Genomic DNA, 61,714 nt, shown 5'->3' with positions numbered 1-61,714 from the left:
GAAAGATCAATTTCACCGTTAATCTAGTTATAGAAACTTTATATATTAAACGGTGAAGTGTAAATGACACAATTCATGACTGAGAAAGTAGTTTGATGATGTTAAAGGTAAATTTTCTGTTAAATGTCAATATTAGAGGTAAAATTGTATCATTTTAGATAAAAAAAAATGCCTTCAAACGGTCGATGTTATGAATATTTTTACATGTTATACTTTTTTATCTCAATTTATGAGCACTTTTGGGTGTAGTTTGGTAATTTTTTTAAAGATAGTATTTTTAAATAATAAAAAAACTTGAATGGGTCGGATTTTTTTTTAAAAAAAAAGAAAAAACATCAATGGATCTGATTAATGTATTATATGTTTTTATTTGGTATTGTGTTATTGTAATATAGTAATGAAATTTGAGATTTATTAGTTGTTTCTTTATAATTGGGGTCATTTAGAAAGAAACCCTTCTCTTTCTCCATATATATATATATATATATATATATATATGCAAATACCTAATCTTTTGTATAGTACAATGAGTAGTGTAGAGACATTGTTTTAGCAGTACTTTTCCAAATATTTATATTTGTTTTTTTATATTTTCCTTCTTACGAGGACAAAAGAAAAACAAAGTTTTATCTTTTTCAACCTTAAGATTAGAGGGCCTGCAACAATGGAGTTAGACACTACAAAAAAAAACAGTCTTTCCCAACACTTTAATAGCAGCACTTTATTTAAATGTAGCTACAAAACATTCTATTTTAATTGTTTTGGGCGAAATGTTATCAAGCCCAATCCACTTAGAAACTAACCCCTAACCCTAACAGTCCAATTCGTTGCCATCCCTCCCTCACCCCTCTTCTTCCTCTTTCTGCCGACTTGTCTTCTTCCCTCTTCTACCAAACCATTAATGTTCCCTTCTTCTCCCAAACTTCATCGGTCCCTTATTCTTCCCTCTTCTCCCAAATCATCATCATTCCCTTCTTCTCCCAAACCTTCATCGGCCTCTCTCATCTATAATGATTCTTTGCCTCACGTCTATAGAGAGTTCAGGAAACTGCGAAAATAGTGACATCATTGATGCAATCTGATCTTCAAAATGCTCTTTAGATTTCAATGGTTTACACCAATTTGCAATTTCGGTAAGCTATTTACAGTTTGGATTGCTGAAGTTTCCAGGCTTAGCTCTCTGAATTCATCCTTTTTGTTTTTTCTCTGTTTCACGCCTCTTCATTCTCATTTGTGTTATAATTGGTATGCTTGAGGTATCTAGACTATTTGCATATATCTCTAATTTAATTTTATGGACAGATTATCAATCTAAACCTCAAATATTTGTAAGAAAGTGCTTGGTGTAGCTTCATATTTGAATTTTGCAATTTGCATTTAGATCTTGTGTAAGCCTCGTTTATCAAAGTGTATTTGGCTTAGGTATACTGATAGAAGGAAAAGTGTCATCCATCACTTCAAGCAGGCTTTGACTATAAATCCTTTACTTTGGGCTGTCTACGAGGAGCTCTGCGTTTTAGGTTTGTTCAACAAACCCAACATGTTGATATTATTTCTTTGTTGTGTTATATTACCTGATAATCAAATATTGAAAGATCCAAAAGAGGACAATCAAGGTCCATCCCTAAAGGAGGTTGTTGAAGAAGAAATTAGCGTTCAGATTAGCACAAACGCCTATCAGTTCGTAATCTTGCTATTAAATTTGACAAGAACTTATCTGCTGCTGCTAAGTTAACAAAGGAGGTTCTCAATCTTTATAACTTTTTCTCTTATAAACTGTATCATTTTGCATACCGGTTTTTCTATGGTTAGGAAATTCTCCTTTTCCCATTCAAGTACATGTCCTTTCTTTTGTTTATATGTCATTTTGCATACCTATGTATATATGTTATATATGTCAAGGTTCATGTCTAATTGATTGCTTTTTGTTTTATGAGTAACTGATATTTCAGATTCATATATGTTCTGTTTGTTTTTATTTCATACATGGGATATCATAATTTCATTAAACAAGTTTTCTTTTATGAGAAAGCATTTTTTATGTTGATAATAGAGACATTGCCTGAAATTTGATAGTGTGAAACAGGTTGTGCTGATCATGTTACTTGAATAGTTAAATATTGATCCATAGTGCTGGACTTAATTTCAAGTTTATATGATGTTATGACAGGGTCCATCCCTCCAGTGACTAGATCCTATCTCAGATTCGTGAAATTATCAAAGGTGGTGTGGCACGCCTCGGAGATGACATTACTGATATTGCGAAACTGGACACAAACATTTGCATAAGTATATGTAAATATGAGTATATTACACCAATGGTATCTGAAATATACCCCAATTCACACTTTGGTACCTGAATTACATTTTGTCCTAAAAATATACACAAAATACGGATGACTGGACAATTTAGTATTTTTAACAGGCAATAACAAGTTTATTCTAATTTCACCATATATTTAACTATTTTTTTTAATTGTTTGACTATTTGATTGACAATTTATAATTTATAATTGAGAAGAACCCACTCTTTCACTCACCTTCTCTCTCTAAATTTGGTTTTTCTCCCTACCTTTCTTTTTTTATCTCAAAGACTTATGAACTGCAGTTCTCTTAGCAGAAGGCATCAGAATGCTAAAGATTGAAATTAACCATAAATTAAGACATGGGTCATATTTAGATTTTTCCTCTATCACAATTCATCCGAAAAAGAAGAGTGAAATCAGAAAAAGAAAAATTGTAAATTGTAATGGAGAAGAAACGAATATACAGGAATTGTAAATGCTTTTATACCATTCATCACTTTAAGTTTGGCATGCAATCTCATGTTTTCTTTAAATGAGTAAATATTATGTTGTTGACATGGTTTTGTACCTGATCTTTTATAAGTAATTCATAAGTCTTAAGATTGTTATTAATTCCTTGATTGCCCACTAGATCTGTCAACACAAACAATATTACTTGATGAACTTTATTGCCCACTAGATCTGTCAACACAAAAAATACAATCATCAATGGAGTTTCAGTGTGATGGAGAAAGAAATGAAGTTTGGATGTAGGAGATGGAGAGAAAATTTGGGGGACAGAGAACGATGATGTCTGCTTCAATTTCAAGTGTCTTCTTCAAAAGACTCATTTCTAAATATGACCCATGTCTGCTTCAATTTTAACAAGAGAGAGAGAGAGAATGACGATGTAGATTTCTTTCGATTTCAATTTCAACGTATCTATTTCTACTTCTTCAAGTGCGATGTAATACCAAATGATGAAGTTCAAAGAAGAACAATGACAATAAAATAGAGAGGGAGAGGAAGTAGTAGATCTGAAGAGATGAAGTACAACACTTGCATAATTTTAGAGAGAAAGTGAGTATTAATTTTTAATATTTAATTAAAAATGGTCAAACAAATGGTCAAACTCGTATTTATTAGTGAATGACTGGCTAAAACTATTAAATTGTACAGTCACCTTTACTTGGGGTATATTTTTTGGAACAAAATATAATTCAGGTACCAAAGTGTGAACTGAGGTATATTTCAGGTACCATTAATGTAATTTACCAATGTAAATATTGTGGCCGAGGCATGCATTTCTCTAGGTATATAATTTTGTATAATTTTAGAGATACTTAATTTGATGATCTTTTAATTTAAATTTGTGCATAATGATTATAAATGTGATCTGAAATTCTAGAGTTGCTTGCTTCATTATGTGTCCAATGAATATTGATATATTGATTTAGTTGATGTGATGTTTGTGCAAATTGTTCATGCAGAAAGATCTATCAAGCTGCTTGGTGCATCATTGTTGCAATTACCATAGTGCATATGTTGATGTTTGTGATGATACAAGCTACACATTTTGTGCCAGATTTTAATTTACAACGTAGTGAAACATTTTTGTATTGACAGATTTACTTTATAGTGAACTAATTTTGATAATTGTTGTAGCAGTTATATCAATTTGACAATTTTGGATATATTGTATAAGAAATGAAAATTGACTCCGTTACATAATATGTATATTCCTAATCTTTGGATAAAAAATTTAGTTGATTTGATTCATTAAAGATATTTTGTAATTATATTTTATTATAAAAAGTATTCAAATATTATATATAAAATAAAAATAATTAAAAAAAATAGTCTGGATGAGGTTTTAAATGCATCTAGACGCAAAACTGTCAGTAAAATGTTGCAAAACTGTCGGTGTCAAAATTCTAAACTGTCGCAAAACCGTCAGAAAATCGCCAGAAAACTGACTCAACCTAGCCATTCCTATAGAAACTTACCCCCGATGCCTCACAAAAACCATCGCTAGAGTAGCAACGCCTGTTGTAGCAACGGTTTGCGATGGTTTTGAAAACCATCGCTAAAGTCTATAGCGATAGAAAAAACCGTTGCTACAAAAGATAAATTCCGTCGATAAAGACTCTGTTTTTTGTAGTTAGATGATGCAAGTTTTAAATTCTTGGATTTTTTTACATGGGTTTCTAAAAAATTACCAGATCTCAGTGGGGGCAAGTGCCCCCATTGCCCCCACTATAGATCCGTCCCTGAGAACAACTATGTTATGGAAGTTTATAGATTAACACTTTTACTTACATAATACATACCTGCTAAAAATATATATTTGAGTTAATTTGTCAAAAAATATCAAACTAAAACACAAAAATTAATTATTGTAACCTAGAGGAAGTCTTGTGCAGTTGGAATTGAATTTCCCTTGACGTTGAAATCGTTTCACACATTATTGAAGGAAGAAAATATATAATTAGACAAGCTTTATTAAATCCTGAATTGGTAATCCCCAAATTTACAATTCAATTTATAGATAGTAAAATTAACTAACCTGAATTTCAAGAATGGTTGGAAGATTGTCAAATATGGCTGGAATATACTTATCATCTCTATAGATTGTGGGTCCACAGTAAGTATTGAGCAGTTGGAATTGAATTTTTGCTGGTGTAGGTATAGTTTCACACAATATTATTAAACCTGGCCTGAACTGTTGGTCTAACCAAAAACTGGTTAGGTCTTCGGTCTGGGTCACAGTGGGTTTTATATATGTAAAAAAACCGGATGAAACTGGGGTCAACTCGAAAACCGACAGTCCAGCTGGAAACCGGTGTGACCCCGGTTTTATAATTTTTTTCCAAAAAAAAAGAAAATATTCACTTATTTTTACAGACCTGTACTAAACTAACTTTCTCAGAGAAAACCCTTTTCTTTCATACCAAAAAATGACAAAAATATATTGTCATCTTCTCCTTCTTTGACTTACACACCACCATCTTCTCTCCATCGACTGACCTTGCTGAGTTTAGTTTTTATTTTTTGATATTCTGCTTCTAAAATGGCTTGACAAGCAGAAAATAGACAGAACTTCGTAAAAGAAAAAAATATTTAGGCTAAAAGGTAAAAGTAGCAAACTAGCAAGGAGAGAGATGTATGGCTAATGAAGTACTATGGAAAGATGAACCATTTAATTTCTAGTAAAAAAAGGAAAGAAAGAAAAAGGAGGTCAGAAGACAGAAATTAACAGTTGGTGTGTACCTTTCCAAGATTTTGATATATAATTATTTTTAATAATTTATGGATATATGATTTAGATTATATATATGTATTACTTGTTTATGGATATGTATATATTATTTTAAATTATATATAATATAATCAATATTTTATTATTTATTTAATATTTATTACATCATCCGACCAATTCGAGTTATTTGATTGAACCAAGTGGCCCATGATCCAACTATAAATCTGGTTTGATATCCGGTCTGGTTCTGACAATATTGGTTTCACATAGTATTGAAGGAAGAACAAAGAATTTTGGGATGGAAAGTAAATCCCAAGTAGCTTGTGAGTTTGAGATGTGGCGGCACCAGTGAATTGGAAAAGAATGGTGCTCCATACAAATACTAAATAGGGTTAAAATTGAAACAAATTTAACAAGTTTGGTAATGTCCATATTTAATTAATAAATATTAAACAAATGAAATAATATTATTGTAACCAATATATTTCTTAAATATTAGTCAGGTCATAATTTGGAGACAGTCCTCTAGGAACATATTTCAGGCGTTCTTCATCACTAGAATGTTCTTTATATTTAGTATGTAAGTCGTGTTTCCACTTGCGAAATAACACCCACACCACAGAGAAATAATAAGATTCAAATTTCGATCTTTTCATTGCAGGTGTATCCTGCTTCACCTTTCCTAACTCCTTAAGCCACTTCCACTTGTTAGGACTCTTAGGACTAACATCAAAATAGTCATAAACAAAAATTAAATACATTACATATACTGTTAACAATCGAAGAATTCAACCGTTAAATATTTTGACATTAACCTAAAAGAACGTATGGGATTACTTGAATCATATTCCACAAACGAGGTCTATGCTTGGCTAAATTTTGATCACACGACTCACTAGGACGTCTAATAGATCGAGCATAATATCTTAACCATAATATTGACTTTCTCTCGTGTAGTCCAATTGGTCTAAAAGATTTCCGAGGAGAGATAAACACAATCAACTTATCCTTTCGATTATTTGTGAGTTTATTAAGATTTGCTCCCTTGTATAACCCCTTTTGTCGGAAATAGAGCTCCCTAAATAATATGCCAAAACACAACTAACATTTATAAAGACAAAGAATGGGTCCAATGTACTCTAGAAAATAATTAAATGGTGTACTATGGAACATCACCTGAATTAGAATCATTTGCCTCAACGTCTAATTGGCTAGGATCATCAGATTGATTGTTCTCATTCAGAGTAGATGGTAGAGAACAAGACTTTTGTAACTGCCGAGTACCATTCTCATCAATCGTCCCAAACACATTGGATTTCCTCAATTTTTACCTCATTTCATCTAATTTAACACAATTAATATAAGATTTAAATACCACCAATTTACACATTTGTATACATAACATTAAATAAAATGATTGATAAATTAAATAACTAAATGATACCAAAATTAGATGGATGCGAAGAAGGGTAATATTAGGAATAGGTTCTTGTAGGATGCTTGCTCTAATTCTTTTATTTCTTAAATCTAAAATGTTAAAAAAATCAATCCATGTAATATGATGTATATTGCAACTAATAAAGTATACAAGATAAAAAAATATTACGTAAAAAAATACAAGTTGACACTAGTCTAAAAGTTGGTCTGCGAGTATTTTTAGCACTAGTTTCATCATTAAGATTGTTCCCCCTTGAAATACATCTCCATCCCAATGTTAAACACTGTTTAAGTGTATATAATAGATATTAAAAGGAAGAGTATGTAAATAGTTTTTATAATTCAATAGTAATACCTTGAGCTGCATCCATATTACTCAAATCTTGAGATTCTGATGGTGGAAGTGTTTCATCTTTAGAATAGTCACTAACGATAGGTGGTCGGCCTCTAAATGTTGGAAGTAATCTCTTATTGTTCTTTGTGCGTGTGTAAATGCCCACCATTATCTTTCAAATCAAAATTTCCAATTGAAATAAATAATCAAGTTTTCAACAATTCAATGAAAAGAAACCATAACTTTTTTAATATAATCATCAACTTTTGAAATTTATTCTTATATTGAAATGTTTTAGATCCTTGACTACAATGAAAAGGTTGAATCTTTAAGGTTTAACTACTATCATTTGATGAGAAAAATATAAAAAAACAATTGAACAATTTTATTTATCAGTTTTAAATTAGATTAAAGGTCTTTTGCAAATAGTTTAGAAGTCGTAGTGATTGTACATATAAAACCAACAAAATACATAAGTATTAGTAGGGTTAAGGATCATTTTATTGTAGATTAGATAACTAATTAGAAAATTTTGGTATTTAGGATAGCTTTTCTACCTTTGGTGTAGTAAGATAGAATTTCTGAGAGTTTGACTCCGGAAATGCATTGTGTGGGACTTAAAGAAGATGCAACTATTTCAAGATAATAATAAGTATAGTAATAATATTAAAGCATGTATATTTTTGGTTGCAGCAATGTAAAATAATACTATGATTTAAAGCCCATTTGTTTCTGTTTATTTTTATTGGAGCTCCTCTTTGTAGCTTTTTAATTTATGAAAAAAACACTTACAACCTTTGCTAAACCACATGATCTAATTATATATGTAGTGTATCCTATAGGTATGGATAATAGACTGCATTCTTACTTTATATTTTGGCATCTAATTCCTATATATTTCGTTTAAAGTGGATAGATAAAATTGAAAGTGTCCAAAACTTTAAGTCTCAAACGAAGATTACAGGAGTCAAACTTCCGAAAATCCTAGAGAAGTACCCTAAAATTAGAAAAACTATCAAAATTGGCCACATCTTGTAATTAATTTTCTCTGCTATAATAAACTTATGTTTAATCGGTATTAGTATATGCATTCAAAGAATCAAAATAAGATATCAACTAGCTCAATGTATGATTTTCTATAAAATTAATTAATCCATGCACCTTATGAGTTTTTGGACCTTATTTTCCGTGAACAAAATGAAATCACTCAAATCTGATCCAAAACTATAATCACCTTTACCATGTTTACTCGTTTATTGGGCAGCAAACCAGTAGGTTTAAAATTTTATCGACCCGTGCGACGCACGGGTACAATACTAGTAATAAATAGTAACATAACCAAATATATATTGACTACATGAATACATAAAATGAAGTTACCTATTTTTAGTTTTTAAGCTCATTTAACACCGAAAATGAATTAAACTGCAAAAAATAATAAAAACACAAGTATATAAATTTTATATAAATTAGATTAATAACAACATTGTATACAAAATTAAGGAAATTAAGGGGTGTTTGGTTAATCTCTTTTCTCAGGGTAAATTTCATCAATGGTGTACAACCTTTGCACCATTTCACACTTTGGTGTACAACCTTCATTTTGTCTCACTAATATATATATATATATATGACCTTATAGGTGACCTCCCAATATGGTGTACAACCGATAAAAATGACCGGTCAACGCAAAGTCAACGCGCCACGTCAGCTGTTTGACCGGTCAAAAAGGCAAAAATTGACCCACCATATATGTAATTACTAAAATACCCTCTTCTTCTACTCTTTATTTATTTCTCTCTCTCACTCTTTTATCTCTCTCTAACCTTCCTCTTTTATTATGACTGCCATGGATCTCACTCGAAGCTCAACTTTTTAAACTAAAACTTGATTTCATTTTCTTCCATTTTTCTCATTGCTTGCCATCGATTTCAAGCTCTCTCGGTATAAAAATCTGTGAATTATTGTACTATCAGTCTTGCTGTTGTTGGATAATATTCAGGCCTAAGAGTTCCCTCTAAATTTCACCTTTACACCTTGGCATCATTGATGGAATACTCAAACTCTCCTTCCAGCATTAACTAAAATTTAGAAATCATTACAGTCCCTTCAACTACCGAAGCTTCCTCATTTTCGTTCAGACTGAACTGCTGTAGAAGAAGCAGGAATCTTCTCTAGACCATTGGCAACATCAACAAAACAAGCAGTCGAATTCGCTGCTAACCAATCAATAGCAGAGTTGGGACAAGTGGATTGCAAGAAATTTATCCCAAAATGTGGCGGTGCTACAAGAGCTTTAATTGGGAAAAAAAATAACAGAGACTTTAATTGGGGAGAAAATAGTGGAGGCTTAAATCGGTGTATAATTGATGGTCTTTTTGTTCAATAAAGAAGTAGCATCAGTGGAGGCTTTAATTGGGAAAAAAATCCCAGAAATTTCCATGCTTTGGTTTTCAATTTTCTTCTTTTCCATGCTTTCTCATAGTTGTGTACTGCTTGGTTTTCGATTTTCTTTGAAAATTTTGAATTTCAAGTCTTAAGTAAAACATAAATCTGTGTTTTTGAAATTGAGATGGATTTGGATCTGAAGCTTTTGTTCAGTCATGGTTTAATAAGTGGTTCTTTTGTTTGAGAGAGAGTCTTTTTTAAATAAGGGTATATAAGTAATTTGTCAATTTTTTTAAACTTTTTGACCGGTCAAACCTGAGTTGGCGCGTTGATTGAGCGTTGATCGGTCATTTTTACATGTTGTATACCATAGTGTTCAGTCACCTATAAGTTCGTACATATTAGTGAGACAAATTGAAGATTGTATACCAAATTGTGAAATAGGGCAAATGGTGTACACCATTGGTGAAATTTACCCTCTTTTCTCGTATTGTTTGTCTTTTCACTTTAAAAGGAAGAGTTTTATGTGTTTGGTTAGACACCTCATATTTGCATTTTATGGTCATAAATTACACACCTTTAGATTTAAAGGAAGAGTGAATAAGTAAAGAGAGAAGAAGATAGTAGTAAAAAGTGAGTAATTTTTTCTTCAACTTTTTTTTCTTGTCAATAAGTAAAGAGAGAAAAAGATAGTATATAAATACATTGAAATAACAAATACGAAGACTTAGAATTAGAAAGGGCAAAATTATTTTGCCTCTTTCGCCTCTACTCCCATGCAGGGAGTAGAGGCTTGACATGCAAATCTCTCATGTACAGAGATATTCGTACATCAACCGACACTGATTTTTAATTAACCAATGTTAGGAGACCGATTAATGCAAAATCAGTCACAATTTATTGGAAATATCAACCTCTGGCCCCGATTATTCAATAATAGAGGTCTTTGCAAAAAATTGAAACTGTTGATTATATCATCGGTTTCAACTAACCATGATAGACGAAAATAAGCACTACAGTGTATATTATTTTTAACCAAAATTTTTATAGTGACTAATTGCCATTAATAGCATTGTGGAAAAACCCATCATTCGAGGCAATTTTAATTGGTAAAAGTATTTAAAATAGGAATAAGTTATCAAATTATTTATAATTGAATAAATTTTATTTTTTGTGGAAGAAATTTTTATTTTTAATATCGTAAATTAGTATAATCAAAAGTGCATTATGAATTAAGATTGATTTGAATGGTTAAAAGTCTCAAGTCTTAAACTACATCTCGTGTTCGAGTCATAATGTACTTAAAAAGATTTAATTGGAAAAAGATTCACCTAAAAGATACCTAACGAATCTAAAAAAAGAGTGTATATATATATATATATATATATATATATATATATATAAAAACTAATCTACAACTAGTGTAGTACATTCAAATAAGGAAAAAGGTAAAATTTGTATTAGCTCCAACTGTTAAAAAGTATTTTTATTTCTACATTTCACCTTCAACCTAACAAGTAAATCATGTTGGCGTAGCCTACTAAAAGCAAGAGATGTCATTATTGATGGAAGTTGTTGGAGAATTGGGGAGAGTCGATCAATTAATATGATGCGATCCCGTTGGGTTCCTGATGTTTCTTATAATCGACCATTAATTCTTCTTAATGATCTTCCTTCGGAATGAGTTTCTTGTTTGATTGATTTTGACTCTTTTTGTTGGAAAAGAGAGTTAATCAATTTTTGTTTCACTCCTGATGTCGCAAATGTCATTTTATGTATCCCTTTAAGTAGAATGAATGTAGAAGACTCTTTATTCTGGTTACATTATCGAGTGAGTGATTATTTGGTAAAATCAGGTTATAAGATTGTTGTTCGTTCATTACAATTATCTCAATCTGTAGGTTCCTCATCAATTGTTCACCAATTGTTCTAGAAGTTTCTATGGAATGTAAAAACACCGGCAATTTTTTTACATATTGTTTGGTGTGCGTCGAAAAATATTTTACCAAGTCTTCATAACCTTTCAAGAAAAGGAATTGCTTTATGTGCTAGATGTATATTTTGTGGTTGGAAGGAGGAGTCTCTAATTCATCTGTTTAAAAATTGTCCAATTACTAAGATGTACTGGAAAGCTGCTAATCTGTCTATGAAGGTTTATAAAGTATCTGGGACTGATTGCCATGACTAGTTTTCGACAATTTTTTGTATATTATCATGGCCGAAATTGGCGTATTTTTGTTGTTTGATCTGGATGATATGGTATGAGCGAAACCAGGTTTGTCATGGCCGGCTTCAGAAAGGTCCGCAACAGGCTGTGGCGTTTGTGTTGTCAACTCTAAATGGGTCCGTTGTTGTTGATCTTGTGTATGGTACAAGAGTTGATCAAGTTTTTCCTGAACAAGGTATGGCTAAGTCGATCCACTGGTCTCCAACGCTGATTCACGAATATAAACTTAATTGTGATGCAACTTACTTTTGCACGTCTAATAAGGGCACTTTTGGTTTAGTTGTTCGTGATTTTATAGGTTATGTAGCACTATCAGGTGGAGGACCTTTGAGTGTGGTTATGTCTGCCTTGCATGCAGAATTATTGGCAATATTATCATTAGTTCGTATTGTTCGGGAAGTTGGGTTTAATTCAAATCAGATTGCATCAAATTCTCTATCGGTGATTCGTCTTCTTTGCAAACAAGAAATTATTCATAACTGGCAGGGCCGTTCCTGACCTTTTAGAGGTCCGGGGCGAGATGATAAATTTGGGTCCCCCCATATATGCATTTTTAAGTTGGAGGCTGAATGATTTTTTTTTTATTACAAGGAATAAGGTACTAATTTAGTCATATGGTTATTAGGAGAAAGCAACTAGCATTCATAAACAAAATATTGTAATTTTTAGCCTAACGTTTATCAATTAGTATGTTTTCAAGCTTAATTGATGAAAATGAGGTCTTTTATGTGTAATTTCTTATTCTATCTCCATTCCAACCTCCACCGTTCTGGTCACTCAATATGGAAAAAACTCATTTTTAATGTTAATGGAAAAAACTCATTTTTAATCAACTAGGTTTGAAATTGCACCAACTCGTAAACGTTATGTTTAAGATTGCAATATTTTTTATATGGAAGCTAAATTAGTAGTGTAGTATTAACGAGTATACTAACTAGAATTATTTGTATACTAAAATAAAATAACAAGTATGTGCCATATATATATTGACATTTTTTTTTTTGAAAATGAATTGACATTTAAATTTAAGAAAAAAATTGAAATTGGATAATAATAATAATGATGAGAAAAAATTAAATAATTATTTTTTATTCAATATATAAATTGATAATTTAGATTTAAGGAAACATGGAAATTATAATAACAATTCATTATAGAAAAAAAATGAAAAAAAAAGTTATATTTGATAGTGATAAAATAAAGTGGAAGAAGAAAAAAAATATTTGAAAGTAATTAAAAAATGGAAAAAAGAGGTTGGAACCCTCGACCTCAATAAATGGAAAAAATATATATTTGATAGTGATAAAATAAGGTGAGAGGAGGAAAAAAATATTTGAAAGTAATTGAAAAATTGAAAGAAAGAGGTTCAAACTTTCAATCTCAAATTAAAATGAAATCACCAGATAACTTTTCATACCGACTAAACCAATTAATTTTAATATTACATGTTCATCTCTGTATTTATATATATATTATAAAAATATTTTATAATTTTTTTTGTATTTCTTATCATTATGGGTCTTGGGTGGGCGTCCCTCATTTCATAGCCAAGGACCGGCTCTAATAATTGGATGAGTGCACTTGTTAATGATATTTTTAAAGAGATAAAACCATTTTTACGGATTTATTTTATTCATGAAAACACCAATTAAATATGATTGTATATAACTTGGCAGCATTAATTTTTTTTTTTTTTTTTTTGTTGTTTTGTTAATGGTAATAAAAAAAAAAACAAGAGAATCAAAGGTTGTTTCAGTTTACTGCTTTAGCATTACGCTCCCTAGTTTCTGGTTTTGATAATTAGCAATCATTAATTATTATTTACAAATCAATAAAACAAGCTTTGCGTGTGCTATCCTCAAAAGAAAACCCCGTGAAGTGGGCCCCTATTCTGTGTTAATGGATAAAGCAAAGAGAGTAGGAATATCTAAGCCCCCTCCGGACCCACATTTCCCTCCTCCTTATCTCATCTTTTGTTTTGTTTTTCAGTGCACCTAAACCTCTATCCTACCTTCCGTCCCTTCCCTACTCATTCCAACGTGTCAATCATCAACTGCTTCGGAATCTGGTTCGGTCACAGCTTAGTTACGGAGCCTTAGTTTTTTTTCTATTTCTTTTCAGCATCAGCTTAGCTACGGAGCTCCTCTGTTCTGCTCACAGCCTCTCTCTCTCTCTGTTGATTTTAGTGATCGGAGAGTTCGATACCTATCTGTTACCATAATCGATCATGGCAAGGTACTGATGGAGGATCAATTTTTCATTTTCCTTTTTTATTGTTTCTTGTTTTGTGTTTTCCTCTTGTCTGCTTGTTGCCTCGGAATATGATTTCCATGAAAATGATCTGACCAAATCTTCTTCTCATGATATTCTTCTTACATGCATATATGTGTGTTGGTTGGATTATGAAGAAGAAAACTAAATTATCTATCTTCTAAAAAAAATTTGTTGGGTTCTTGTCAAAGATTTTTACTTTTTTTTTTCTTTAATACTGTTTGACTCTTTTGGGATAAATTTTTAGTCATCTGTTTCGGTAAAAGTTGCCTTCTTTGATGTTTTTTTTTTTTTTTTAAGTTTCCTGTTTTGCCTTTGCTTACTGTTTTCTTTTTGTTGCTGAGAAAATTTGAAGTGTAGTTTTGAAAATGTGAATTTGGTATTTTTGAGGATATGATATATTTGGAGTGCTCACAGATAGCAAAAATGTATCTATATGCTAGTTATTTTGTGATATTGTTGTTATTATTATTATAATTATTGTAGAAGTATGGAACTGAAAATGTTCAAGTTCCATTTTTTTTTTTTTTTTTTTTTTTTTTTTGTAAACATAACTGGATTTATTTTATTATTTCTATAGAACTTCTGGAAAGATGGCTTTCATATAGTTTTCTTAATTTTCTATTCGGAACTCCCGATGGTTCATTTTATGTGATTAGGCTTGGTATTAAGGAGAGTGGATGGGTAGTAATCTTCTTGATAAGTTGCACATAGTGTTCATCTGTAAAAGTGTCCAGGCTGTATAATGACATTAATTTCTAGTTAGGCGGAATGGTTTGGTTAAGTATTTTTACGTTCATTTGGCTAAAAGGAGGATACTATTTATTGTTTTGCACACTTTTGTGCTGTTTTGATATAACAAGTGCCTCCTGTAGCTCAAGCGTTGTTGGTTTTACAGAGCATTTCATTTGCTTAGGTAGTTTAATTGGCATTGTGATGATTTGTAATAAAAGCTTTTATGCTTGCACTTTTTCACAGAATATGGTGTGAAACGCCATCATCAGAAAACATTTGGGTATTTCAGGCTTCTTCAATGAGAATTAGCTATTCTATACTTAATAAAGTATGCTAATGTTTATTGGATTTTTTCTAATTTTTACAGGGTGGAGTAGATAGTACATATCTATTTTAGGAAAGTCGATGGATTAGGGCAGCGTTCTCCAGCAAATTTTATGACGTAACTGATTACAAGATATTTTCTCAATGGGAGGAGCCTGTTCAAGGAAGAGAGATCAGTTGGACAATGAAGATAATTTGCAACGAGGGATTTCTGGAAGATATAGCAAAAGTGCAAGCTCAAAGTGGTTAGCTACTTCATTTTCTAGACCTGCCTATGAACTGCAGCGAGGGAATCAGAGATGTCCAACTCTCATGGAATTGTGCATCAAAAAGATTTCTGAGGTATGTTCTGCACAATGCTATATGAGGATCCCCTAATTTTTTTTCCAGAGAGAATGATTGCTTTAAGTTTTCATGTAACACAGGACTTGGACAAATATAGCTCATTCTCAATGCTTCCAAGAGATATTACTCAGCAGATTTTCAATGAATTGGTCTCTTCTCAACGATTGACTGATGCTTCTCTTGAAGCTTTTCGAGATTGTGCTCTCCAGGTAATTTCTAGTGGGTCTTTTGTCAAATTCTTTTAAGATCATTGTCATTGTTTGATTATTGATTGTTGCATGTGTTGATATGCTTGTGGGTTTAGGATCTTCACTTGGGAGAATGTCCTGGAGTTAACAATAGTTGGATGGATGTTATATCTTCTCAAGGGATATCTTTACTTTCTGTGGATCTTTCTGGTTCAGATGTCACTGATTCTGGACTGACTCAACTAAACGATTGCACAAATCTACAAGCTTTAAATTTTAATTATTGTGACCAGATTTCAGATGTTGGACTTAATCACATCCGTGGTAATCTTCTATTTTCTTTGCTTTCTGTTATCCTAGTTATACAGTAAAAGAGACTACATTGATGATGCAAGCTAATTAACTGAACCTGTTGCAAGTTATAGGGCCAAGTCAGGAGTAATTACTAATAGTAATTAATTGATAACACACAAGAGGGAAGCATAATAGTAAGTGAGAAATTGGAATCGTAAAAGACACAAGTTATTGTTATATTATGCAATGCTACAATTCTGGACCTAAGACAGTTAGGAATATAGGGGAATCTGTTAGCTTGCTCTACATGCTGGAAAATATGTCTTTTAGCCAGTAAACCTCTGTAATTAAGAGGAATCCAAATTTAACTCTTAGCATTGACATTAAAATTTTATTTTGTGTGTAGTACTCTTGGTATATCACATGTATTTTTGGGTGCACTGAACATGTCCGTTGGTTTCAATTCTCATGCAAATTAATTTTGTATTGCTTGCTCAATTTTCTTTCCACTCTCCATTCAGCAAGACTACTCTATGCATTAGTAGATTCTGCATTCTGTTAATATAGGAAAATTATACCACTCAGATAGGACTGTGATCTCAGTTTGTGTTTTTCATTATCAAGGATTAAGAAATGAAGTTTCGGGAGGTCTAAAAGTATGAATCATTGAAATGAAATCTGGTTGTGCTTGCTTGATAAGTCTTCTTCCATGCTCAGTGATGTTCCAGGGTTAATGAAGTTTCGTATCCAAAAGAGAGTTATATGTCGAAAAAGGACTTATTGCTGATTGCAATAGGTTGATATTATGGATTAGTTGAGTTCCCAAACATAGTGTGGCTTGGTGATGCATTTGGCCCTTTAAACTAATTAAATTTGAAAGATGCTAAATTAATTAGCTTAATTTCCTTAAATGAAAATGAGTTATCTGGTTGATTCTCTTGTATCTGATTGGCTTCAGGAGAATTGGAAAGCTGTTTATATCTTATCTGATACATGTGTTCACTGACGTGGGACTTGAGAAGCAGAGAGTCTGCTCTCTTTCAAATCTTTATTTAAATGAATTTTGAGCATTACCAACTCTTCCATTTATGCTAATTAGATAGTTGCTTCTCTATTGAGGAGATGATAAGTTCTCCTAACTGAGATACTATCCCAACTCTTTTTCATGCAACTAGTTTTCTTGTCTCCGCTGAACTGTTCTTACCTTTCTACTTATTTCCCCTCTTTTCTTTCTATTGCAATGAGCATGCAGCAATGCTTGGGATTAATTTTTGTAATATTGCTTTTGCAAATAATACAGGCCTCTCACACTTGTCAAGTTTAAGTTTTAGAAGAAACAATTCTATCACGTCACAAGGAATGAGTGCCTTCACAAGTTTAGTCAACTTGGTAAAATTGGATCTAGAGAGATGTCCTGGCATTGGTGGCGGACTTGTCCATCTTAAAGGTATTTTTCACCTTTAAAAAGCTCTAATCAGTACACTTGGATCCTTTCCAATGTAATTTTATTGTATTTTGGTTCCTTGTTCATGGGGAATGACTTGCTTGCCAAATATATAGATCACATTTAACTGGGATGGAACAAAGATTGCTAAATGCGTTCATTTCTATGTTTTTATCAAGTGACGTATAAAATTTCATTGGTCCACTGGTTTCATTCTCCACAAAGCAGCAGTAGAACTGTGTTTTCTTGCCTAAAATGCAGAAAGGCTCTCAAAATGCAGATAAACACGGGCATTATGTGCCTATTGGTGCGGATCACAGTGATTATTTTTAGAATTTTATAATTATGCTGTCTGTTGATATGTTGAAAGATATTTGGGTTAGAGTCTTGGAATTTCATTTTTTAAATCTCTGTATGCATTTGTTTGTGGAGAAAAGACACATTTGCAGTGGGTATCCATGCATCTGCAAGTATTTCTGTAGAATTATTTAATCAAGTTAGTCTTGTGTATGCATATGGTCCGAAGTTTATTTGAAGAAATTGGAAGGCTTGTTTTGGAGCTTTAAAGTTGGGATATTGCCTAAAGGGAAACGTGTGAGTAATTTATTCCTTGACTAAGCTTTACCACATCTCTTTTTCTTGTAGGTCTATCAAAGTTGGAGTCTCTTAATATCAAGTGGTGCAACTGCGTAACAGATGCTGATATAAAGCATCTCTCAGGTAATATGCCTTTTCTTCCCAGTTTCAGAAAATAAAAAGAACATAGACACTAGAGGGTCAGTTGTTGGTTTAGCCAGATCAAGAGAATTATTTCGCTGCACTTTGACTCGAATTGACCATTCCTCAAATTTAAGACTTGGAATTATTTATTGCTTATATACATCAACTTTTGAGGTGATCAATGCGAGACATGCCAATAACATAAATAGGGTTTGAAAAAAGAAAGCACAATGTTGGTTTGTCATCTTCATTGAGATATATTCTTGTGGAATATATGAACCTATCAATTTCAAGTGTTATCTAATGAAATTTCTAGTATCACATTGAATTGCTCATTCAATTTTCTTCAGGCTTGACAAACTTGAAAGGATTACAAATTTCTTGCAGCAAGGTTACAGATTTAGGTATTTCTTATTTGAAAGGTACTATTCTCTCTCTCTCTCTCTCTCTCTCTCTCTCTCGTGTTTTTACTGTATATTATGCTAATATATATTTTATGCCATAATCATAAAACTGAACTGTTTTATGTTCTTCTTCTTAAGTGCGACAATTATTTATTTGGCACAAGTCTTAAACTTGGTTTAACACTTTAACTTGATATTTTCATGGCCTTTCAAATCTACATTATCCAATGTAAGCTATTTAATAGGTGTATTGTTTGGGGGAGTCACTGCCCTATTGTTTATATGGTACTTAATGCTGGAACAAGAGAGGTCCTTGATCAATAATATGTTTTGTGCATTACCATATTTGCCCTTCAGCTGTTTGACCGAGGACCATCTAAGCCTCCTTTTATTTGATTTTTAGTTCCTTGCATCGATAAAAGGAAAAGGGGTTGATTACTGGTTATGTGTTTCAGGGCTGCATAAGCTTAATCTATTGAATTTGGAGGGGTGCCCAGTTACAGCTTCATGCTTGGATTCTCTCTCAGGTTTGCAATCCATTTAGCTTCTTAAGATTTCAATTGGTTCCAACACCTCTTATCGTTAGTATCATTTTCAATTATTTGTAATTTTAAAGATGACCTTGCATTTGGTTCTGGATATCACAATTATGCTTAGTAGGCTTGGTTTCCCAATAATTGGTAGTATGATGGGATCTATGGGAACATATATGATATCATTTGGGTTGAATGTCTGTTTGCAGGCATGGTTCTAAAAGTTAGCAAAAACCATCATGATTATGTAAACAAAATCTGTTCAAACTTTGCAGAAGGTTAGGTTTGACCAGATTTCTATATTTGTGCAGCTGTTACTGCTCTTCTGTATCTGAATCTCAGTAGATGTCATCTTTCTGATGATGGATGTGAGGGTTTTTCTAGTAAGTATAAGTCGCATAATTTGCTTATATCTTGTAGTGTGTTGAAGTAGTGTTTCATGCTTGCCGACACTCTAGACATGTAACTATTTTGTGCTTTCTTGTCTTCCATAGAGCTTGGAAAGCTAAAGGTCTTAAATCTGGGTTTCAATGACATATCAGATGCATGTTTGGTGCACCTGAAAGGTAGCATCTCTGTTACTCTTACTTCATTTCTTGTCCAGTCTGTAGGTCATAATTCTTTCTAATTTCCCATTTATTTTAGATAACATTTCTAGGTGTCCAATCAATGACATTGTTGAGAGATGCCCAAAGTGTTGGGGAGATCATTTAGAGGAAAAGCTGACAATTACTTCCAAAATTATTATGCCTAAAAAGAAGTGATTGATTTACCATGGTGGAATTTGAGAGTTCCTTGTTTGTTCCTTCAAAAATAGGAGCAGCCTTAATTTAAAAGCATAATCCTCTTTCCTTATAAGGCTCTGAATTTCTTCTTTCCATTTCTTTTTTTTTTCTGTGGGTAAGCTATGCCTCTAATCTATTCCCTTGAATTTCATGTGCTTGAAAAAATGTTGGTGCTATATCGTTATTGGAGGCTTTGGAATATACTCGGTTGTTTTATTGTTGTGCTTCTGAATAATAGCAAGTGCATAACAGAATGTCTAATTTGCTATGTTAAGTTTTTCAAGCATGTTTAACTTGTATGAAATAATTATAATTCAATGTTTGATGATTTGGAAACTCAAAATTGGTTTGTGTACTAAATTGTTGACAAATAAATATTTTCTACGAACGACTTATTTTTTATTTATCTATTTTGAGCAGGTTTGACCAATTTGGAGAGCTTGAACTTGGATTCATGTAGAATTGACGATGAAGGATTGGCTAATTTGACAGGTCAGTTTTTGTGTTGCCTCTGAACTTTTCCAAATGTTCTTACTTAATTTGTTTTTTTCATTTTTAATTTCTTGTCGTTAAAAGGTGTATGTCATACAAAGGTCGTGCACTGCTGCACAGATTAAACATCAAAACATTGTATGTCTGAACTGTGTTCACACGACACAAAAGTCAAGCATATTGTTGTTTTATGCTTTTCTTGTATGAGGATGGGTGGGTTTACAGTTGAATTCACATGTAGACAAAATTGCTATTCTGTTCTATTTGACCTATGAAGTTTTAGGTTGAGATAAATGATGAAGCAAAGCAGACTTGATTCTGTCTTTGTGCTTTAAATGTTTTAATTTCTTCCATTGCAAACAATAGGCTTTCAAGAAAAAAAATTGGGAGTCATGATTCCAAGTTTTTAAGGGCCAAAGATAGGGTTAAAAAAATGTTGTTGTCTAGATTCCAGGGTAAGAATGCAAGTTCTTATGATGTGATGCCTGTAAGATGCATTAGATTAGAACTGTTGTGAGGGAACAAATTGATGAAGAAAATACTTAAGATGGAGGCAGGTTTGGAAAAAGCTGTGTCGATGCATTCTCCAAGATTTTGCATCCACTAGGCCAATCTTATATATGCAACTCTTGTGCTTTGTGTTTTCAGTATGGAATTGATGTTACTTGTGGTGTACATGATGATTTGTGTGTTTTTTTCCCTTTCTCCTTCTGTCAACAACAGTGCTAACATCGCAATATTGTTTCTTTCCTTAGGCCTTCGACGTTTGAAATGTTTAGTGTTGTCAGATACTGAAGTTGGAAGTAGTGGACTCCGCCACATATCTGGTTAGAAATCTGCTTCCTACTTACAAATGATATTTATAATCAGTTCAAATATATGTTATTTTTGCCTTTACTGATTGGGGGTACAGATTTAGTTCTTTCCATATAAACCAGTTCTTGAATTTCTGTAGCTTTCTTGTTGATGTTAGACAGTCCCTCTAAAAATGGTTTCTATAGAGTTTTAAAGTTATTGGTTTTGTTCAGCCACTTTATTTTGAATAATAGTTTCTATGTGGCACATTATACACAGTCATCTCAATTCCCAATGCATTTCTTAGAAACTTAGTTGGACAAGATGCTTCTTTTCTCCCATATAGTTACATGGTAGTAAATTAAAGTTGATTGCACCTATTTGTTATGATAAAGGATATTAAATTATTGACTTTTTGCCCTAAAAAATATCTTAATTATCTTCTTTCTGTTTACCAATAAATAAAAAATATAATTTTTTTAGACAATGGATGAGATAAATTATTGTTATCAGTGTTTGAAATACATAGAAATGGCATTTCTTTGGCTTATTAATTTAATTTAGTAGGTTTCCCACTTAAATATTTTTTCTGTCAAAATAATTATGGATGAAAATGATATCATGCTGAGACTACATAGAAATCACATTTCTTTGGCTTATTAAGGTATAGTAGATTTCCTGCCTAAATATTGTTTTTAACTCACTTTTTAAAATATTCCAAGAGGTTGCTCTAGTTATGTATAAATGCTATGAAACTTACTTTTATCAACCCTCGGCCTTCGAAACATAGGTCATGTAGGTCATATGAAGATTGTTGATATATTACAGTAAGCATTTGAATAGATATTTTATATTAGATATTGTCTGTGGAACCATTTGAACTAAAAGCTTAAGCTGATAGTTAAAGGTCCACTTCATATTAATATCTGACAGATATAATACTCCATCTACCTTTAAATTCTAGTTAGCTTTTCTAAATATTGTTTATTCATCTTTCCAGTGCTGCTGTCCAAAAACTGTTATATGGTATCTATCTTACTTATGCAACAATTGAAAAAATAACTAGAAAATTAGATATTTGGCATCAATTATTTATTCACATCATATGCTGGCTCAGAAAACAAAAGCAAGTAAAGAAGATAATCAAACAGCTCTTATCATATTACCTCTCCTTGTTTCCTGTTATGAACTTGTGGTTTATAGACCCTGTACATCCAACATGATCATTAGTGGTTTGTTCTTTTTAGGTTTGACCAATTTGGAGAGTATAAATTTGTCCTTCACAATGATTACGGATGGTGGCGTAAGAAAATTATCTGGATTGTCATCTCTGAAATCACTTAATTTGGATGCTCGCCAAATTACAGATAGTGGACTTGCAGCCTTAACAAGTAAGTGTAGTGTGGAGATGGTACCTATAGATTTTTTATTTCCTGGCATGATTGATTCATTTATAGTTTCTTCTAGCTTTCGTTTTTATTTCTCCCAATTCAAGAGGGTTTTTTGGCGTATGTTTAAGATATTAATATTCGGGCAACACGTTTTTCTGTTGCGATGCGACCTTTCTTCTCCCTTTTGCTTCTGTGGTAAACAAATCTAGTGTGGGCTTATAACAGTTCTCAAATCTGCACAAAATCTATGCATATCTTTTTGCAAAATGTAAATTAAATAATTGGTTGCTGATGGGTATCAGCTGCAATTCTTCAGAGGCTCATTATTATGCTGTTGGTGAAAAAATCTCTCAACTGAATTAATCACTCATGTTTCACAATTCTTTTAAATGTCCGTGTCTGATATTGGCATCGACAGAGGTGGTTGCTTTACTGGAGTGGAGTCGTTGCAGTTCCATATGTAATAAATGAAGTGGATCTACCTCTGTTAAAAAGGTGGTTTTATGGAGTTGGAGAGCATTGACCTTGGTGACAACACTTTCGATAGGGAGAATAATTATATGCACCCTTCGCATCCATATCAATTTGTATTATGTTGGATTATTCTCTTAGTATGACGTTGTCGACTTGAGAAGGCCAATTTATTGGCTTAAAGACGAGAAGTAATCAATTTTGAGGAAATGTATTGATTGAATGGTTCTAGCCTCTGGAGCTCCCTGCCCCCCGAATTTTAAATGAATATTCTATTTGTGCACAGTTTTTGTTTTTAACTCCTGAGAGTTGAGGAGCTACTTGAATTTTATTTGATGTTACCGATTAATGAGAGAAAACTGACTAAGGTGGTTTGGCCCTGTGAGACGTAGAGCGCTTGATGCGCCGGTTAGGAGAACCGAAGAGTGGCAAGGGGATGTAGTGGTGAGGGGTAGGGGAAGACCTAAGCAAACTTGGAGGAGGGTGATCGAGAGTGATATGAGTTTACTGGGAATTGAGGAAAATATGGTAGTGGATAGGACGGAGTGGAGGGAGCGAATTTGTGTCGCTGACACGACTTGATTTCACGGTTTTATACGATGGTTCATGTTAGCCGATCCCGAATCATTTCGGGACTAAGGCTTTGTTGTTGTTGTTGTTGTTACCGATTAATCATTTTTGAATTAACTGTTTAGTACTAGAATATTCTTTACTATTCTGATTACTAAATGCATTCAGCTTGCTGTGTTGCTTTGCAGGTTTGACTGGATTGACCCATCTTGATCTATTTGGGGCTCGTATTACAGATTCTGGAACTAACTATTTGCGGAGTATGTTATATTAACTTTTTCTTATGGAAGTTCTGATAAAGATATTAATATATTATTGATAATAAGCCTTGTTAATGATACAAAATCTTGTTTAAATGCTTCATTTGTGACACTGCTAGGATCATGTTTAGCTTTAATAGTTTTTTAGTTGGATCAGTGCTTTCTTTTAATAAAAGAATCATGTCTCCCTCCTATTTTAATACTAATTGTTTTTTTTTTTTTAATTTGTTCTTGAGTAGATTTTAAGAAGCTGCAGTCTTTGGAAATATGTGGTGGAGGATTGACCGATGCTGGCATAAGGAACATTAAAGATCTGTCATCCCTGTCCCTACTCAATTTGTCACAGAACTGCAATCTAACTGACAAATCGTTGGAATTGATATCTGGTAAAATATCTAAAGCTCGTAGGTTTAAATAAATCCCATTGCTTCATCTGCCTGTATATTCACAACTCATTCGCCCCGTTCACATGGTTGATATTCCAAGAAACATGGTCTACATATACAAGGTTTAACCTTTTATGACTAAAGATCTTTCTATTTCTATTTTGACATATTGAGCTCTTGATCCCTTGTAAATTTACACATTGAACCGTTTTTTGAAGGGCTCAATTAGGTTGTTCAATGTGTAAGATTTATATATATAGTCAGCTGTCTACTAGTTTCTGATATACTTGTACAAGCTTACAGTTTTTATGCAATACATATAATCAGTGTGGCACATGCATATGCAGGCTTGACGGGATTGGTGTCGTTGAACGTGTCAAATTCTCGCATAACAAGTGCAGGGTTGCAGCATCTGAAGCCGCTGAAGAATTTGAAGTCGTTGACCCTGGAGTCGTGCAAAGTGACAGCTAATGACATAAAGAAGCTTCAATCAACTTTCCTCCCTCAACTAGTGAGCTTCCGGCCGGAGTAGTTGAGAAGGTGAAGTATGTTAATTATGTAAATAGGCATGAAAGACGTACCTGGTGTTTGAAATGAACAAAATAATAGCAGCAAATGCACACACAAATGATGTAGATATGGGTGTTGGTTGTGTTGTGTTTGATTTTGGCATGGAAGGAAACTGTAGATAAGCTTCCATGGCAAAGTCTCTACTCTACTCTAGGATGATAATTTAGAAAAGGGAAATGCAAGACAAGAACAATGTTTGTTTATATTTATTCCTCTTGTTATGCAGATTTTATATTTGACCCCATCAATCTTAAGCAATTGATTTGAGGGTTTCATATAATTATGATTTGTAACATTCAAGCCATTTTAATTGGTGGTTGCTAATGTAAATGGTCTATAAAAAGCACTGACGATACTATGCCATAAAAATAAATCCTTACAGAGAAATTCAAGTCTGATGCTTGCCAGTAATAGTATCGTCCACGTCTAATCTAACATACAAATTCGAGACAAATTCAACACAAATTATACTATCGTCATAACTATAACAACATGAATTCGTGTCATTAGAGTAATCTTTAATGCAAACAATCTCTAATGTGTAAGATTTATATATACAGTCAGCTGTCTAATAGTTATCATCTTGTAAATGCATCATTTAGTACTATAAAATATTTAAAATGGTGGATGAATAGGTCTACAAATATCACCTTGAATATGTTCTTAGGGGAATCAGTTCCAAAGAACATAGGAAATCAGTTCCAATTTTACTTGGTAACAGTCTGACAATCAATTTATATTGAGAATAATAAGCACTTAGGGGAATCAGTTCCAAAGAACATAGGAAATCAGTTCCAATTTTACTTGGTAACAGTCTGACAATCAATTTATATTGAGAATAATAAGCACGTGAGAAATTTAGGCCCTGTTTGAGAATTAGCTGTTAGCTGATTACATTAGCTGATTTTTGAAGTGTAGATCTGTTTGGTAAAAATTAGCTGATTGATAATAGCGGTTTGTGCAAAAAAGACGAATAAGGCATTTCTTTTTTTAATATATAAAAATATACATAAAATAATTAGCGCTTAATAGGCACCCAGCCCCCTAAACTTGTAACTTTTTTTCACCTGGCCCCCTCAACTTAGGGGACAACCTCTCAACCCCCTCAACCCTCCAAAAACATCACATACAGCTCCTTACACTCCTATGTTCGGTTAAAATATTGACCCGTGTAGAAAACGTATTTGACTGTTGACCACACCAATGTCACGTGTCACTTTTTTATTAAAATTTTCCATTCTGGCATAAGAATTCTGATCGAAATCCATCTCTGGTAGTTGCTCGCTGAGCACAAATGGGCTTGCTCGCCGAACATGGGTCTCAATGGAAAAATTTAATAAAAAATGACACGTGGCATTGGTGTGGTCAACAGTCAAACGCATTTTCTACACGGGTCAATATTTTAACCGAACATAGGGGTGTAAGAGGCTGTATGTGATGTTTTTGGAGAGTTGAGGGGGTTGAGAAGTTGTCCCCTAAGTTGAGGGGACCAGGTGAAAAAAAGTTACAAGTTTAGGGGGCTGGGTGCCTATTAAACCAATACAGTAAAACCTCTATAAATTAATAATGTTGGGACCATGAGATTTTATTAATTTAGAGAGTTATTAATTAATCGATAAATTAATAATTATTAATTTATTGAATGATTTTAATTTTTTTATAAAAATAAATTTTAAATTACTAATTTAAATAAAGTATTTGTCCAAAATTAATGAACAAATAAAATAAAATAAAATGTGCATTATATAAGTTAATAGAACTTGAAAGTTCATTGTATTTATGTTAATGAATCATAGTTAATGAATTACTATATAAATTCACATGGAGTGTTGATTCAAATCATACAAAAAATGACTTCTTATCTAAAAGGTGTCGATAAATCAACCATGACCGATCAAATCAGAAAAGCATTGTGTGAATACAATAGAGATCACCCAGCAAGCACTCAAAAGGGTTTACAAGATTGACTAAATGAAACATATCATTTGAAAGTTAATCAAGATACAATATCTAACACTCTTAAGAGATCATCTGAATATCTTTCTGCTGATTTTGGAAAGGTAACATATATCAAACGACACAAATCAGCCAAGTATCAAGACATGGAGAAAGTTGTTTATGAGTGGTTTCTCCAATAGATTTAACTACATTTAAATTTCAAGAAAAAAATAAAATACTATAGATTCATATTTTGCTAAATTATCCTAAGTATGTATATCTATATATATTTTGCATACGTATTTAAGAAATTATTAATTTATAGAGGTAATAATACAAGGTATTTATAAAGGGTTGTTCTAGAAATTTATTATCTTATTAATTTATTAAAATTGATCATTTTTTGAACTGGTCCAAGTCGGGACCAGAAGAAATTATTATTTTAAAGAGTTTATTAATTTATCGAGTATCAATTTATAGAGGTTTTACTGTAATTAGGGTTAAAGAAGTCCATTAATTTTAATATTGCAAAACGTTAATTGAAAAAGCTCTTAAAATGAGCTTTTTCTAAATTAGCGTTTTCATCCCAAAACTCTCTCCCAAACCTCTCTCCACCAAACACTCCAATCAGTGGTTTCAGTGGTCAAACCGCTAAAGTTGGTCAAAACCGCTTTTTTTATCCTAAAACGCTCTTTACCAAACAGGGCCTTAATCCTTTTTACTTGGTAATAGTCTAACAATCAATTTACATTGAGAATAATACGCACACGAGAAATTTAATCCTTTGGTTTTTCAACTGATGTCTTTGTGAATTCTCAATAATTTTATACATTATTACTGGACCAGGATGATTTAACCTGTTGATATCCCTGTATCTTAACTTGTGACTGAGAGTCTGAATGTCTTGCCGAATCTTCCGGAATCCACATATAAAATAGAATCCAAGGTTAGAGAGGGTATGGAGTCCGGCGAACCAAAGTTTGAGGAGTAAGGACTAGTTGTGAGATAGTAGTGTTAATGTACCGTTGGATGTGATCATACCTACCTATGTATAAGGCTGACATAGCCCCTCTTTTTGTTAGGAATCCTTTTGGTATTAGGACTCCTCCTATTAGGAGTCTAGCTTTAACCTAGCCGCATTGGGGTTTCCTTTAAAGGGAAAATGTTCCATGAAAGCATTTTAACTGATTCAAAGATCCAATTTGTAACACGTGGCAGCTGATCCGATGACTTTTATAATGCCACGCATCTGATTCGTTTTATATGATATCATTTATCCCCCACCCTTTTTCTGAACACTAGTAGGGTTCAATACATATGGGAGAAGTGAAGTAGCTACTTTTTCCTTCGGTTGTCCCTTTGTCTATAATTTTCTCCCTTGACACATGTCGTTTGCCTTTCCTTGAAAATTGTTTTTACCTTGACACATATTGTCTAGGTGGCCTATTTTAACTGGCTTCGTTCTTTATGCCTATCTAGGATTCTGAATCAGTAGCAAGTCTAATCGTTTGTAGGCATTTATTATGCCTATCTTCTATCCTTTTCCTCTTTCATCGTCCTCTCATCCCCAATAAAAGGTCATTCAAGCCTCTTGTTTATTTTTACATCTTTTGCTTCTTAGACTTCTCTCATTTTCGTATGTGCCTTCAAGCTTTTACATGTTTGCCTTTCTTTAATAAGTGCCATATTTTTATTGTTCTTTTATTTTCTGTGTTTTATTTTACCTCGTAATGGGTCGTAAGAAGCCGTAAGTTGGTGAAGCTTCAAATGCTGAAAATGTGAAGAAGAACATTATCCCCAACCTCAAGAATTTTTAGCAACCTTCTTCCATATATGATATTTCCCTGACATAACTAATCTCCCAATATCCAGAGTTTGAGCATCTATGTTTTGGCCCGTTCCTAAGCGGGATCAAGTAATAACCAAAGCTTCGAATGGATTCTTGGGTTTCTATAAGTTATTTATGGAGAATGGGTTTCACCTTTCCTTCTCTTCTAGCATTGTTAATGTGCTGAATGAATTTGACATCTACGCCGTTCAGAGCTCTCCTAATGGCTGACTTGATTTTCTCGAACTGGTGAAGGTGTGCGAAGACTTGGATATTGAGCCGACTGCTCTTTATTTTGACGAATATGGACGCCTTCCATGAGATCAGAAACTAATGATTCCCTTTGAATTTCAAATTTGCCTTTGAACCAGAAATAATTTGTGAAGGATAAGGTGTCCAACAATAAAAAAGTTTCAACCTTAGTGGTTCTGGATTTTTCCCCTTGTTAATAAAAAGGGGAAGCCAATGAAGGGGCCTTTGTACCTTAATGGTTTCCCCTTCAAGTCATCCTAGAATAGTGATCCTATGAATAAGACGAAGTGGCCTGTATTGGGGCCTTTGAGCGAAGCGGAGAAGGAGACTCGGGGCCTCTTGGTGAACTTTGGCTTGACTTTCTCTAAGGAATAGCTGCTTAAGCATATTAAAAATGATATCCCTTTCTTCTTTCGGTCTGCCGAAGGAGATTTGTATTATGAGGGTTATCCCGAGTATGATACCCTTCTCAAAGGTATCTTCCTGATATTTTATTTTGTTTTTTATTTCGGTTCTGTTAAAAGACAATTTCCATGAGTTTTTTAATATGGCAAAAATAATTACTAAGGAAATTAAATTAAAATATTTAATTTAAGAATTAAATTAAGTTTGATTTATGCTAATGAGTTTATTGAATCTTGATTATATCTTAAGCATTAAATCCAAAATAAACCAAAAAGGCCTTAAAATGATTAAAGGCCCAAGCCTTGATTATGGCTTAGAATTAGACGCCCAAAATCCAAAAGCCCTAAAGCTGGAGGTAGAACAAAGTAGATGTTGACATTGAGCCAAATCACGCTGTTACCAAATTGGCAAAAAGGACAAGCTAAAGATTGCAGACTGCAAGTCTACTACACCATAAGTCAGAAGAACGCGCGAGTCAATAGATAGAAGCCATGCCTCGACAACAATAACCTTTTAGACTGCTGGCACAGAAGTGAGAAGTTGATGGTAACAGAAGTCGTTTTCCCTCCAAACGGATCTTCCCCAAAACCTCTACTATAAAAGCCAATGCCCAACTCATTCACAACTGATGAATTACCGAACACTGAAAAGAGAAAAAAGCTTTCAAGTGATACTAGAGCAGTATTTGTCATACACATTGATATTTCCATATTTCATAGATGTTTAGGTGCATTTCATTCACTGTTCTTAGTTATTTTCAACTGTTTTGTTTATTGTTTTCGTGTTTTAGGTCGATTTTTCTGTTCCTCTCTCTTATGGCATGATTAGTGTCTTTCAGGACTTTTTGGACCTTCTTGGAGCTCTAGGAAGCAATCAGGCATCAACCGAAAGAACGAAGAACTGAAGCGGGCCCGGCCACAAGCTGTCTCGCCGAGACAACTACTGTCTCGCCGAGACAGCCACTGTCTCACCGAGACAACTTCTGTCTCGGCGAGACAGAACGCGGAACAGGTCGCAATTCCGGCTCTTTTTGTTATTTTGCCCCTTTGAAGACCTGGAAATGTCCAGTTATTTTCCTGTAATTTACCTTTTTGCCCTTTTAGCTTTTGGTGTAACTATAAAAGGGAATTAGGTTTTCTCTTTTAGGGAGACTACTACTTTTTCTGAAACTTATCTTTGAGCAGCCATTTTTGTATCAGAACTTAATTTTAGAAGCTAGGCTTTTGCTCAACATTTGCATTTGGGATTTTCGATTGTTCTTACTCCATTTCTGGCGACTTTCAGCCGAGGATTCATCGACGATCACTAGAGTGACAGTCTAGTTTTCTCTCCTTTGTACTCCTCTATTGAATTTCAATACATTTATGGATTTCATCTTTTCCATTATGATTGTGTTGATTTGCATATCTATGGGCTAATCTCCATCCAATCTGGGATGGAGGTGAATTTGGTGTGAATGAATACATATATTTGGATCTGGAGTTAAGATTGTGATTTGATTGTCAACTGTAATTTGATTGTATGTATTTAATGTCTTGATCCAAGAGGAAATAGAATTTTAGATAGACTCGAGACCGAGAGGAGAGAGTCTATCCCGAACCCATACAGTCAAACCTCGCTAGGACACTAGGAGTGCGGTTCTTACTCGGGCTACGGCTTAGATTTCAACCAAACGGGACTTAGTAATGCTTTACATGTTTTAGAACATATTGCCTAACCAAGCTATTGTTTGAACACATGTGAATAGGGGTTTTAGAATACTGATCACATTCATACCTTCTCTAGATTGGTTGCCGTTACATTTCGACATGATTTAACTACTCTTAACTCTCAACCTAGATATATGATTCAACCAAAGGATCCGAAATCCCAGATTTCTCATCCATTAATCTCACCAATTGTTATCCCTTGTTTAATTTTCAGTTCCTTATGATCAATTGCATATTTAGTTAATGCCAATTACATCCCAATTCTATTTGTCTTGACATTTGGACGTTTGATTAGACTTAGTGGCTCTGCAATCATGTCTCCCTGTGGGTTCGACCTGTGCTTGCACACTTTATTACTTGTTGCGATAGGTTTATACTTGACCTTAATTTTGCTATAGGTTTCAAACAGTTTGAGAGTGAAAATCTACACTTGGCTTGGGAACGATTCCAAAAGCTCCTGCGAAAGTGCCCACATCATAGGTTTGAAAAGCACCATTTGGTACAACTCTTTTACTCTGGTATTTCTTCTGCTAATAGAGCTTCTTTGGATGCAGCTGCAGGTGGTAATTTGTTCAGTAAGACAATGGCAGTTGCTTATAGCCTTGTGAAGGAACTAGCAGAGCGTAGTGCACATTGGCAGATAGAGAAGCCGACCCCAAGACGTGGTGTTTTTGCCATAGAGGCCCCCCCATCAAAATCGGTGGGGACATCAGATTCAGACTCTCAGGTAGCAGCTCTGGCAGAAAAGCTTGATCTTGTCTTGGCTGAGATGAAAAAGTCCGAACCAGCACCCGCGCCAGTCTTCAAATGCGAAATCTGCGTGGGAGAGCACATAAGCACAGAATGCCCCATAGTGCTAGAGCAAGTCAATTACATGAAGCATAATGGACCTTACCAGAACAATTACAACCCCGCCTGGAGACAAAATCACCCGGGGTTCAGTTGGTCCAACAATCAAGCAGCTTTGGGACCGCCTGGGTTTCAGAATTCCAATCAGGGAACCTCTTCAGCACCACCTCAGCAAAATCAGAACCAATACCAAAAGAAGAAAGACACCCTAGAGGATAAGGTGGATGCCATGATAAAGGTATTGGGAGCGATAGACGGGAGAGTCTCAGGAATGGAAACTCGTATGGTACAGAATGAAGCTCACACGAAGCAGTTAGAGACGCAGTTGGGGCAAATGGCGAGAAATAACTCTGAACGTCCTATGGGACAACTACCCCCAAACAGTGAGCAGAATCCGAAGGAAAGGGTCCATGCCATCCAACTCAGAAGTGGCAATCAGGTAAGAAGCGGCTTAGGAGACTCGGTCGACGAAAATGCGACATCGCCCGAGTTGTCTCGGCGAGACAACCCGACGTTGGAGGCGTCTCGGCGAGACACTATAGTGTCTCGGCGAGACAACCCCTTTGAGTCGCATCTCGCCGACAAAATCTCCCCAGTCGCCCCCGCTCCAGATCAGGTAAGTGTCCCTAACCCTAAACTGTTTGCGGACCCAAATGTTCAGCCTACTAAGGTACCCCTACCCTATCCAAGTCGAAAGACTAAATTAGATAAGGAATATGCAAAAAATTTAAATGTGTTTAAGAAAATTGAAATTAATCTTCCCTTTCTTGAACTACTTGAAAACATGCCTGTTTATGGGAAATTCCTTAAGGAGCTAATCACAAAAAAAACGGAAGTTAGGGGACCATGAGACTGTAATGTTGAGCCAGGAATGCTCTGCTATGTTGAGCATGAATCTGCCAAAAAAATCTAAGGATCCTGGTAGTTTCAGCATTCCTTGCACCATAGGTAGTACACATTTCAAGTATCCACTTTGTGATCTGGGTGCCAATATTAATTTGATGCCACTCTCTGTATACAGGAAATTGGGAATGGGAGATCCGAGTCCAACTTCAGTGACCATTCAACTGGCAGATCGCTCAGTACGGAGGCCAACCGGAATTGTCGAGGACTTACTCGTGAAAGTTGGCAAGTTCATCTTCCCTGCAGACTTTGTAATTCTAGACATTGAGGAGGATGATCAGGTGCCCATTATTTTGGGAAGACCGTTCCTAGCAACAGGGAGGACACTGATCGACGTGGAAGAAGGGAAGCTGTTCCTTCGACTACACGATGAGAAAGTGGAATTCAGTGTTGTGAAATCAATGAAGTATCCGGTAGACACTTCCTCTTGTAATTTTATTTGTACTAACGATGTTATTGTTGAAGATGTCTTCCAGGAAGATCAGGAACAAAGTCTAGCACCTGCTGAGATCACAGTGCCAGAAAGTGAACTTATTGAATTAAGTGAATTGGAAGCGGAAAGGTGTTATTGGATTCGACACGTTGAGGAGTTAGTAAGTAATTCTGGTTCCCTTCCAAAACCCTCCATTGAGGAACCACCGATCCTTGACCTTAAACCATTACCTGTTCACCTTAAGTATGCATTTTTGCAACCACCTATGTCTTTGCCTGTAATTGTTTCTTCTGAGCTGACCAGGGATATGGAAGAACAGTTGATTGAAGTTCTGCACACGCACAAGGGCGCTTTTGGTTGGCAGATGGCAGACATACAGGGAATCAACCCCTCCGTATGCACCCATAGGATTTACATGGAGGACGAGATCAAACCAACTGTTCAACTGCAACGACGATTGAACCCCAAAATGAAGGAAGTGGTGAAGGCTGAAGTGATCAAGCTCTTGGATGCAGGTATAATTTTCCCCATTTCTAACAGTCCTTGGGTTAGTCCTGTGCAGGTGGTTCCTAAGAAAGGCGGAACTACAGTGATGTTAAATGAGAAAAATGAACTGATCCCTGTGAGGAAGGTGACTGGTTGGCGTATGTGCATAGACTACAAGAAGCTGAATGACGCCACACGGAAAGACCACTTTCCACTTCCATTCATCGATCAGATGCTAGAGCGAATGTCAGGTAAGTGTTTCTATTGCACTGTAGACGGTTATTCGGGCTATATGCAAATACCGGTCGATCTGAAGGATCAGGAAAAGACCACTTTTACTTGCCCTTACGGGACTTTTTCATATAGACGGATGTCATTTGGCATGTGCAACGCACCCGCCACATTCCAAAGATGCATGACAGCAATTTTTAGTGATATGGTTGAGAAATTCATGGAGATATTCATGGACGATTTCTCCATATTTGGATCCACTTTTGAAAGTTGTCTACAAAGTCTAGAGTTGATGTTGCAACGCTGTGAGGACACTAGCCTAGTTCTTAACTGGGAAAAGTGTCAATTTATGGTCAAAGAGTGCATAGTGCTAGGGCATAGGGTGTCTGAAAGGGGGATAGAGGTCGACCCTGCTAAAATCGAAGTCATAGATAAACTACCTCCCCCCTGTAATGTCAAAGCAGTTAGAAGTTTCCTGGGGCATGCAGGATTCTATAGGCGGTTCATCAAAGATTTTTCCAAAATTGCTAGGCCTCTAACTCAATTACTTTTGAAAGATGCCGATTTTGTTTTTACTGATGCATGCTTAGATGCTTTCAATGAACTTAAAAGTAAATTGGTGAAAGCCCATATTATGGTTAGTCCAGATTGGGACAAGCCATTTGAGCTGATGTGTGATGCAAGCGACACAGCTGTAGGTGCATGCTTGGGTCAAAAGAAAGATAAAATTTGTCAGCCTATCTGTTATGCTAGTAAGACTTTAAACGAAGCTCAGGTAAATTACACAACCACAGAGAAAGAATTGCTAGCTATCATTTTTGCCTTAGACAAGTTTAGATCTTATCTTGTGCTTTCTAAGATTATTGTGTATACTGACCATGCTGCCCTGAGGTACTTGTTTTCTAAACACGACGCAAAGCCTAGACTCATTCGTTGGATATTGTTGCTCCAGGAATTCGATTTAGAAATAAGAGACAAAAAGGGAGTCGAGAATGTGGTAGCTGACCACCTCTCCCGCTTGGAGAATAAGGAGGACGATATGATCCTCTCTGAGGACATCAAGGAATCCTTCCCTGATGAGAAGTTAATGGCAATTTTATCAGTACCTTGGTTCGTTGATTATGCTAATTTCATTGCAGGAAAGGTCATACCCCCCAGATTTGAGCTATCAGCAGAGAAAGAAATTCCTACATGAGGTAAAACAGTACTACTGGGAGGACCCTTTCCTATGGAAGGTATGTGGCGACAATATCATTCGGCGTTGTATCCCTGAAAGTGAGGTAGAATCAGTTCTAGTCTTTTTTCATTCCAGAGAGGTAGGTGGGCATCATGGCCTGACCAAAACCGCAACTAAGGTATTACAATCTGGCCTCTTTTGGCCCACCCTTTTCGCCGATGCTGCTAGATTTGTGAAGTCATGCGATAATTGCCAGAGAACTGGAAGTATATCAAAAAGACATGAAATGCCTCTTAGTCCTATTTTGGTCTGTGAGATATTTGATGTCTGGGGGATAGACTTCATGGGTCCTTTCCCCAAATATTTTAACAATGAGTACATTTTGGTGGCAGTCGATTACGTATCAAAATGGGTGGAAGCTGCTGCTTTACCTAGTAACGATGCGAGGGTTGTGACTAAGTTCTTGCAAAAGAACATTTTTACACGTTTCGGCACCCCTCGCACCATTATTAGTGATGGCGGCTCACACTTCTGCAATAAGCTTTTCTCACAGCTTTTGCAGAAATATGGAGTCACACATAAGGTGGCCACACCTTACCACCCTCAGACTAGTGGCCAGGTAGAAGTAACTAACAGAGAGTTGAAAAGCATCTTAGAAAAAACAGTGAACCTATCTAGGAAAGACTGGTCTTTAAAAATCGACGACGCCTTTTGGGCATACAGAACCGCGTTTAAAACGTCCCTACAGATTGGTGTATGGAAAGGCATGCCACTTGCCTGTAGAGCTAGAACACAAGGCTTTTTGGGCCACTAGGTTTCTAAACTTTGATAATAAGATTGTAGGTGAACAGCGGTTGTTGCAGTTGGACCAATTGGAGGAGTTCCGACTAGGAGCATATGAGAATGCCAAGATTTACAAGGAGCGAATGAAGAAGTGGCATGACAAGCGGATCATTAAGCGCAACTTTGAGCCAATGGACAAGGTTCTGCTATTTAACTCCCGGATAAAGCTGTGGCCTAGTAAACTAAAGTCCAGATGGAGTGGACCATTCTCCGTAGTACAAGCTTTCCCTTCTGGTATGGTTGAAATCAAAGACGATAAAAATCAGACGTTTCAGGTTAATGGTCAAAGATTAAAGTGCTATGATGACGGGCCTCGAGTAATCGAGCATCTACGTCTGGATGATCCGTCCTGAGGGAGAAGGACGGTCTATAAGCTCCGTAGACTATAAAATTGAGCGCTCCTGGGAGGCACCCCAGATTAGAACCTCTTTACATTTACGTTGAACATTTTAATCGCACTTAATGTCTTTTGTAATTTTTATTAGGTGTTTTTTCTCTTTTTCGCTGTGTCTCGTCGAGACAACTATTGTCTCGCCGAGACAAAGCGAGCCCTGGTAACGTAGGGACTCGCCCAGCGTTGTGTCTCGCCGAGACACATTTTGTCTCGCCGAGACACATTGTGTCTCACCGAGAAACCTTGTGTCTCGCCGAGACACATCGCGGATCCAAAGGCCCATCAGCCTGGATCCGCCCATTCACCACCATAAATACCCCCAAACCCTACCTTTTGATGTCTTAGCCAAAATCCCCTCACCTTCTTCCCCAATTTCTTCACCTACACCCTACTTTCTCTCCCTACACTTCCACTCCATCCCTCTATCTTCCTCTCCTACTTCTTTCTTCCTCTTCTCTTTCACCCAAACCACAAACCCTCATCTCCCCCACCATTACCACACTTTCTTCATTTGAATTTTTGTGTATTTCTTCCATTCTTGTAAGCTTTCTTGCCTTCATTCATTTTCATTTATTGTGCTTAAGTTCTTTTTGATTCAATCATTGCTAATTTTCTCTATTTGTAAACTTTTCTTGGATTTCTTACCCATTTTTATTTCTCTTTGTGTTCTCTTGCTTTTCCTATTCCTTTTATTTAATTAGGTCATGGCAGAATCATCCCGTACCACGCGGTCCAAAGGCAAGAGATGAATGGTCGAGGAAAACACACCAATCGCCGACCCGGGGCAACTCTGATGGAGGGCTCCACGCCCTCCTAGGCGCCGAGCTTCATCTCAGCAAGTAGACACCCCGTACCCATCTGAACTATCACGTAAGTATCTCTGCCCTTTCTCCATTAAATCTATTGATGAGGGGAAGCTATACCTGAAATTCAAAGATTATAAACTTGCTCACCCTCGCTATTTTGATTGGCCCTTACTTGAGAAAGCGGGTAAGGATGAGGGAATCAAAGAAATCCTAACCCGGATGGGATGGAAAAAATTGGATGATAGACGGTATAAGTTGTACAAATTCTATGTTGTCGAGTTCTTTACTACCCTCCGAATCGACACAGACGACGAGGGTTCCAGAATGCTACACTATAGAATTGACAACACCGAATCCCATTGGACTGAGGCAGAATTTAATAAAGTTATGGGATTTAAAGAGGGCGATTACACCGAATGGGATAAGGACCTCACTAATAAAGATGTTTGGTTTGAGCTTTCGGGGATTTTTGATTTTAAGAAAAACAAAACGTTAAATAAGAACATCACCGATCCTCAAACCCGCTTAATGCATAAATGGATTACGTTTAACCTTGTTGGCCTCCCCGAGGCCGATAAGGTTAGTGAGGCCGATCTTTTACTTCTTTGGTGTATGACCCAAAACAAACCTCCTAGAATGGCCCACTTCATTTGGACCTTAATGGCCGGGGTTCGCTTTTCAAAAGGAACTTCCCTCCCTTTTGGGCACATTATATCCCGACTAGCGGTATGTGAGGGAACCATAGAAACTTTCAAGTTAAAAGATTCTGAGAATTTTAAACTGTTAGATTCGAATTATCTGTTGCGTGTTGAGCTCCTCCACAAGTCGGGAATGTGGTGGAGAGATCTTCAATCTGCAGGTACAGGTTCCTCTGAGCCAATGGACCTCGGCTCCGAAGAGGAGGACGATGAATATCAGGCAGAACCGGACAGCGGCTTTGAGGAACGAATGTCTAACATGGAGGCCAACTTAGAGCAGTTGACACATGAATTCCGCGATTTCCGCATGGACGTCAACGGATTCATGTCTGATATGCGCGGCTGGATGGATCGCCATCCTTGAGGGAGTCCCTATCCTATTTTCCTTTCCCTTTTATATATTTTGTAGCTTTACTTTTCTGCATTTTTGCGAGTAAATGCTAGCTTTAAGTGTGGGGAGGGGAAAATTAGGATAGAAAATTACATGTCTGTCGTTGCGTTTTCTTGTCGTCGCGTCTTGGTTTGTTTAAACTGTTTGTGTGTTGCATTTGTGCATCTGCTGTCACCATGTCTGTCGTGTCTGTTTGTTTTTATGTTTTGTAGAGTCAATCAAAGCCTCCCTTCAAACCTTAAGTCTTGGTTCTTCGCTTGAAATGGATGAAACACTTTAGAGTTGTTATATTACATATCCCCTCGGAAACTTCATCGAAAGAAAAAATTACACAAATAGGCCATCTTAGTCTTACCCTTGAATAATTGATGATGAGGTCGTGTCCCCAGTACTTAATTTTGATACTTAGCGCAATTTAAGTAGCCCACCTTTAAGAAGATGATGGAAGCCAAAATTGTGAAATCTGAATGTCAACCTAAGTTGAAATCGTGCTACCGGAAGTAATTGAAGTTACTCTTATTAATAAATGCACTAAATATATATATATATATATATATATATATATATATATATATATATATATATATATATATATATATCTAAATACCTCTTCCCGCCCTACTCCAATGCCTACATTCAATAAGTGCAATTGCACAAACAAATTCTTGGTATGAGTATGCATAGCATCTTGGTTTTGTGATCGGGTTGTATGACCGGGGGTACGTCACCCATGCGTTCAACCGGTGCAAAAGGCCCCTCACATTGGAAAGAAAATGGAAAGAGGGAATCTAATTCTTCGAACACCTTGGTTTTATGATCGGGTTGTATGACTGGGGGTACGTTACCCATGCATTTCAACCAGTACAAAAGGCCCCTCATACTGCCAAATAACTTAATTAGTTTAGTTTAGCAACCGTAGAAATTTAATCTGAAGGTTCACGGTGAATGATCTGGTTGTTCATTTTTGGCTAAACAAGATTAAGTTTCTATCTATCTTCTTAGAATTTGGGCTGCTGAAATTACCTTTGAGAATGAGTTTTCACAAGGCGACCCCTCCATCATCTTCGGTTCAAGGGTAGTTAGTAAAGTGTTTTGTTTGGAAATAATCCGGAAATGTCAAGAGCCCGAGGGCTATGTGATTTAATTCCTTCTAAAATGTCTGTCTTTCTTGCTTGAGGACAATCAAGGTTCAAGTGTGGGGAGGTTGATATTTCCATATTTCATAGATGTTTAGGTGCATTTCATTCACTGTTCTTAGTTATTTTCAACTGTTTTGTTTATTGTTTTCGTGTTTTAGGTCGATTTTTATGTTTCCTCTCTCTTATGGCATGATTAGTGTCTTTCAGGACTTTTTGGACCTTCTTGGAGCTCTAGGAAGCAATCAGGCATCAACCGAAAGAACGAAGAACTGAAGCGGGCCCGGCCACAAGCTGTCTCACCGAGACAACTACTGTCTCGCCGAGACAGCCACTGTCTCACCGAGACAACTTCTGTCTCGGCGAGACAGAACGCGGAACAGTTCGCAATTCCGGCTCTTTTTGTTATTTTGCCCCTTTGAAGACCTGGAAATGTCCAGTTATTTTCCTGTTATTTACCTTTTTGCCCTTTTAGCTTTTGGTGTAACTATAAAAGGGAATTAGGTTTTCTCTTTTAGGGAGACTACTACTTTTTCTGAAACTTATCTTTGAGCAGCCATTTTTGTATCAGAACTTAATTTTAGAAGCTAGGCTTTTGCTCAACATTTGCATTTGGGATTTTCGATTGTTCTTACTCCATTTCTGGCGACTTTCAGCCGAGGATTCATCGACGATCACTAGAGTGACAGTCTAGTTTTCTCTCCTTTGTACTCCTCTATTGAATTTCAATACATTTATGGATTTCATCTTTTCCATTATGATTGTGTTGATTTGCATATCTATGGGCTAATCTCCATCCAATCTGGGATGGAGGTGAATTTGGTGTGAATGAATACATATATTTGGATCTGGAGTTAAGATTGTGATTTGATTGTCAACTGTAATTTGATTGTATGTATTTAATGTCTTGATCCGAGAGGAAATAGAATTTTAGATAGACTCGAGACCGAGAGGAGAGAGTCTATCCCGAACCCATACAGTCAAACCTCGCTAGGACACTAGGAGTGCGGTTCTTACTCGGGCTACGGCTTAGATTTCAACCAAACGGGACTTAGTAATGCTTTACATGTTTTAGAACATATTGCCTAACCAAGCTATTGTTTGAACACATGTGAATAGGGGTTTTAGAATACTGATCACATTCATACCTTCTCTAGATTGGTTGCCGTTACATTTCGACATGATTTAACTACTCTTAACTCTCAACCTAGATATATGATTCAACCAAAGGATCCGAAATCCCAGATTTCTCATCCATTAATCTCACCAATTGTTATCCCTTGTTTAATTTTCAGTTCTTTATGATCAATTGCATATTTAGTTAATGCCAATTACATCCCAATTCTATTTGTCTTGACATTTGGACGTTTGATTAGACTTAGTGGCTCTGCAATCCTGTCTCCCTGTGGGTTCGACCTGTGCTTGCACACTTTATTACTTGTTGCGATAGGTTTATACTTGACCTTAATTTTGCTATATATCCAAGGAGCATCACACATTCATTTCAATATTTGTGTAAATCCAATAGAGTGATAGTTCTTCAACTTTGTTATATATTAGAACCCATTTTCTATCTGTAAATCAGAAGCTTTGTTATTTGCTTCGTTTATAGGCAAATAACTAGAGAGATAGATACCCGAGTGTGAGTGTAAAGGAATGTACTTTGTAGAAGATTTGTTGATTGTATAAAGGTTTGCGCTCTAGCCATTAAAGTGCTTTAGTAGATTAAAGCACATAAGAAGGTATTCTGAGGACTGGACATAGGCGAGAGGCGAACCAGTATAAATCTGCTAACTAATGTATTTCTTGAATCTTCCTTTATCACCTTTGATTATATTGTTTGCTCTAACTTTGTTATCTCACATATAATCTTTGACTATTAAGTGCCCATTAAACTATTAATCTTGAGAAGTCAGAAGCTCTACTAAACGAGCTATCCTCTGAGCACATTCATCAGAAGCGGAATCACACTCAGTAGACTGACTAACTCAGTAAACTAAACTTGCCTCTAATTCCGAAGCTTACCTCTGTGCTAATCCATTTAAATGCCAAGTGAGAAATTTTATAAAAGGTTAAAATTAGCCAATAGTTCAATTCACCCCCCTTTTGGATCCAATCTAACCTCACAAGGGACAACAAGTGGTATCAGAGCTTAAGCTTTATTGCTAAAGATAAAAATATCTTGAGCTCAAGATCCTTAATGGGTACTAATAGCACATATTTCCTCCCCGGTAATAAGACCACCCAAATCATCCTGGAGGGTCTATCTATTGTCTTTGGATCCAATTATACATTTTGGAAGAACAGAATAAAGAATTTTATCCAAGCTCGGAGCATGAGCGCCTGGTTAGTAATAATCAAAGGATGGATGGTTTGATCTCAGGCGAGGAGGAAGAAAAAGAACCAGTGGTGATTCCTCCTTCGGCTAATAGGTCTTTGACCATCTGTAGGTATGATTGATGGAATCTTTCTACACTGTGTATTGGCTTGTAGATTGATTGACCACTAGTTTTGAGTCACTCTTGATTATTGCTCGGTCTGGTCTGATCATTTTTAAGATTGCTAGGGCTTGGCTCAGTGCTTCATATTCAGCGACATTGTTGGTTGCCAAAAGTTGAGGGTTCCTGCATAGTTTAATGAGAACCCCTCAAGCCCTCTAATAAATATGCCGATTCTATCTTATTCTCTCCCTGAACTGCCATCCATGAATACTTCCCATGTTTCTTTTGATAGCTCTGAACCTTCTGCCTCATTAACTACACTTCTCTGGGTTGAGCTTCGGGTTATACGACTTTAGAGTGGTGAAGACCAACTGAAGGTCCTTGGAGTGCTCCTCTGTTGTGCGTCTTTTTATAATCATATCATCCACGTATACCTCTATCTTGTCCGCGATAAGGTCTTTGAATATTTCATTTACCAGTCGCTGATACGTTGCTCCTGCATTCTTGAGGCCGAAGGTCATCACGTTGTAGCAATATATCGCCTTCGTGAGTGATGAAGCTGGTTTTCTACTATCTTTTGGATCCACGGGTATCTGAGGATAACCTTAGGCTGCATCACATATGGAGTAGATTGCATATCCTGTTGTAGAGTCGATGAGCATGTCAATGTAAGGTAGAGGCTGTGAATCTTTCGGATATGCCTTTTTCGGATCAGTGAAGTCTACGCAGAGTCTCCACTTTCTGTTGGCCCTTTCTACTAACACGACATTGGCTCGACATTAAGGATATTTGATTGGCATGATGTGACCATATTCTATCAACTTTTTGACTTTGACACTAATTATCTTTTGCCTTTTCAGGTCGTGATTTCTCTTCTTCTGACATACACCTACTACTGACTCATCGATATTCAAGGAATGCATCATGATGTCTGGTGATCTATCTATGACATCTGAGGGGCACCAAACGAAGGCATCAATGTTGTCTTTTAGGCATTGGGTGATGTCTTCTTTGATTGGCTTTGCTAGTTCGACAGCTATTTGAATTGGCTTGCCTTCTGCTAGGCATACGGTCTCCAAGGAATCAACATGCTCGACTCTTTTCCACTCCTTTTCTTTTTCATCCTCAACTTGCGACTTCATGCTCAGGGATGTCAAGTATGTCTGATGGGCTACCACATGGGTTCCCTATGCAATGGACATGCCCTCCTCCGATGGAATATGTCAAGCAAAGTGTCAAATTGATAAGGCTCATGCCGAGCTAGATAAGAGAAGCCTGTCTGTAATGGCATTATAGAGTAGAGTGGTATCAACGATGAAGAATTCTACAGTGCTCCTCCATTTAGGCCCGGAGTCCCCAATTTTGACATCCAAGCGAACACTGCATATGAGAGGTACATTATGTCCAATTATTCCCACCAGGGGACCCATGGTTGTGGTTAACTTTTCTGCCCTAATACCAAGACTTTCAAAGACTTTTCGGGTGATAATGTTGACGGAGCTGTGTGTGTCCATAAAAACCCTTTGGACTTTGAATTCAGCAATCAGTATCTCAATTGCTAGGGCGACATAATGCCACTCCTCATGCCTATTTTTTAAATCATCAAAGTAGAATTCAAACTGTTGCTCTTTTACCTTTTCCAAGGTGGCTATCTCTTATCTTTTTCTCTTGGGTCAGGCCCCCCTGCTATGACATTGATTACTCATTTAGGGGTGCGTCCTCCAGGCTTCTTCTCTTTTTCTTTCTTTAAGTCTTCCTTATATTTTTTGAGAATTCGGTCAAGCTTGCCACTTTTAGCCATCTTCTCCAGCTCGATGGTTAACTTCTTGCAGTCTTTAGTTTCATGGCCATCGCTTTTATGGAAGTGAAAATACTTCTCATTGCTTCGGCCTTTCTTGAGCTTGGGTGGGTAGTCGATTCACATCTTGTTGTCTTCAATCCAAAATAGCATCTCCTTTCTGGGAGAATTAAAAGTGACATGTGGTTTGTCCCATAGCTCTCGTAGCCTCGACGATTTCTATATTTTTTATCCTTATCTTTGGAGGATTTATCGTGGTTTGAGCTTGGCTCCCTTTTGAGCAGGAGTTCAGTTGATAACCATGTATCTGAACTTGTGACTGAGAGTCTGAATGTCTTGTCGAGTCCTCCAAAGTCAACTTGTAAAATAGAACTAGGGTTAGATAGGGGTCGGAGTTTCGCGAATCTTTTCCGAAGCCTAAGTCAGTAGGTGCTTTGGAAGGGTTGAAGGGTAAAGACTAGTTGTGAGATAGTAATGTTAACATACCATTAGATGCGACCATACCTATCTATTTATAAGGCTGGACCGAACCCCTCTTCTTTTAGGAGTCCTTTGTTATTAGGACTCCTTCTCCTATTAGGAGTCTGCCATTAGGAGAAATCCTTCGTAATATTGAGTCTTTAACCTAGCCGCATAAGGGGTTTTCCTTTAAAAGAAAAACGTTCCGTGGAAGCTTCTTGACTGATCTAAGTGCTCTTACAGTGCCACGTATCTAATTCGTTTTATACAATATCACCAGTCATGCCAAACTAAGAATATTTTTGGATTTGTAAACTTCTGGTTTACTATAGCATATGTCTCGGCTGTACTCATATATTTATAATATAAGACAGGAGAAAATGTTGGCAATCTTTTTAAAATACATTTTTTACCATATGCGTTATATGTAATATATAAATTTTCAATGGCGTTCTCATATTTAGTCCCAACATGATATCTATTGGCACATATATCTTTTAAACTTAACAAATTTCTCCGGGATTTGAAAGAAAAGAATGCATCATTTATAGTAAGTTTGTTCATTCAGATAATAATATAATAGTCCTTCTAAAGCCGTCTATTAACTTTGTATTATTCATCATTGAGTACGGACTTAGCTAAAGAATGACAAACATTCATTTCTTCATTATTTTGTCTTTCACGAGTCTTTGAAAAAATTTGAAGCATCAAAATGAGTAATATCTGCAAGGTCTCCATAATCATCATAATGTACCAAATTTGTCGCAACGTCATCATTCAACTGAATTTGTTTCCATATTTTTTTTATTTTTTTTATGAATTTATTTTCTTTTAATAGAGGTTTGATAGTGCGGAACCAATGTCTCTTCATGCCACATCGATAACATGGATTTTCTATAATTTTTAAAAGGTTGTCATGATCAATTTTATTCCTTTTATACTATTATTGTTCCACTTCTAGTGGTGGAAAATATTATTATTACCACTATAATAACATTAATTATTCAATCTTCATCCTCTACCACTTTAGGTAATATCACCATGCATCGGTGATCATGTCACTCTTTTAAATTATTCTACAATTAAAGTTCTCTCTCTATTAGATTTCAGCTTGTAACCTTTTATGTATATGATAAAGAAAAAATATAATTGTTTGTGCTTTATCTTGATTGGATGCATCATTTCCAACTAAAATTATATTTCCAAACCCTTTAATATCAATGGATTTCAACTCGAAAACTCATAAAATATATTTTTTTACAATAATGTCAAGATCCTCAAATAGAATAAAAGATTATATACAATAGAATAAAAGGAAAGAAAATATATGTTTCTCTTATTTATTTTTTTGCTTAATTAATTTTCATAAAAAAACCCTACAAATATAGACTATATATATATATATATATATATATATATATATTAAAGATAAATGTTTAAATTTAAGGTTTAAATATCAAAAAGAATATCTCGGATGTCGGTAGGAGGCCACCACACTCGTAATGACCCAAATGACGAGACCCTGCGAAATTTGTCATCTAGTTGGCAATGCGATCCCTTCACGAAAAGAGTGACCAATCTGGGTCTCCCACTACCTATCCCAAAGCTCAAGACATCGATTGATGAGCCAATAATAAGGGTGATGAGGCACGAGTCCCCATTTAGATACTCGACAACAGTTGTGGAATCAAGTTCGATAACCACCTTCTTGTGGCCCTTTTCCCAAGCTATTTTGAGTCCAAAACAAGCACCACAAAGCTCCTACTAGAGACACAGTACAAATGTCGATGTTTACTCTGAAACCCCCCAACCACTGACAATGAATGTCACGCAACACTCCTCTTGTTGTCGCGTGACCCGGGTTGCCTTTGCGTGCACCATCCGTGTTCATTTTCACCCATCCCTGCTCCGACGAAATCCACTTAACCCATATATTTCATTGATTCATGCAAATTAGAATAAGAGGCCTTCTCAAAGGAAATTTTAATTTCGGTGGTTTTCGACATTAAGAAAGGGGCTAAATTGCCCGTGAAGTCACGCCTTCAAACGCCCACTCATTCCGAAGTTTCTAGATCCACCAAGCATAGACGACAAATAAAATCAGCTATGTCACAGACTGGAACTGACTTGTTGCCCAATATTATCAGCCACCCAGACAGGGAAGGGTGAGCTGGAAAAAAACGATGGAACTTGTTTGGCACAAGCTGCATCCATATTGCTTTCACATGATTACAATCACGGAAAAGATGCAAATTGCTTTCTTCCCCGCCACAAAGAGAGCATGAGCTGTCGTTTGAAATATGTCGTCTCTGTCGCTCAACATTACACATAATCTTATTATGGAACAACTGCCAAAGGAACACACAGATTCGTTCGGGGAGCTTTAGCCTCCAATTTTTTTTTCCCAAATTGGGCTAATAGGATTAGACATATCCAAACAAAGGAGCTTGTAGCCCGAAGCAACACTATAATTACATGAAGCTGTAACAATCCAGTACCAGCTATCTTACTCGTCAGAGTCTTGAAAGATTAAAAAACACGGGGCAATTTTAAGAATCTCGAGTTGAGGAAGATAGTCAACAAGTTATGACCAGTCCCACTCACCATCGTGCTTCCAATAATCAGCAACGGTCGCCTAAATGATCTGACCCGGGACAACAATTATTGCCTTGTGCAGTAAAATGTCTGAGTCGCACCATCTTTCGTTCAAGAAGGCCATGGAATAGGCAGCTTGCCTGCGCCTCGCACAAGGACATGAATACCACTCGAAATGTTTTTTCAAGTTGAATCGGAGTTCGAATAACAAAAAATATCCAACCAAGAATGCCCACTCCTGTATTTAGCATGACAAACCTGGACCCAGGTACGCTGCTCACTGGTCAAAATTTTCCAACCTAGTTTGGCAAGGAAGGCTAGATTAAAATTTCTCATCCCCCTTAGCCCGAGCCCACCCGCACGTTTCGACTTACACACCGTACTCCATCAAATGTTGTGACCCTTACGTTTACCTTCACTCGATCCTTATAGGAAGGAGCGGTTGCACATGTCGATCTTGCGGCAAATACCAAGCGGGGGAGGGCAGTTTGCATAGCTCGGGATTGAAGAGGTGACAGCTTTAATTACCGTGATCCTTCCCGCTTGCGAGAGACACTTTGCTTTCCACCCCGATAGCTTTGCTTGCACTCTATCAACAATAAACTGGTATTTTTGTTTAAAGGCACTCGAATGGATCAACGACATTCCAAGGTACTTTCCCATGTCGCTGGTGCTCGAGAAACCCAAGGTATCACAAATATCTTGCTCCATACCATTGGAGACGTTGCTAGAGAAGAACACTTTGGATTTAGCTAAGTTGACCTTTTGCCTTGTACACTCACTAAACTGATTCAAAACGGACTTGAATAGGCTGACATTGTGAACACTAGCCTCAGACAACAGCACAATATCATCGGCGGAAAAGCATGTGGGAGAGAAAAGGTCCTCCACGATATAAACGAATCAGACTCCACTTCTTCATATCCACTTTATCTGCAATCATATGGCTCAATCTCTATAAGCAAAGCACAAAGAGATAGGGAGAGAGGGAGTCGCCTTGTCTTAATCCTCGAGATGGAGAGAAGCCCATCAACTTTTCCCCATTCTAGAGAACGTTCATTGAGGACGCAGAGACGCAACTGAGGATCAGACTAACCCAAAGGGAATTCAGGCCTAACAATCGTAACATAAATCCCAGCTAATTCTGTCATATGCTTTCTCTAAGTCAAGCTTGAGAATAATGAACCTCTTCCGACCCTTCTTTCGTTTCAGAGAGTGACTGGTCTCCTGAAGTAGGACGATGTTATCGGAGATCTATTTGCCCGGGATAAAACTGCATTGCACAGGGCTCACAAAGGACTTCAGGTGCAACTTTAACCTATTGGCAATGCACTTTGTGACAATTTTAAAAATAACATTGCAGAGGCTGATAGGCCTGAACTGGGTTAAGTTCTCAGGATTCATCACCTTTGGGATAATAATGATAAGGGTCTCATTCCATGCAGGCACCATTACCACCGAGTTAATGACTTGAAGAACCGATGTAATAACTTAGTTAGACAACTTGCTCCACAACTTTTTATAGAAGAAAGCTTGGTACCCATCAAGACCCGAGGCCTTATAGAGGACATTTCAAATAAAGCAGACCTCACTTCCTTTATATCAAAAGGTCGACATATAGCATCAAGAGCACTAGGAACCTTGGTATGGAAAAAGTGGTCAATACAGAAGGTAGGCCGATTGTGGTTCTCCGTATACAGGTCTCAAAAGAAGTCGACCACCATCCATTTCAAAGTTGCAGCCTCCCAGACCCACTGCCCATCACTGTTTTTCAACCCTTCCACTTTGTTACACCAACGCCAGATAAGAGTAGAAGAATGAAAAAAGGTGTTTCTGTCGCCCAGACAAATCTAATTTACCCTCGACCTTTGGAACCAAAAAATTTCTTCAAGTTGGAGCACTTCATTCAGATCCTTAGTGAGTTTTTCCTTAAGTTTGAGCAGCCCCGCTATGACCCGAGAACTCAGACTTCGTTGGACACCCCCAAAACGACTATAGAGTTGCTTCTTCCGGGTAAATATGTTCCTAAAAACATTTTGGTTCCAAACAGACACTAACGGAGTGAAATGACGAGAGTTGTCCATGATAACACTTGTACCATCCCAATTCGACCCAAAAAAACTCATTAAAAGTATCATGATGCAACCATGCAGCTTTAAATCGAAAAGGTCGTACATTGGAGGGCAAGTGTCAGGCCCTTTAAATCCACTAAGGGGTATGGTCTGAGCAGTTACGAAGTATGTGCTGAACAGTGGCTTCCGAGAAAAGGAGACACCAAGGCATATTAGCAAGAGCCTTATCAAGACGACAAGTGACCCTTATGTGGGGAGTGAATCCCTTATACTTAGTAAAGCTCGGGCCCGTGAACCCTATATCGACAAAACTAATCTCATCAATCCAATTAGCAAAAAAATTATATTGCTCCAAGACTTGCATGGACCCTCCATGTTTCTCATCTAGAGATTTCAAATCTCCCGCAACAATCCAAAGATGCCTAATTGAACCCTACAGGTTCCTCATATTATCCATAAAGAGACGCTTGAACTATTGCTGTGGTCGAACATAAATAAAAGTTCCCTCAAAGGTAAGGTCAGGGAACGAGCCTCCAAGAGGACAAATGCTTAAATGGATGAGATGGCAGTTTTTGGAAAGAACAGTAAGCCGAAACCTATCATCTCTCCAACATAACCGAACACCCCAACAGAAACCATCCGTCTCCACAACATCACAATGGAAAAAATATAATTTTTTGCAGATTACCTTAGCTCTGGCCCCCAGCAACGGTGTTTCCAAAAGGACAAGGATAGCCAAATCAAACATATGAATCAAGTGATGGAAGACCCGGTGAAACTCATTACCACTAGTCCTGAAGTAGTTCCAAGTAATTATCTTCATAAAAAAAAGACGAAGGAAAACCTCACTAACACCAATAACTTTGATTTCTCCAATACAACTATATCATGTTCTGATTTCTCTAATACAGCTTTGTCCTGTCTTCCGTTAACTAACTAATTAAATAAAGTAAATCAACTTATTTAACCATTATCAATTAACATATAGTCAATCTAATTAAATATATATATATATATATATATATATATATATATATATTTCTTCATTGCGATTTCAGTCTTAAGTTTCACAATAACCCATCAAATTAAGAACACATTTTTTATTTGATAAAAACGTTGCTCCCTTTTGAATTAATCGCCATTTTAGGATAGATGTTTAGTTTCAAAAGGATTAACGTTTTGCAGCATTCTAGATATATTAATTGCTTTATATATGTAAATTATCTGTTATGCCCTTGACATTTTGGACTCTTAATTCGTGTAACTGAATAGTTAATGAATAGCAAAAAAAAAAGTTAATATTCCCTCATTCCTTGTACGTGTTCTTTAAATCACGTTTAAAGAATATGAACAAAGAATGAGAAAATATTAAATTTTTTTTGCCATTCATTAACTATTCCCCTACAAGAATTAAGAGTGCAAAATGTCAAGGACATAACAGATAATTTACCCATATAAAGCAATTAATATACCTAAAATATTGCAAAATGTTAACCATTTTGAAACTAAACATGTATCCTAAAACGACAATTACTTCGAAACAGAGGGAATGCATTTCATAGGTAAAAAAAATTAATCTACTTCCCAACTAACATTTTTTCTTCTTTATAAATAAATGAGAATCATACTTTTCTGCATCAACTCCTTTTGACATAAAGCAATTTTTATTTTTTTTTATAAAGAGAATATAAAACAAGTGTTTTTAACAGACATAATGTACAAAAAACGAACAGAATGTAAGATCAGTTTCAAAATATAAAAACCTACTACTAGTATATTTAGTACAATCTTCAAGCGGTTCAAGTTATTTGCATGTGGAGCTTTTGACAATAAATCCTATTAAAACAGTGGCCCCTTGGATGAGTTTTAAAAGAATTCAATAGAGTTGAATTCTATTTTCATAAAATTTGTTTGGAAAAAAACAAAACAAAAATCTGTATGAAATAAGCTCATTTAGTAGAATTATAAATCATATAAAAATTCAATTGAATTCATTTTTTCCAAGTGACTTGTCCAAATAGTAGCTTAGAGATTAGATTTCTGAATTTTCTAATTGCAGATTGTGTGTTCGAAGCTGAAATGTTATGTTAGTAGTTAGAGCAGCTTCGAGACAACATAAGAAATTCCCCCCACCCCCTAGTGCCTATGAACTTTCAAACACACGGATCCAGGATTCACTAATCGAGGTGCTCCAATAGCTGAGTATGTTTACCTTAAAAAATAGTTGAATGGAGTTATCCGGTGCTCAAACCCCCTCCAAATGTAGAGGAAACTGCTCCGTTCGTGTAGTAATGTGATGATGAGTTGAAAGAATAAAAAGACAGACCAAAATCTGCATCCTTCATATGATAAAGTTGTGTATAACAGAAAACACATAGATGCAGAGCAGATACAACAGCCAAGCCATAAGTTTCATAAACATTGAGCAGATGCAATAAATGTACACACAAGGAACAAAACAAAACAAAATTAATATCTAATGAGTAGTAACTTATTTTCTTTATGTTTAAAACAAGAATTTTTGGGATGGACAGAAAAGGGTTAAAAAAGAGGTCTTCCATATATAGACAAATGAAATAAATTAACAAGCTTCACTACTCAGAGTATCCAAACGTTCGTGTCAAAATAACTAAATTTTCAGACTATTGAACAATTTGTTGCATGGAAGGAGAATAAACACAGAAGCTAAAGAATAAAAAATCTTCAAGAAATTTCTTTCTAAATGGAAAAACATTTCACTATTAAATATTCCTACAGCATTTACCTTACAAAGTATCTGACAAAACATGCTACATCTACATCTTTTGCAACTTGTTCCTGGAGTAAATTACATATGTTGAACGTCAAACTGCAAAACAAGTTACGGATACGTTAAGTTCAAAATATAAGAGAAACTTGATCAAAGCATAAAGCAGCTAGAAGATAGAGCATCCTACAAGCCTATGCCATCCATCAGCTAATTATGGACAAATTAAAGTTGGTCCATATGGCAAAATTTATACATATCAGTGTTTTATAGTTCTCCAACTAAAGTTGTATTGCACGATAATCATATACCATAAAAGCAACACACACACATAAAAAAGTGTATAAGCAAATCAAATGTCAGACATACCTAACTTAGGAATGGGCCAGCAAGCCAAGCATGTAAAAGAACTTGTTCTCTGGCTGTGGTTATATCATCTCTGAGCTTGATCTGAACCAGAAGGTCCAACAGGAGTGGCTGGAACACTGCTTGCTGACCCATTCTCAGCAGGTGGAGGCACCCCCCATTTTCCTTCAGATTCAAGGGGTTCAAAGACATGAACGCCTCCATCAGATAGTCCCAATGCAAACTGATTTGGTTCTTGTGGATGAGCAGCGATTACGAGTGGGTGGACATTAGAATTGCTGTAATATAAACAATGACGTGTCAAGATATCAATATATAAGGTCGATACTCAAAAAGGTAAAAGGGTTATCTTGATGAACCAAACTAGAGATAGACAAGTCATTCTAATGCAGAAACCTCAGAAATAGAATTGACTGATGCAGCATCAGTGAATGAATAAGGCAAGGCTAAAGACTGCAAAGTATGTGAATGTCCTTGCAATTCACTGTCCAAATAAGATATCTCAATGATAATCTAATGTCTTCTCTCTCTCTCTCTCTCTCTCTCTCTCTCTCTACATATATATATCTATCTATTTAACTATCTATCTATCTATCTATCTCTCCCTCAGAAAGCCCCTTCTTGATATGCCAAATTTGCCCATGGCACTAAGTAGTCCGGGTCTACACTATTTAACTTGCCTTATTCAGAACTACTCCGTCTGTTCCACAATAGATGTCTTTTCCAGAGAATTTTTTTTGTTCCATAATACATGACGTTTTGATTCAATCCATGCACATTACTTGATTTTTGCCAAATATACCCTTATTTAAGTTACCTTTTTACTTTGAAAATAGATAAAGATTAATTAATGGATGTAATTAATACAAGGGTAACAAAGTCTTTTGGTTAAAATTAATTACATTTCTTAATTCTTATGCCTCAACCTTAAAAGACATCTATTGTGGAACAGAGTTGTGACGTCACCTACAGAAAGAATAAGTCAAATTTTTTTTGTAGAGGTGGGGCACCCCCCATTAAAGTGTATTAGCTTACTTCTGCTCACCACCAGGAAGATCAGACATCAAATGTTACAATGCATTCCACCATTGATTTAAGCTTTACCCATTTCAAACCAGGAGTGCAAAACCACACTTTGATCCAGTGAAAGAGAAAATTACATAATTCAAGAAGATAGCATACCAAGCAAAACAAAAGTGGGAATTGATCTCTGTAGGTAGAGTGGAGATGAATCTAAACAGCACTATGTAAAGGAAAGGTGAAATATGATACCTGACATTAGCAGGAAGATAAGAGGAAGGAGTGATGCGACAACGTAGTCTCAGATGCTGAGCACTGAACACACATACTGTTGCATCTAAGAAGCTGGCATACACCAGTTGACTATCACATGAAAATGTTGCATGCGAGATAGGTGCAGAAGATTCACGAGTGACCCACTAAACAAAAATTATTAAAAGAAAAGAACAGTTAAGATAGTAAAGCGTCATGCTGCTTCAACAAAGTAGACCAGGAAAAAAAATGCTACCTGCTTTACACACTCTAGCTTTGTTGCTTCATATATGGCAAGCTGAGTCTCATGCACAACCAAAAACTGTATTTGGTCTAGATGAAATTGTACACGTGTATCTGAATGTCCTGTTGTAGTCCTCCCAGGTGGAACTTGCAAAAATCGTGTTTTCTGCTTTTCCCACCCATCTGAATTCCACACACAAAGCTGTAGAAAGAATTGAAGACTGATGGTTAAAAAAGTCAAGATCAAAATATTTTATTGTTGTTTCACAATGAGGGGCCAAGAGGTAGGAACCTCAAAATTTAAGAACCTGTTAATTTGCATAATTAAGAAGGAAAAAGAGCGCATAAAAATGCAGAAAGTAAAGAATGGAAGAATCAAGTTCATCTCATGAAGAAAAACCAGGGGCTAAAATCTACTGTTAAAAAAATTGTATGCAAAGTAATGAAGCACTAAATTACGTCAAAAGGCCAAGCAATTTGGACAAAAAAAGTCCACCTTATAGAAGTACCTATTTATGAGATCTTTTTGTTACCTGAGCATCTGCTCCAGATGAAACTAGCACATTTAATACATGGGAGAATGCAAGGCCAGTAATTCGTTTTGAGTGACCTTTGAGCTTGCTTTTGACCTGCATCAATGAAAATCTATCAATGACAATTGCAAACTTCAACACTGGGGAGTGGCTATCTAGAACTAGGTTATACCTCATCCACACGGACATTATATATCTGAATTGTGGAATCATCCATTCCAATAGCAATAATATTATTATCTTGAGGATGAAAAGCAAGAAATGTTGCAGCAGGTGGTGGCGGCATGAAGGTTGTCATTGTCTACACTTGTTCAAAGAAGATTGAGTATTTGGTCAAACAAAATTTACTGTAACACTCAAAATTATGTCCAAGGATTTATACAATACCTTGAACGTCATCATATTGAAAAGGGAAATCTTCCCTCCAGATGCTGACATAACATAAGAATCATTCTTAGACAATGCAAAGCAAGGCACAGCCTCCTCAAGGTTAGTGTCAGTCATGTCGTTGGTCATCAGAATGCCACTAGATGGTTGCCATAATTGAGGTGGCACATTGGCAGTTGCCTACAGGACAATGGACCAAGTTTAAAACATAAAAGGAACTCTTTTAAAATTTTGGTTGAAGAAATGCTTGCACATTCTGTACCTTGGCATTTGAATTCCGTTCACTTCGTTGCCACTTCCACAGAAGATGAATAGCATTTGATGCCAATGCCAAAATGGCATTACCTGAATTTGTATAAATTAACCTTGATATCTGCAATATTTAAGAAGCAAGTTTTATTTTGAATGGATGATGAAAGAAACCAGAGAATTTTAATGAGTATGTTTGATATTGCATCAACCCCCAATTTAACAATTCATACAGGAAAATCCTTATCAATTGCTGACCACCGACTTGGTAAGAGTAAATAATGTGGAAATTTAACCAATCGTTCTTTTCGAAGTGGATATTTGATTGCTCAAATCACTGAACCACATATCAGCAAATAACTAAGGAAGATAGCTGGCATTTTTACAGCACACTAGCACACCAAGGCTATGAGTTGTAAGAAGACCAAAAAAAAAAAAAAAAAAAAAACATGTCTTGTTGTATGCAGAATTCATTTCCTGGTCAATAATAAAACCAAAAACTTTATGGGGGCAAGATATCTTCATATACCACATGATACAACTTTTATAGTCAGAAAACCTGAAAAGTTTAAATCTTATGTAGTTCCTATGATGTTAGCATGATGAACCTCTCTGCCTTCCAAGAGTTTCTAGTTCAAGTCAGCAAAACTAAACTTTAATAATCACTAATACCAGTTTCCGCCATGAATTATTAACATAATTTCATCTTTTATAATGTAACGTGCACCCTTGAATATATGTATCTTGAAAGAACAAAAAATCAAAATGGTTTTATCAATAGCAAGTACTAAATTTCCAATTAGCTTTCATCGCCTATATAGTATATATGACGTAGGAAATATGCACCCCAAGGTGAGACCCGTAATGCATGAATTTTAGCAACACGTGCACAGGTAAATACTACATGAACTCATGGAGTATCTGAAACACAGATCTAATAAAAGTCAAAAAACACAAAAGTTTTACTGATTGAAGTCAAATTTATTAATCAAACACCATAAATGACCATAAACCAAAATATTGATCAATCAATTGATGAATATTAAAAAAAAAAAGAAAAAAAAAGGTCCCTTTCAGCAAATTCACACCTTGTTTACTCTCATGTTTTCAGGGAGCCTTAAGGATCGACATTGAGATGGTTCACTGATTTCAGTGAGCTTCCATATCTTTGATTTGTCATTGGATTCTTCAGTTATTCTAGGTTTCACATCTCCCAAATTCCGAGCATCTCCATTCTGCAAAAACAATTTTAATGAACAAATTTTATCAGAGATTCAAATATAACAGAAAATTTGTTAGTGTTCGGTCCTGAGATTTCCTCTACCTCTCATCCAAGCCAATACTTCCATTGAAACTATATGAAAATCTATATATGTTCAAATTTCAATTCAAGGTTAACTTCTATTCAAATTGCCTATACAGTTTAAAAATTCAAGTTCAAATAAGAAAAGAGCATCCAACAAACAATTTCGGGAATACTGTCCAGGGTTTTCCTCTACCTCTCATCCAAACAATACTTATGTTGAAACCATGTGAAAATTTATATATGTTCAAATTTCAACTCAAGGTTAACTTCTATCCAAGTTAATTAAATAAATAAAAAGATCAAGAGCATCCAACAAACCATTCCAGGAATTGTAACAACAGAATTATTTCTGTCCGCAAGTCCGGCAGTAGTTGCACCTGCTGCTGCCGCTGCTGTGATTGGGTTAATTATTGGCTGCACCAAGACAAAACATGCTTTACACCATTAATAACAGGTCAACGTCCTATAACCTTGGGCATTTGTAAGCATGTTAGATTGTCAATTAATGAAACAAAGACACTACAAATATACTACCTTCGTAACAGCTTCACTTCCTCGTGAGGCATCATAAGAGTGATTCTCAAATGTGCGCAACAACCTATGACCATCTGAGTTTGACAATATCTTAATGCCATTCTCATTGGCAGAAACTGCCAAGAGAGTGCCATCTTTATTAAAGCGGATACGTGGGCTAGCCTGAGAAACAATAAAGACAAAGTTGAGCACATATCATCATCAGTATTAACTTAAAAATACTAATCCAAAATAACTTACTGGAAGGCCTCCATCTGCATCAATTGATGTCAAAAGTTGAACATTATCCATATCCCAGAACTTGATAGAAAAATCATCACCAGCAGCTAAAAACCGGTTCTTGGTTGTATCAAATTGTACAACACCCAATGAACGTTTGCGGAAACCTTGATAGCTCCTTTTCACATTGCCTTCGCTTTCATTCCATTCAACAATATGAGATTCCCCATCTTTACTAGTCCCACATGAAAATAGCCTGCAAATTTCCACCCACAAACCAAAAGAGGCAAATGAAAAGATTATTGAAGGTTGTCTCAGCAAAAAACATCAAGACACCAGCATTACTGAATAGTTTGTGTACACTAACCTTGTACCATCAGCACTGTAGGCCATGGTTGTGCACCAACGTCCAGGAGCGTCATAATCAACCCGAGATCCCAAATTGTCATACAACCATGCTTTTATCTTCCCATCCAACGCTGTTGAAAAGATAAACTGGGGAAAGCAAAGAAGTATTTCAAGGACAAGGGAAGATTGGCAAAAATCAGTTACAAGAAGGAAACAAAGTATAACAAGGCCAAAGTAGGTAATGAAAAAGCTTTGGAAAATGCATGTAAAAATTCCTGGGCAAACTGACAGCTACCTGAATGTTTTCCTTATAATGGGGGCAGACAGAATAAACAGGAGCCTCATGACCTTCAAAAGTATACTGCTTTGCACCAGTAGCAGCATCCCACACCTAAAATTACAAAAATAAAATAAGCAACCAGACAGAAAGTGCGATGTCTAAAGCAAATACACAAATACACGTGAGACTGCAAACCTTGATAGTCTTGTCATCACCACAGGTTATTACACAAAGTTGTTTATTAGGGGTGGAGAATGCAAGATCATTTACTCCGCCAACATGAGCATCAATCTACATCAGAAAGTTTACAGTTATTTTGCATTCATAAATACTAAAAACCATAATAAGCTCCACAGGCTAGCTTGACTTCTAATATATGCATATATACCTCCAAGTGCTGCCTCACATCATCACCTCTATGGTAAGAATATATTTGTACAATGTGCCTCGAGTATGCAACTCCTGTTATATTCCACAAAAACAACACATCAATAATGCCTCTATGAAAGAAAAAGAAATCCAGATAAAAGATAATGCCTCTGAATCTTTAGTGCATTTAGTGGATGAACTTCCTATTGCAACAATGGATAATAAAAGTTGTACTTACCAAATAAAGAACCATCAGGACTCCAAATCACACGGTTCACAGATACACCAGGATCCTTGACTAGAGCTGCCTGAATGTGATAAAATAATAATTCAGTTTTTAGTAACTTGTATAAAATAACCATTAAGCACACATAATACACCATAATCGGAATGGTGATCATAAGGAACAGAATGGCTAAACCTGCAGAGGCATTGAACATGTACTAAGATCCCAAACTTTGAAGTTCCTTAGTACAAGTCGCTCCCTTGAACCAACTTCCCATAGTGCAACATCTCCCACATTTGTACCAACTGTAGAAACCCAGAGAGTACCTCATAATCAATTATTAATTCAAAGTCTAAAAGTGTAAAGGATCCCACTATGCCAAGTACTACAGAGAATATCAGCCAAATGAAAAAGCCCAAAGACAAAGCAGACCTAGAAGAATAGTCTGTTCAATAGGATGGAAATCCATGCTCATAGGAGATGATCCTTGATTCAAAGTCCGTGCAACAGTCTTTGGTAGGTCATCCGGTGGATTAAAAGTCTGGCTATGACCATGTCCAGGAAATGGTACTGGCAGCACATTAACTGGCAAATTTACCTACATAGATGAGAAAAAGGATATATGAAACAGACAATTTCAGCAAAATAACAACATTAACATATGCAAATTCACAGGCGTACATAACAAAACAGCAAAAAGATGTGGGATTAATATCATGAACATAACAACAAACAAATGGACTAGAAAAGCCCAATGAAACAAAGCCTTAGTCACCTCATCAGAAATTCCCATGGGCCTCGTTCTTTTAGCAACATGATCAGAATCTCCAGATGGATAGTCTACGGAGGAGTTAGTTGGAGGAGTCCTTGGATGCTTTAGAGCAGCTAGGCAAGGCAAGAAAACAATCTGTTGTTAAAAACAAAGAACTATTTGTCTCGTACAATCCAGCATTAAAATGAAAAAATATAGACATCTACATCAAACTAAGGATAATACCTGGCATTGATGGAGCACCAAGACCAATGGCTCCTCCACCAGAAACAGCTGGATGAGTTACAGTGGAAGGATTAGACATCCAACCTGCCAGGGGTGCTGGAACTGGTGCTGGTGTAGGTTGAAATGGCTGAATAAAGAAGCCAAACACATTAAATTCAGCACATAATACATAATGCTAAAACAGAGTAAGCCATATAACCAACCCCATGTGCACCCAAAGGAGGAAACCCTCCAGCTTTTGGTATGGATCCAAGCAGCGGGTTATTTGCTGGTGATGGAGCCCGAGCACCGTTTGGTTGCCCACATGAATGGTCCACAAAGAGGGTTTTAATATCTGGATTTGGCCTTGGATTTTTACAAAGTTGGTGCTGCCAATTCAGGCTGCAATTCATTAAACAATCAAGTTATTTGTTTTGGCACAACATGCAAGCAAAAACAGTTACCAATGCTCAAATATGTGCATGCACAATAGGACAAAAGGGTCTAAATAAACCCTATTCCAAGTTGTTTGCTGCATATCCCAAAAACTATGACACACAAACAAACATAAGACTTTTACTGACACACTAACTACAGATATTACACAAACAGGAATTTTCATGATGATGTTATATATTCAAAATAGTTAAATTCACAACAAGAACGAAGAAAAGACTGGTGCAGCTTCATACCTAATGAAAACGAGGTACACAAATTGTCCAGGAAATACCAATCATTCTACTTTCAGGTAAATAGATCAACTGATATCATTCCTAGATAACTTACCTTTGATTAATGAGCGTCCGCAACCTTGAATTTTTAAGATTGGGGAACTGCAATTTATCACGAAACAGGGGGTTTGCTTCGATAAGCTTTTTGAGCTCCACCAACATGATAGCCCTTGCCGACTTTGTATCTCCATACTTGGATAGTTGCTCATTCTCCCTGTATAAGACAGCCACATATATGACAAATTCTATAGCTATTTTATTTCACACTTATATTTGATTTATTTAACCTGACATACCTGAAATTCTCCAGTGTCAACAACTGAGTAATTTCCTTGAAAAGCTCCTCATTGAATGTGGCAAACACTTTCAAGTCCTTTACCAATATATCGACTGCCTTTGACCGGTCATGCCTATCAAAGAAACAAATATTCTCATCCACATCTAGCCCAATGTTGCAAACAAGCAATGACTACTAATTTCAGACTATTTAGAAAGAAAACAAATTTTATCTTACTTATCTAATGCTTCAAGGTACTTTTGCTTCCTAATCTCGAAAAATATTTTCATCGAGTACCGGTTATCATCCACTTTCGTGAAACCAGAGAGGTATTTCTCCACCTCATCCCAATTTCCACTATGCACCTCATCCTCAAAATACTTCATGTTAAAGAAAAACCCAGATTCCTGTTCAAGCCTATTTTACATTTGGAACAATAATTAATGTGTCCACATCAGCAAGTCATTAATTATTCAAAAACATAATAAAAAAAATAAACTAAATGTTAGAAAAGCTCACTTGTGAACAGTCTCTTTGAATTTTTCCTCATCCAGGAACTGCAGGATCAAGAACACGAGCTCTCTACTGAGAGACGACATCTTAAAAGCCCCGTTTTTGCTTAGAAATGCACAAATATTACTCTAATTATCACTAGATCTGGAAGGAGAAATTCCACGAAAATACAAAAAATAAAAAAGTCAGCCAATAATAAAAATTACTAGTATAAAAAAGGTAAAGAAGAATAATAACGACGAAATAAAAAAAAAAAAAATCACTTCGGACCAGATCATTCAACCATCTACAACAGATACTCGACTAAAACTTAAAAAATCGTAATTTACGAAGTAATTACTACACATACCAAGCATTTAAAAAACATGTGAAGTGAAATCAAGATCAGAAACTAGAAAAGAAGAGAAAACAGAAGGGAAATTAGGGTTTCGGTTTTTTTTCAAGGATTAAAAATACAATAGAAAAGCAGCTTTATATTAGATAGGAATCAAAGATACAAAGGGCAGAAATGAACCCAAAAAAAGCAGGTCAAGCAAAAACAACAAACAAAAATTATAGCACTACGAAATAAAAATACAAAACAATAAAAATAAAAGCAAAATATTTTAAAGTAATAGATTCTATGGCGTAAAGCAAAAAAAGAAAAAAGGAAATTTCTAAGAAACTCACCTCGTAATCAAAGCAGAGAGATCAGAAACCCAGAGCGAGCGATAGATGGAGAGAGAGAGCTAAGAGAAGCTTTCTCTCTCTACAAAAACACAGAGTTATCTCTCTAGAAATGAAGCTAGATTTATCTTTCTCTTCAAACCTTCTCTCTCTAGAAAAATTATGTATATATACACATACAAACATTAAAGGAATGGCGATTTTTATAGGAAAGAGGAGACAGATAAAGAGGATTATAAGTAGAAGACCATATCATGATAACCTATGCAAAAATAATGATAAGTCATTGTGAATAAGTATGTCTACTTATCATAAGTACAGTTTATTATGGTCCCCACTTAGCCGGCTACAATTCGAGCATTTATCGGCGCGGAATCTCTAGCTGACAACTGTCTATCTCAGTCAAAAGATCCGGTGCAAAAGAGTCCATGGGAGCCGGTGTTCTTGCAAATTTGTGGACCCGACATAAAACCTTAAGGGATTCAAAAACAGCAACTTGATCAAAGACAGATGAGGATCCAGCGGTTAGGAAGTGAAGTGGAGGTAGAACTGAGGAATATAATATAAATAGGCAAAAAAGAAAGCAAAAAAAAAACATTGTGGATTCATTCAGCTTTGAACTTTTATTTAGATATATTACATTTTTTAGTATTTATTTTTTTATCTCATTAAATTATTGTTAAGAGCGGTAACGGCGTGGGGTGAGAATAGGTGTACATTT

The 61,714-nt window shown here is 35.9% G+C and overlaps 2 protein-coding genes across 4 annotated transcripts; one reads left to right on the top strand and one right to left on the bottom strand.

Moving 5' to 3' along the window:
* The first annotated feature begins 14,006 nt into the window (after window positions 1-14,006).
* LOC136222085 (uncharacterized) lies at window positions 14,007-25,150 on the top strand. Of its 3 annotated transcripts, XM_066009557.1 has the most exons (17): window positions 14,061-14,165; window positions 15,180-15,216; window positions 15,304-15,602; window positions 15,686-15,814; window positions 15,910-16,117; window positions 17,388-17,534; window positions 18,177-18,251; window positions 18,602-18,673; window positions 19,111-19,182; window positions 19,500-19,571; window positions 19,683-19,754; window positions 20,394-20,465; window positions 21,221-21,292; window positions 22,508-22,651; window positions 23,881-23,952; window positions 24,192-24,338; window positions 24,686-25,150. In XM_066009557.1, the coding sequence occupies exons 3-17, from the start codon at window positions 15,405-15,407 to the stop codon at window positions 24,868-24,870; spliced, it is 1,737 nt and encodes a 578-aa protein (XP_065865629.1). In that variant the 5' UTR covers window positions 14,061-14,165; window positions 15,180-15,216; window positions 15,304-15,404; the 3' UTR covers window positions 24,871-25,150. The 3 variants fall into 3 exon arrangements, with proteins under 3 accessions (XP_065865628.1, XP_065865630.1, XP_065865629.1); XM_066009556.1 differs by lacking the exon at window positions 15,180-15,216 and having other exon boundaries at window positions 14,007-14,165; XM_066009558.1 differs by lacking the exons at window positions 15,180-15,216; window positions 19,500-19,571; window positions 19,683-19,754 and having other exon boundaries at window positions 14,007-14,165.
* Window positions 25,151-51,290: 26,140 nt separating this feature from the next.
* LOC136222083 (protein TOPLESS) lies at window positions 51,291-61,161 on the bottom strand. Its single transcript, XM_066009555.1, has 27 exons — window positions 60,997-61,161; window positions 60,334-60,471; window positions 60,052-60,231; window positions 59,834-59,947; window positions 59,593-59,751; window positions 59,031-59,208; window positions 58,828-58,954; window positions 58,606-58,715; window positions 58,263-58,428; window positions 58,026-58,135; window positions 57,843-57,912; window positions 57,624-57,697; window positions 57,431-57,526; window positions 57,251-57,346; window positions 56,975-57,102; window positions 56,629-56,863; window positions 56,389-56,550; window positions 56,173-56,268; window positions 55,637-55,783; window positions 54,562-54,672; window positions 54,300-54,479; window positions 54,085-54,213; window positions 53,913-54,008; window positions 53,393-53,581; window positions 53,137-53,303; window positions 51,868-52,142; window positions 51,291-51,600 (listed from the first exon to the last, which is right to left on the bottom strand). Exons 2-26 carry the CDS (start codon window positions 60,411-60,413, stop codon window positions 51,932-51,934), a joined length of 3,411 nt encoding a protein of 1,136 aa, XP_065865627.1. The 5' UTR covers window positions 60,414-60,471; window positions 60,997-61,161; the 3' UTR covers window positions 51,291-51,600; window positions 51,868-51,931.
* Window positions 61,162-61,714: the final 553 nt, after the last annotated feature.

The sequence above is a fragment of the Euphorbia lathyris genome, chromosome 3, assembly GCF_963576675.1.
Source record: "Euphorbia lathyris chromosome 3, ddEupLath1.1, whole genome shotgun sequence".
In the NCBI taxonomy this organism is placed as follows: domain Eukaryota; kingdom Viridiplantae; phylum Streptophyta; class Magnoliopsida; order Malpighiales; family Euphorbiaceae; genus Euphorbia; species Euphorbia lathyris.
The sequence above is the reverse complement of the archived record's forward strand: the minus strand, read 5'-3'. Positions and strand labels throughout refer to the sequence as shown.

Bases quoted from the DNA above. Each gene is read 5' to 3' on its own strand.
- LOC136222085 (XM_066009556.1), top strand. From the start codon at position 15,405: ATGGGAGGAGCCTGTTCAAGGAAGAGAGATCAGTTGGACAATGAAGAT. The intron at 19,572-19,682 runs GTAAGTATAAGT...TGTCTTCCATAG, and splicing joins TGGATGTGAGGGTTTTTCTA to AGCTTGGAAAGCTAAAGGTC. The intron at 22,652-23,880 runs GTAAGTGTAGTG...GTTGCTTTGCAG, and splicing joins TGGACTTGCAGCCTTAACAA to GTTTGACTGGATTGACCCAT.
- LOC136222083 (XM_066009555.1), bottom strand. From the start codon at position 60,413: ATGTCGTCTCTCAGTAGAGAGCTCGTGTTCTTGATCCTGCAGTTCCTG. The intron at 59,209-59,592 runs GTAAGTTATCTA...AATGAATTGCAG, and splicing joins CGGACGCTCATTAATCAAAG to CCTGAATTGGCAGCACCAAC. The intron at 53,582-53,912 runs GTAACAAAAAGA...TTCTTTCTACAG, and splicing joins CATCTGGAGCAGATGCTCAG to CTTTGTGTGTGGAATTCAGA.